The sequence below is a fragment of the Apus apus genome, chromosome 2 (assembly GCF_020740795.1).
Source record: "Apus apus isolate bApuApu2 chromosome 2, bApuApu2.pri.cur, whole genome shotgun sequence".
Lineage (NCBI taxonomy): Eukaryota > Metazoa > Chordata > Aves > Apodiformes > Apodidae > Apus > Apus apus.
In genome coordinates this window covers 55,780,207-55,852,295 of record NC_067283.1, presented here as the reverse complement: position 1 = coordinate 55,852,295, position 72,089 = coordinate 55,780,207, and positions in this window count along the sequence as shown.

Genomic DNA, 72,089 nt, shown 5'->3' with positions numbered 1-72,089 from the left:
CATTGGTCAGAAACTTTTCACTGTCCTGTACTATGTGCTTTGGAATTGTGACAGTCAGTCCTTCCCTTTCTAAGATTTTCCTTTACCACCTTCCCAAATAGGTACACAAATTAGAGAACAGAGAGGCTTTTATAGGGCAGTATGTTATACTTCCAGGAAGCCATTAGCCTTTGTGCTAGGAGACCTACCTGATAAAGCATGGGCAAATCCTCTTTTCCCCACAACTTCTGAAGATTTGCTTGAAATTTATGGATTTCCTAAACCTTATGAACAAACAGAGCAGGAAAGAGGGCTCAGACATTACTAGGTGACAACTCTGTACTTCTTTCATGAGGGAAGTTTGTATTTATGTTCTGAAAAATACAGATTTTTTTCTTTCCCTGAAAGGTTAGGTAATTATTAATGATCAGTTGTTTTGCCTTTTTTTTTTTTTTCCTTTGAAGTGCACTATTTTAGTCAAACACTATGTGCAAGCAATGAAAGATGGTTCATTAGAGAAAAGCTTGAACACACTATTTGGGATTGATACCTAATTTCTTACATGGTGATTAATTGGAATAATTTTTACATCAAATTTTTAATTTACACTTGTCTAAAGCTGTTGTTTAAAGGTGACTTTATCATTCCTCACTTAGCTATAGCTCTTTGCAAGTAGTTAATCTGTTTTCTATGACAGTAGAATAGGGTTTTTCTATGACCTACACAAAGACCATTACCAGTGGGATGTATCGCCAGCACTAACAGTAACCGTATTGTTTGTATGGTATTGTATACTTAAGTCTTGGGTTAAAGAACTAAGATTTTTAATTTAAGTGGATAATTTGCCAGATATTGCAAATTCAGTTCTTGCTTGTGCAAACCTGTAGAGAAAAATAAGATGTGCTATAAACTACTTCTGTGTGTATGTGTGAATTGATGACAGAACAATACTGTGATCAGTGTCATGGTGCATACCATGACTAAGAGGGAAATAAATTATTTGCCTCAGAAGCTAGAGACCAAAAGAAGAAGCTAAGTCTTATTTTACTCTGAATTAGAATGGCAGAACTATAAAACGTGATATAAAAGCACTAGGCTCATCTCACTGGTCTAGTGGAAGGTGTCTCTGTAGAGGGGTTGGAACTAGATGATCTTAAAGGCCCCTTCCAACCCAAATCATTCTATGATGCTATGATCTCAGATCTTAGCAGAGGTATAATGGTAGCCTACATATGACAGAAATACTGCTGAGTGTGGAAATACTTCTGTAATCTAAAGGCGTATGTAATTAATGGAATTCTGATGGTGGAGAAACAAATTGGCTGAAAAGTAAGACCCTGTAGATATGGCAAAACCAGTATTTTGTTTTGGTTTAAGTTAAATCCAGTCGGTAAGACTTCAAATGTATGGCATATGTTTTGAATAATAGCTACGAAAATAACTTAATTTGGCTTGAAAAAAATACTGTTTGCCCCATACAGACTTGAAAGAAGTAGAGTACAAGACTGTGAGAGATTTGAGGATTATGTGAGATTACACAGATGGAGATGATTTAGGCACGTGAGGATCATAATAAACATTTGATCTGACTCATGGTAAGGTGCATAAGATTGCAGTTGAGTACAGGCAATGTGTTTGGTGAATTTTCATTACAATCTATGTTTTGCATGTGTAATGAGAATCCTAAATCACTGTGGTTGACAAGAGCAATTACAGATAGTATTTTTAGAAGTTATGGCAATGCATAGGGATTACTAGAGGTAATGTATTGGCATAATAGAGCATAATCAAATATGTAATCTATACTTTACACTGAACTGCTTATTAACCTCAGCATTGTGGAACAATCAGACTCTAGGAAAACAGGATGCGATAATATAGATGGTAGCTATAGATTTATGCAAGACCTCTGAGATGCAAATGGCTGCCAGATCTCAGGAAAATAACATGATAAAGGGTACGAAAAATGTACCAGCTAAGACAACAGTAAGCCCAGATGTCATGGGAATGTGTTTTTGTGTAACGTCCTTAAAAAACTCCTCAAACTTTTTGCAAATTACAAGGATGGATGAAACTAATCCATTGGATAAGAAATTGGTGTTAACAGTTGTCCCAACTGTTTTATTAATAAAGATATTTTCTACAGTATTCAGTGAGAATGTCCCCTTAGTGTAAGCTAAGTAAACTAAAAGTTTAAAAATTGACATGTTATGCTTGTCCTTATAAAAGAAGATTATAAAGTTAGAAAATATATAAAATATGGGAAGAAAAAATACATGGAGGGTTTATTAAAATGAAAACATTTTGAAAGCCTTAGTCAAACAAATCTTGCTCTTCAGCAGGGGTTTTATTTAAATAGAAAGTGAGTTAAAAATAATCAGGGTTTCAAAATTGAAATTATTGTCACTATTAACCACAAAAATATAGATAGTGACTTCAGTTTATCCAACATTATGATTCTGCAAGTGCTAATAGAGTGACCCACTTTGAGGTGAGTAAAATCAGGATTTGCCATGTTGACAGAAAGGGAAGTGTTTGCTTTTACAGTGCTGCAAGTGATATGAATATCTAGACAAGCTTTCCTTGCCCTGAATGTTAGAATGTATATGTGCAATGCTACAAGACAAGAACATTTTGCTTCTAGAACAGGCCATTTTTTATACCTTCAAATGAGCTATTTACAGCAGAAAGCAGTATGTAAATCATCTTTACCTTGCTGTACAAACTTCTATTTATATTTTAAAGCAAAACATTCTTGTGAAACTGTTCTCAAAATGCAGAAAATAATATTGAATATGTTTCAGCTGCACTCTCAGGAGCATATTACTGAACACCATACTGTATGTTACAAAAAACTGATGAGGCAACAACATTAACTCACTGTCCAGAGATCAAAAGCAGGAAAACACATTTATTCAATCAAAGAGGAAGCTTACTTTCTCCCTAAATTTATTTTAGAAGTATTTAAATTGGAGTTAAGAATTACTAGCAGTATTTCAGCTGTTTCAAATGTTAGAATATTCTATATAGATAAGGTAGCTGAGCAAATTAAAACATAAAGGTTAAATTAATTCCAAATTCATCTAACAGTCCCAGAGTCACTGGAAGTGCTTTAGAATTAAATATAATGACTACAGATCAAATGGAAAATAATTTGTGCACCAGTTAATCAGAAGTGCATTTTAATGTTCTTCCACTGACCATCATGACTGACATCTCAGAGAGACAAAGTTCTGGATTTAGAAATAATGGTGTTGTCAACATTTCAACAGCTTAAAGATGTTTTCTCTCCCTCATCCCTTCCTGAACCTGCTAGTATAAGGTCTACTAAAGGCAAATATGTCTTCCCAAAAAAAGAATGTTTTCCTGCATAATTTAATGTAGAAATGCTCAAATGTATTTCAACAATGCTCCCTCTGCCCTAGGGAAAAAAAAAGTAGAAGCTGCTTGCCATCTGCTTGTAGCAACTTCCCCTGAATTTTAAAAGCTGAGGACAAGTACTTGTATTTCACCAATGATACTCAGTTATCACAGAGAAGTTTTGGAGGGGAAAGAGTATGAATGGGACAGAATACTTCCAAAATCTAAGCTATATGATGGTCCTTTTAGTTCCTGTGGGTCCCATTCAGCAAAATAGCAAGTATGTTCTCTTTAGGCAGGCACCAACAGAATGCAAAACCCGGGGTAGAATAGCCATGCAGGTATTTAGCCATTTTTTTTCAATGTTTTGCCATTTCTGCTAGCTATCAGTTTGCCAAAGCTGTATCATTACCCAGTTGCCAACCTATCTGGTTTGAAGCTGGTTTCTTTAAAGTAACCTGTTGTTACCCTTTTACATCTCTCAGGGATGTTTGGATGGGCTGTGCTGGCTGGAGGCTTATTTTTCCAGATATTTTATCCCAGCTTCATCTGCTTCTCTCCAAACTTTCACTAAAGGTACTTATGGTCCCTAAATAAGGGAAGGTTATGTGTGTCCCTAACTGTGAGCACATACATAACACAAAAATACTCTAGTATGTGTTGTAATGCCCACAGGCACCATGGATCAGGGAAATAAGCTTGCCCTTGCCTTGGTTCTCCTTTTGCAATACAAGTAATTAAGTTTCAGGGACCAAATCCAAATGCTGTTAAAGTCAGTGGAAAAATTCCTATTGTCTGCAATGGTCACAAAATCTATACTGAAGTGCTGTAATTCTTTAAGGGGTTTGTTCTAGTGGTGGTAATTAAACTTAATTTCCGCTTTTTCTCAATTTATCTTTATTTAAGTTTCTTTCCGCTATAAAAAGTGTCCAAACACGTAAAATGAAAGCAGCTGTGGTTTTATTAGAACTATAAAGTATGGTGTTAACCAATTACTAAGAGTGGAAAAACAGAGCAATATAATAAATCTTATTTTGGCAAAGGAAAAGGTTTTGTCAAGGTAGAAAAAAAATGGGAGAGTTGCAACTTGGATTGGAACTAGAAGTAGGAACAATTGCAGATACCACTTGGGGTCCCAAACTCCTTAGGTATATTACTATAAAATACAGAAAACTTCTGCTCTGCAGGCAAAAAGGGAGAAAGTTCTCAATACTTTTAATATGTTCAAACTGATGTATGTGTTTCATGCTGTTATAGGATAAGTAGGAAAGAAAAAGGTTGCCTTGATCATCTAAGATGAGCAGTATGAAACACTTGATGTTCACAATTAAGAGGTGAAAACATAAATAACTCTTGGGCTTAAAATACATAGAACCATATCCTCAGGTACAGTAAGTTAGTTTTGAAGTCAATGGAACTATGTCTGTGAAGACATAGCCAAGGAGTTAGTTTCTTTTCATGTTACTGCATTCAAAATGATGAGAAATTATTGAGAAAAATGATGTTGCAAAGGTAGAAAACTGGTGTAGAGAGACAATCAACTGTAGAGACCTTGCAGCACTCAAGTACTTGTAGTTTCAGTGCCTGCAATAGGATTACAAGTGAATCAAGCCAAGCATGAACAAAACTATTTTCAAGATCAGAACCTAAAAGCTAGAGTTTCCAAATGTTCTAAAGTATTTTTTAAAATTTATTGTGTTACAGATGAAGACCATACAAATAGCTGACAATAAGTCCTTATAGTAATGGCCATTATCATTAGTAGTGCAGTAGGGAATGGCTGGCAGCATAAGGAAGCAGGCAAAAATGATATATTAATATTCAGAGGAGAAATCCACTCATGTTTTTCTTCTCACAGTTGCAGAGATACCACTGCTATTTATGGAAATGTTTTCACTGTGGTAACAGTATTCTGTTGCTTATGTGCATTTATGGGTTATGTGGAATTAAATTGGCCAATACAATGGAATATTTTTAAAAATCACAGATGTCGAGGGATTGTTGTGTTAAATGAGAATCAGAGCCTTTGAGCTGGACTGATAGGTAGCCATATATTGCACAAGTGAAATAAGCATTCATTTGGATTTGTATTGCTATCAGAGAAAAAAGATTTGATACCAACTCTTATGCAGCCACTAGCAGTTTGAAGTCTGACTACCTGTATGATGCTTATATGCATTTGGAGATCAGGATGACTCCTACTGGAGGTAGCAGTTTTTAATCTGCAGTACTGTGCCTTGAGAATACACGACTTTTGCCAAAACCAGAATTCATGTTTTGAAAACACTTAATTTAGGAAATAAACTCTAACTAATTTTTTGTTAATGAAGTGCAGAATTTTTATGAGATCTTCAGGTTTGGTTTTTTTCCTTCTAGAATGTCTTTTCTCTAAGAGATTTCAGCTTTTCATTCTTATTCAAGACTACAAGCATCTGCCTTAATTAAACAAATTAAAAGTTGTAATTTGTTATGAGGCAAAGATTTTTAGATTTAGCAGGATTCTGGTCCATAATACATGTTGATGAAAGTGGAAAATGTTACTAGAATCCTTATATAAAAAAGATTGCAGTAATTTTATTAGTAACAGTAATATAAGGATGAGTATTTCAGAATAGAAGAAAGTAAAATCATCCATAAATAGCCACAAAGTACACTAGAACACGATCATTAAAAAAAAAACTCTGAAAAATGAGCACATTGTTGCGTTCAAATTTAAGCAGACCTACAAACACCAGCTGACTGCCAGTGTATGAAATGCAGCCTTCAAATCCAGATCCATTGCTACTATCAATAAACTCAACTCACTGAAGAACTATCTTAATCACAGTTTCTCCACATGCACACCCCACAATGCTACATTTTTTTGCATGATCCACAGGTTTTTTGTAGCTTGGGTGGATGAAACTAAAACAAAGGCCACAACATAATCATTTAGGGAACTGTGATAGGACTGGTTACTAGGAGACATGGTTTTCAGAGAAATCACCCTTCTGTAAATTGATAGTGCAGTCTCAAAGGAGACCTCCAAAAAAAAAAAACAAACCCTTGCAAAGCAAGTCTAAAATTTCAAATGTTTAGCTCATTTGGAAACTAAAACTCATGAACCTGGAAGGGGTGTGAGTTTTTTTGAACATCAGTGCTCCCAGCTACTGAAAAGAATGAGATATTCTGTTTCTATTTCAGGCCTGAAGAAGAGCTTGTATACTCAAAATCTTGTCTGTTTCATTGAAATAGGTAAATTCATATCACTAAGGCTACCACTGTTTCCTGGTAACCTGGATTTTCAGAAATAGTATAGGATACAATTGTAAGCATCATCTGGGATTTTTAATAAAAAGAATGTTTTCAGTTCAACAATAACTTAAAAATATTCCATTGAACACCATGATGTGGGAATTTTCTTACTAATGTGAGAACAATTCAGATTACAGCAGTCAGTAATTTCTTATGACTTCTTGATTTAGAAATTCCAAGTAATGAAAAAACTCAATTTCTGAGGAAAAAAAAAAAAATTCAACACTTCAGGTGTTTCATTCAAAAAATTCAAAAAATGAAGTAAGAATATTCTTCTCTGGTTTTTTTTTGTTGTTTTGTTTTTTTTTTTGAGGGGTAAAGGTCCTGATTTTAATTTTCAGATAATTTTAAAATCTAAACTTCTATATGGTAAAATGTTTTGTAATCAAAAGATCAAGTTTTTAGAAAAAAGTTTGGTTGTCCCAAAGTGAAGCCTATTTGTTTATGCATACTTTTATTTTCAAATGTTGGTGTTTTAAGAGCTATTGTTAGACATGGAAACTGTTCTCTTGCATTTCAGACAAAAAAAAATGGTACTTGCACTTATTCTTTGAAGTAAAGGAATTTATAATTTATACTGAATAGCTGAAAACCATTCAATTGTCTCTAAAGCTGTATTTGTTAATGTAAGCTAAGACTAATTCTGAAGTGGAATTTGGGGGAATACAGGGAAACATGAACATGCAATTCATATCTTAAATAAGCTAAATCAAACTCTGATGAAAGCTGTTTCTCTCAGCTAAATAAATAAGAAAACTATTCCTAACTTCAGATCTTTGGTCTGTCCCTGATGTAAAACCATGTGATATGTTTCCTGCTCACTTATATTTAGCCATCAGTTCTAGATTGTGCCTGCTATTTGTGCATAAGTGCAGGAATGTAATAATTCCACTATGGATGAAAGTTTTTTATTAATATCTAATCAAATCCCTCTCAAATGTGTTCTAGGTGCAGAATGAAATTTAAGCTTTACCTGGTGACTGTAGACATGAACAATCAGACTGATTGCCTTACCTTTGGGGAATCGTTTTTTTGCTGTTCAAGATCTAACACTGCTGCAAACAGACTAGTTAGATCAGCAGTAGAATGAACATGTTCAGAAAACATACTCTGATTACAAAAGGTACAAGTGTCTCTAACATGAGAATAATCAACTCAGCCAATCAACACTACACCCAAGTAATTCCACCAGTGTAGGCACATGCACACACATTCCATTGCTCCATAAGTTTATAGGTCTGATATGTAGGATGGCATACTCTGTTCTGGAAACTCGTGAGATTTGGGAATCACAGTAAATATGAATATAAAAAATATGTGGTTCATATATATATATATATATATGTATTGAATACAACAGTGTTGTGGAAGATGGAATATTTTTGTTTGTATGTTCAAGACGTATTGGATTTAGAAATGTGTATTATTCTTATATTTGATACTGAGAATGAAAGGACTGAAATCATGATCTGCCAAGAGCGTGTGTCAACTAAATATGTTCAATTTAATAGAGAAAATTAACGGATGTGACCATAAGCTTATTAGTTTTTTCCTGGGAACAAAAATGTGACGGCATTTAACCCTGCCAGAGAAAAGCTGTAAGTCCAAATGCTGAAAGGGAATCTAGACAAGTACCAATTAGAATCAAGGAACTTTTTTTTTTTTTTTTTAGATGAGGTAGTTAATTAGTGGAAAAACTCACTAACATTTTAATGGGTTGTCCATTCCTACACAAACCAGACTTCTTTTTTCCCCCTTTAAGATATATACTAGTTGCATTAAAAGATCAATGCAGAGATATTGTCCTGTACTGTACACAGCCAGCCTACCTCAATACAGGTCCTTTCTAGATTTAAAATCCATGAGTCTTTTGTATTCCCAAATGTCTGTGCAAGTTCTGTTCTATAAATAAATAACTTTTCATTTCTAAATTATGACCTTTGTGTGCCAACAAGAGTTTTTATAATTTATCATTTATCCTCTGTCATTTTATAGTCACTAACACAATTTTTAGAAATGTGTTTCCTCTAGTCAAGGAGCAAAACTAGCACAAACTTACTCAGGTGATTTTTCTAAGGGAAAAGTAAATATTAGGAATAAAATACATTTTCAGAAAAGACCATTCAGTAAGACTGAAGCAGCTGTAAATTTATCACCTGCTTAATTTGTAATGAATAATTTCACATCCTGGAATGTAAAGTGTTCATGATTTTATCATCTGTAATCTTTCTTTAGACCTTGAACTTGGTTTTAAGAGAAGGAAAGCAGCATCTAAGACTAAGCTTAATTTTCATTTTTTACAAGTTAAAAACATCAAGTATTGTTTTCTACCTACAAATCTCTTTGTTTAGCCATTAACTCCACAGCTTCTGTAATTTGTTTTCATAGTTTCTTCTTATGGCAAGATAGAGAATAACATTTCCTGAAGTTTACATGTTTTTTGATGAACAGTGAATTATGCTTCATTTTAGTAATGAACTAAACAGCTGTTGTATCTGACAGATAACAGTTTTATTCTTATTCCAAGTTGTAGTACCACTCATATTTAATGGTCTTAAGCTAGGTAGCAATTAATGAATGAATATAAGAACTGTGACTAATACCACAAGAATTGTCAGAAAAACTAAGGTGTTTTCAAGGAGAAGAAGCCTGTCTTACTGACTAACTTGTCAAACACTAAAATGACATACAAATTGTTTCTTCAAAGCTACTGTTGTGTTGTGTTGCATAGAGTGGAAGATATGTGTTATGCTAGGAACACTAAATAAAATAAATCTGCTTACACTGCTGCTGGTTTGTGGTTAAGATGTAGGTAAAAGCTCAACTTTTTGCATCAAAGAAGTAATCAGGATCAGTCAGATAGGAAAGCACATCTGAAATAAGGAAAGCGACCAGCATATGTTTCCTAAGTATGAAATTATCATTTGTTGAGCAATTCTATATACCTTTAAAAAAAACCCAAAAAAACTAAAAAAAATCAGAATTAAGAGGAAAAAGAACATTTGTTCTGTGCCTGAAATGAAAATGCATGAAGGGAAAAACTGTTTTGATTTTAAAGGAAGGACCTGAAAAGGAAACAATTATTCACAGAATCATAATATATTTGAGAAAGGTGTAAGGTTGCCTGTTAGACTGCAGATTTCTAATGGATTCAGTAAGAATTGAATCATTATGGTTTTACTATGAGTATTAGGTCTCAGGTTGTGTATTTCAAGTTATATGGTACAGATCTTCACTTTAAAATGTAATTGTAACCAAATAAAATTACTTTTACAGATTTCTGTGAAATTAATTTTAAAATTATGGTTAGTTTTTCATATAAATCCAAATAAAATACTCTATGCTATGGCTATTTTGCCACAACCAATAATCTTTTATATCTATTCTTAAATAGGAAAAAAAAATCTAATACCTGGAAGAGAGAAAGCAATATTGGATACACTTAGTAAGCTGTTTGCTAGAAAGCAGTAACTGTCCTGATACCACTGTGTTACACTTGAAGAAAATTTGGCCCCAAATGCTACATTTCCGCTTCTGTAGGTAGAGATGCCATTTTGTCCTTCTCCATATATTGTTTGATATAAATAAAAAAGATTTATAGGAGTATGCATTATTACCTCCACTACAAATCATATAAACACAAGGTGTTGGTCTATTGTCTAATCAGACTGCAAAGAATGTGCAGGCTTCTACTCAGAAATATGATCACTTTAACTGGATTTTCAGATATGTAAAAAATCTTCTTTAATTATTATTTCTATTAAAACACTTTTGTCTTAGAGAAGATATATATGTATTTATGCATATGTATATAGATTACTACATGCACAGATGCAACTAAGTATTTGCTTCTAGGGTGGAATTAGTTTTAATCAGAAGTGAAGTGGGATCAGAAATGGTGTACACTCTGTACTGTTCAAGAGAAAATGTGTTTGGTGGTGTTTGTCCAATAAAACTTTTTCTCCTGTATTCTGCTACAAGCATGATTAGTAATTTTCTTTTTCCCTGCAGAGAGTATTAAAAAACAAACTGTCTGACTTAAAATGGAGGCAATATAGACAGTAAAAAGTAAATGAATGTGAGAGTTGTTGTAAGTAATCACTAGCAAATTGTTTTGGTGACAACTAAACTGCTGGCTTCTGTGCTTTAAAAATTTAAATACTTGTTAGCCAGTTTATTTTATATCCTGGTCAAAGTAAAAGTTGTATTGCAAGAGGAATATTCCAGTAGCCTATGTCCCTCTAGATGGGCAGGAAATAAAAGAGACTGAAAATAATTTCTAGTCAGACTCTAACCATGTTTTGATCACATCCTGTCATTAAACAAGTGATACACACATGAGAGAGCTTTCCACTTTTGCTTGTGCTTTTAATTACCCTCTTACAAGTGAAGAAGTATAATCACTGTTAAACTTCCATTTTTTGGTATTATGTTAATGTTAAGGTTAATGTATTTTAATGACTTCATTGCTCTTAAGAGATTTTTCCATGCTCACATGGTCATATTCTGAAAAAGGATTGATTTGGGCATTTACCTTGGCCCATCCCTCAGTGACTCTGGAAAATCAGAAATGTGGTGTAGAAAAGGGAAGCACAAGAGGGACTTTATCTACTAACTAGATTTTAATTATTGAAAGTTTTATATTTATTTTTGTTTACAATTAATTTAAAGAACTTGAATAGACAGAATTTTCTCATTTCATCAGGATGTGATCAGATTTTGTTTTCATAAAACGTGTGATAGGCAATATAGTTCAGATAAAACAGTGGCACTTAGTCACAATAGATGAAAGCAGCATAATCTCTTAGAACAGGAAAAGGCAAGTTAGAACATGTTTTTAAATACTAACATAAGCATTATGTAGAAATTCTTACCAGTGAATAATCATATATACAGGTAATTTCACTTTGTGAAAATATAATTTGTGTTTTGCAGGAAATACTTACTAAATTAGGATCTTCTCAATAGAAGAAGAACACTTGTCAACCAGTGTTGACATATGAATTTCCTGTAAAAATATTAAGGTATATATTGTAAATTATTAATTATAATGGTTTTAATTTCAATTTTTTCTACAAAAAAATAATTATATCCAAAATAATGTTACATTAATTTCCGATAATCTTTATTGACAATTTTATTGTACAGTAATATATTTTTATCCAGGGTTTATAAAGTTGTTTGACTTAACATGTTATATAATATTTCAAAGATTCAAAGACAGCTAAGCTTTGACTTTAGTGCTTCATTACCTGAAGGCCAAAACAAACTTAGAAGGGTAGATAACATACATTATTTTTATTTTTTAAATGTTCATATTTATGCATCATGAGTTCCTATGTATATAAGATCACTTTTATATTACAGACATGTTTTATATTACAGACATGCAGCTACAATAAAAAATACGAGTTAGATAGCATTACATATTTTAAAAATGTCTATCGGTGCAAAAATGAAATCTGACTTTCAATGAGAAAAAACAGCACTCAGAGGTTGTACACACTCCCTAAGGTAGGCATAGGTTGAGATGTTGTTAAGCAAACAAATTTATGTTCTTACATCTTCAGGCTTTTCAGGGGTTCCCAGGCAAGAAACTTAAAATAGAGAATAACAAAGCTTTATATAGCGATAAGGAAATTACCCCTCATTGAAGTATAATGGTTTCCATCTAGTGCTCAGTAACTCAGACAATGCTGTTTCAGTGTATACAATATAAAGAAGTTTTTTAAAGTCACTTTATGTAAAGCAAAAACAGTAAGCTCCATCTTAAAGGTGGCACCCTGAGAGAACACTTCATTAGAATCATAGAATCCTAATGGTTCGGGTTGGAAGGGCGATTAAAGATCATCTAGTTCCAACCCCCTTCATGGGGGCTTGCAAATTAAAGGTAAATGAACTTGTATCTACACTGTAAGACTGAATCTATTACCTGATTGTCCTGGGACATCCTGTCACCTGACATATTAGATGAGCATGCTCCATCTGTGAGCCAAGACAGTGTCACCGTGGTGGCCTTGGAAAGTGGGTGCTTCCACAGTCCTTGGCTCCACATGACCACTGCAGTGCAGGGGAGGTACAGAACAAGAGAGAGTGTAACAGGAAAGCACACTGAGTGTGGTAAAGCTATCTTTATGTGCTTCTGGAGGAAAAGGAGGGAAATTTGCTTACAAAAATGGTGAGGGGGAGGAAATTGGAAAAAAAAAAAAATGAGTGCCTTGTTAGTATTACCCAACCTGTAGAGAGACTACTGCATTTAATGAGCAATCAGAATGTTCATTTAGTCTGGTGCCAGATCTTGTTTTCAAGGAGACATTCATGCGCTTAGATTTTTAATTAGCCACAGCATCCATAACTGTACCCTGCATGTAGGATAAGGGGAACAGAATAAATGAAGCACATCTAGAATTGTAAAATCCAAAATGAGACTTCAGGGGAGGGAAGGAACTTATGAAAAAAAAGGATTAGCATCCCTCTCTATATTTACATAAACTTTGGCAGAAAGAATCAACACAGATACCTGCCTTTACCAAAACTCAGTGTAAATGAAATATTCTTCTGTTGTTTCTTGGAATGAGATAATCAAACCACACCCCATTGATTTTTAAACATTTTTTAGGAGATGTTAATATCACACTTACTGTGTCAGAAAGGCAGGAAGGCTGGGAAGACCCACCAATCAGGACTGGATTTGATAGGAGCCGTGTATGCAAGGTTTGTCAGCATACAGTTATATTGTGAACTCCAGCAAGTAACAAACCATTAACATTTAAGCTGTAGGGCTTTAATTTGATGGCAGGAGACACAGAATGTAATAAAAGAGTGTACATGCTGAGCTATAGGTTCTATTTCTTTATATATAAGACTTTACACAATTTGAAGGAAGGTAAGTAAAGTTTCCATGCCTAAAGTTACACTTGCGGTATCCATTTATTTTGCACTGATCAAACAACAGTGTCTTAGATACCTCCTAGCTGACCTTTTACAGAGGAATTGAATAGTAAGTGACAGTTTTTCTCCTAAAGACATGCTTTGTACATTAAAAACATAATACTTTATAACAAAGAAGAAAATACAAAACATCTTTTTGTAAAGTGAATTGTCACAGCTCGTGGGTAATCAGTACAGAAGTATAATCACTGAGCAAGACACCCCTGCAAGTTGTCCAAACAACATAGTTAAGACTGCACGTTCATTCTTTCTCAGCTTCTTACCTGCAAGGATATTTATCTCATTCATGTTTCAGGAGTCTGCATGAAAGATGGCAGGAACTAAGCATGCATTTGTGTATTGTTTTTTGATAGTCGCTGTGATGAGGACAGGATGACAGGAAGTGTTCTCTTGGGTTATTCCAAATGGTCAACTATTACATCACATCTCGATTACATCACATCTCCATGACATCACATCTCCATGATAGCACATCTCCATGACATCACATCACTATAGGCCCTGATGGGATGCACCTGTGAATGCTGAGACAGCTGGCAGGTGTTATTTCTCTCTGTCATGGTCCACTCCTCAGTGGATGCGTGATGGTTCGTTTCAGCTGTGATCCCGAATGGCAACAAGCCCAGGGAGTTAAGTTACCAGCACACAATGACTTTATTGGTCTTGCCCATAAGGCAGCATGCAATAGAAATGAAGAAAAATAGGAAAGATGAAGTAAAAATGGGGGGAAAGAGGATAATAGCTACCACCACGGGTCCAAAGGTGTCCCTATGTTCCCGAATCCAGAAGGCGTTCCACTGCTTCTTCTTCGACTTTCGGGATCTCTCGGTGGGGAAGATCTTCTAAGTTTGGTTACTAAGGAACCGTCTTTTATCCTGGGTAGCACACCTCGCTCCTCCTTGGACCCACCCCCACTCCACCTCTGTCCCGTGGAAATGTGCCAATCTCCACCTGTCTGGAGTGAGGCTTCCACGCATGCCCAGAGAGGAGTGTCAGGTGTGGCCAGCTTTGGAGGGGGGTAGCTTCTTGCCAGGAGGTGTGTTTTTGTATTATAATAACATTATAATGAGGAAAGTTCAACTGAGGCTTCCTCGGTGTTGGCACAGCAAGCGCGATCCATCTTACTTGACAGGAGCTCTTTGCTTTGCTGCTCCAGTAGAATAGACCCGTACCAGGTACCGGTACTGTCCGTACCTCTGTCCATTCTCCGTGGTTTCTGCACCTGTAAGCCCCTGCAAACTCATGTCAAGATGTTAGTCCAGATTTTGGGGTCTAGTCACTGATGACAATGTTGAGACAATACTGATCTTCTGATCAACTCTTACACTGGGCCAGTCTCCATCATTTTTGAAAGGTCACAGAGAACAGGAGAGATGTCTGAGGACTGAAGGAAGGCTGGTATCACTCCAGTCTTCAAAAAGGGCAAGAAGGAGGACATAGGGAATTACAGGCTGGTTAGTCGCACCTCAGTCCCTGGGGAGGTTATGGAGCAACTTATGCTGAATGTCATCTCTAAACACATTGAAGAACAGGAAGTTATTAGGAGAGGTCAACATGGATTTCCTAAGGGTAAATCATGCTTAACCAACCTGCTAACCTTCTATGATGACATGACTGGTCGCCTGGATGAGGGGAGAGCAGCAGATGTCATCTACCTTGACTTCATCAAGGCTTTTGACGCTGTCTCCCATAACATCCTCCTTAGGAAACTGAGGGAGTGAGGGCTAGATGAGTGGACAGTGAGGTGGACTGAGAGCTGGCTGTGTGACAGAACTCAGAGGGTTGTGATTAACAACCCCCCCTAGGGCCAATACTTGGTCTGATCTCATTCAACATATTCATCAATGACCTGGACGAGGGGATAGAGTGTATCCTCAGCAAGTTCACTGGTGATACCAAACTGGGAAGGGTGGCTGACACTCCAGAGAACTGTGCTGCCATCCAGCGTGACCTGGACAGGCTGGAGAGCTGGGCAGAGAAGAGCCTAATGAGGTTCAACAAGGGCAAGTGTAGGGTCCTGCACCTGGGGAGGAAGAACCCCATGCACCAATGAAGGTTGGGAGTGGACCTGCTGGAAAGCAGTTCTGAGGAGAAGGATCTGAGAGTCCTGATAGATACTAAATTATCCATGAGCCAGCAATGTGCCCTTGCTGCCAGAAGGCCAATGGAATCCTGGGGTGCATAAGGAAGAGTGTGGCCAGTAGGCCAAGAGAGGTCATTCTCCCCCTCTACTCTGCCCTGGTGAGGCCACATCTGGAATACTGCATCCAGTTCTGGGCTCCCCAGTTCAGGAGAAATGGAGGACTACTAGAAAGAGCCCAGCAGAGGGCAACAAAGATGATTGTGGGATTGGAGCATCTCCCTTGTGAGGAAAGGCTGAGAGAGCTGGAGCTCTTTAGCCTGGAGAAGAGAAGGCTGAGGGAAGACCTTATTAAGGCCTATAAGTATCTACAGGATGGGTGCAAGGAAGATGGAGCCAGACTCTTTTCAGTAGTTCCCAGTGACAGGATGAGGGGCAATGGGCACAAGCTGGAATGCAGGAAGTTTCATTGAAATATGATGAAAAACTTATTCATGGTGAGAGTGACAGAGCACTGGAACAGGCTGCCCAGGGAGGTTGTGGCGTCCTCTTCTCTGGAGATATTCAAGACCCACCTGGATGCAGTCCTGAGTAATGTGCTCTGGCAATCCTACTTTAACAGGGGAATTGGACTGGATGATCTTTAGAGGTCCCTTCTGTTTTTCAGAACATATTTAAAAGTCTAAACTAAATTTTAAAGAGAAATAATGATGCAAGTAGAGCAAGAAAAGAGTTCTGAATGGGAGATACAGGAGGAGCCAAAAGAATGTAAGAATCTGTGTTACAAACCTAGTTGTCCTGTTCCGGTTACCTTCAGTGAATTGCTTTATTTTTGCTCCCAGCAGTTTTCTGTGCATATGCAGGTTTAATTCATCACTCTTGTAACAAATTTGGGTGCCTTGTCTGACGCCACTACAGTTTTGTATTACTCACTTAGAGCAACCTTGATTGCCTTCCTCTTCTCATTGTAATTCGTCAGATGTGGCATCATCTTAGAAGCAACTTACAGTGATACTTCCATCCAAACAGGTTTTCTTTTCATTATACTGGAACCAGCACTTTATGCATTTATTCTAGATGAGATTCTAACAAAACAAACAAAAAACCTCTGCAAAAGTTGAACTGAAATGGCAAAATAAATGCAAGAAAACTGAAAACTGGAAACTTGAATATTACTCCATAGACTAACTGTGGCACCGTTATCCTCTGAGTAATTTTTCTAATCAGTGAAAAGGAGAAATAAACACAATGAAAATGAGAAATGGGTGAGTGACTATTCTAACAGAATTTTCAGTTTTACCCAGTGTAACTGCCAGTTTTGGAAAAGGTTTTCAGATGTGGTCAGAAGGTAGGAATAAATATTTCCTGTAATGAAAGAAAAAATAGGAAAAAGAATAATGTTATTTTGTTTGAATGCACAATTGAGTCTCCATCAGAAAATTCATCTTCGAAAAAGTGTTAATGTGACACTTTAGGATAACAAAGATGAAAGTTCAGTGGAGCACAGATGAGGAAGTAAGGGCTAGTAAAGGGTTACCTTTAGGGTAATAATCTGGTGAGGAAACTGTAGCTGTAGAGGTGGCCACCCTCTAGTCTTTGGTGGCTGGGTAGTAGTGTCTAGCTAAAAGCTGAAAAAAAAAAAAAATGGAAATGGAAATGTCTGCCTTCCAATGGACTAAAGTTAGAAGGCACTTGTCATGATCATTTAAGGTCTTGTAAAAAGCATAGATAGAATAATGTAACTTTCCTACAACTCCTTAAGTCTTGTTTCCAGAAGTCTCCACCCTATATAACTTAGCTTGACGCAGAAAACCTAGAGTAGCTACCTTAGGTCTGGAAGCAATATAGCAATGCCACACCTGAGCTAATGTATCTTGACTTGCAGGATAGTATTATTACCACATAGACACATCAGTGGTGTGGCCAGCAGCAGTGTCTGCCCCTCAGAACATTGGATAATATAGGCTCTTTGGGGCCTAAAATTCCATGGAAGTTAATAGAACTTGTTTTTCTAAATCTATTTGATGCCCTTAAACTCTACCTCTGTTCAGTTTGAATATCTGAGAAAGCTGGGGCTTGTGATTATCTGTTCTATAAACCTGCAAAAAATATCTAGCCATTGATGGCCAGTGAATAGTCTTCAGCATTTCTCTGTCTTCCTTCTGCCGTTTTCTGGGATTATAAAAACTGCAGATTTTTTTAACTGGAAGGTGTCGTTAAAAAGAAAAAAAAAAATAACATGGCAAAAAATATGGATAGAATTACCAATGCAACAATTAAACACAATGTTACATTTTTAGTTATTACATACTTTCAGGATTTTTGAGAATCAGGAACTTTGAAAATCATAACTATCCACAGCTGAAATGTAATATTAGTGCCACTTTGACCTCGGTTTTGGGTGTCATGATATAAATTCATTGTGAGGTGCAACTGAAATGTAAGTTAGGTGATGTGTATTGCTTGTCAGACCTCCAGAGAGCATGAACATAATCTTGGACCTCACTTAGAAAGTGAATGGGGCTACCTTTGGCTGGTGACCAACCCTGTTCCTTGGCGTTCAATTCTAGGCCTTGTTCTGTTCAATATATTTATCAATTATCCAGATGCAGAAATCACCATTAGCCAGTTTGCTTATGGTACTAAACTGGAAGCTGCTGTTGACTTTTTCAAGGGACAAGAGGCTTTGCAGAGGGATCCAGATTGGAGCATTCAGCTATGATTAATGGGATGAAATTTAACAAGTTCAAATGCCAGATTCTGCACCTGGTAGGGAGTAATGCTGAACACAAGTCTAAATTGGGAGCAGTGTGCCGTGGCCATGAAGAGGGCAAACCGCATCCTGTACTGCATCTAACAGCATAACCAGCTGGTCCAAAGAGGTTATTATTCAGCTGTATTTAGTGCAGTTTTGGGCCCCACCATTTAAAAAGGATGTTAAGGTACTTCTGTACAACCTGAGAAAGGCAACAAAGCTGGCAAAGGGGCTGGAAGGCATGTCCTGTGAGGAGCAGCAGAGGACTCAGGGTTTGTCAGGTTCAGAGAGAAGGAGGCTGGGGGGTGACCTGATGGCTCTCTACAGCTTCCTGAGGAGGGGAAGTGGAGTGGGAGGTGCTGATCTCTTCTCCCAGGGACCTAGTGATAGACCGTGTGGGAATGGCTCAAAGCTGCATCCTTCAAGGAAGGTTCAGATGTAACATGAGGAAGCATTTTTTTACCGAGAGGGTGGAACAGGCTTCCTGGAGACCTGGTAGATGCCCCATGCCTCTCAGTGCTTAAGAGGCATTTGGACAATACACTTGATAACATGCTTTAACTTCTGGTCAGCCATAAAGTGGTCAGGCAATTGGGCTAGGTGTTTGTTTTAGGTTCTTTTCAAGTGAAATACTCTATTCTATGTCTAGGAGGGAGTGAAGGAGCTAGGAGACAAATCTGGAAGTGCTTTCTTCAATACATAGAAGCTACTAGGGACAGAGAAACACTTGAACTTACAGGTCTGAGAAAACTTCATGTGAGAAAAATAAGATCTTTTCATTTCTTGAGTTCAGTGACTCAGAACAGGCAGAAAGGAACTGATGGAGATAAGGCACTCTTTTACTAAAGGAAATATCGAAGTGTTTCTTCTCTGCCCAATTGAGAGTTCACTATCAAAAAATATTCATATATTTTCTGATATGAGAACTGTGTTAGGAAAAGGAAAAGATAAAGAGGAGGCAGTTTCACTCACACAAAAAAGAGTAAGTGTATAACCAAGAAAAACAAGGAAATCTTATTCACTCACAAGTCAAAAACTCCACAAAACCTTCTAAGCTACTTTTATTCGTGATAAACTATAAAAACTTACAGTGAAATGTGACAGGTTCCACAAATAAACTGAAACTTCCTAATTATAATAATGTTGTAAAACAGCAGGAAGGGAAAGATACTGCCACACAGATACAGGGCTGTTTCCTCCTTCCAATTCTCTTTAATCTGGAGGAAAACTTTATCACTTTGCCATCTTACATAACTATTTCCAGATCTGATCTTTCACTTCTTGTAATTGTCATTTCATTACATATGGTGAGCTTACTCTGCCCTTGATATCAGGGCCACTTAGAAGTAACTCCAGTCAATTCAATTACACTACTACAAACTTGAGATAAGAATCCATCCCTATTCATTACACAGATATTATAATACTTAATATATTAAGGAGATTATTAAAAGCAGAATCAGGAAAACAGAAACATACAAATGTTTCATACATTTGAAAAGATTCTCTTAATCCCATAATAATTTTCTGTTCTCCCATTAGAATTCATTTTCCAATATCAAATCTATTGTCCTGGTTTGAGCCAGAATGAAGCCAATATTTCTTTTACTGATTTTTTTTTTCCTTCAGTGAGCTGTCTTCCAACAAGCAGCAAGCTTTCCAGACAGTGGCCTGATAACACTGGAATGATTATGTTGCTGCTGAGACGCCAAGGTCGCTTCTGGCTCTGCCACCTCAGGGATGCTACAGCAGCAGAAGAATCATATCTGTAACCCCCGTGGGGAGGAGTGGACTAGACGGGCAGCAAAATTGACATAAATATTTCATTCCATATATCTACGTAAGGTTGGTGTAAGGTCAGAGATCACGGAAGACAACTTCCTTCCTGCTTCTTCTTCCCTTCTCTTCCACCCATGGCCATTGTCCAGGGAGGATTCCATCTATCCATCCCCGGTGATCCTCAGGCTCGTATATTCCTGACCCTCATCAGTCTCCCCTCAGCTCCTGTCTGCTCTGCCGCTCTCTCCAGCAGCTCTGGGACATTTCGGAACTGCTCACAGCTCAGGAGATGCCCTGGGAGTTGCTGGGGGTGCAGGGGTTCAATAGGGGTTTTGCACATTCCTGAGCATACTTGTATATAATTGTATATATTTTCTTTTGTCATTAGTGTTTAATTAAAGCTGTCTGGTTTCTTTTCAATCCAGAAAGTCACTCTCCTTCCCTACCCACGTGGGAGGGGGAGGGGATCGAGAGCGTTGTCGCTGGTTTGATTGTTGATCCTGAGTCAAACTGTGATGTCTATGCACCATAATGTGAGAATAGTTCTATCTCAATAGTTTTTGCTTTTAAGTAAGGCAATAAAAGTGGATAATTATTACATCTCCAACAAACCTAGAAAACTGGTGACTCAACTGTCATATGTTTGAGTTTGCTTTGCAAGGAACTGTGTGAATAAGGGTACAGGAAATTCTATCACTGACACCAATAACCCAACTGTGTCCTACTGTGAATTTATTTAGAGCTCTGGCAATTACTTGTTTAGTTTCTTTTTTTGTTTATATTAATGTATTGAGTTCAAAATGCCACTGCCTTTAATGTGAAGTAACATTTCTATCTTCCTAGTGGCATTTCTTACAAATGCAGAGATGGAAAAAAAGCTCAGTTGCCTCCTCTAGTTCCCCCTTTATGTTTGTTGGCTCTTGCTGTCCTGCAGACTTTTGTTTGCTTCAAAATACCAACCAAACTGAAGGTCAGAGGTACTGTATTTGCATAGATAGTGATCCTCAAACATCAGATGACCAGAACTGTTCAAAAGACAGAAAAGAAACTTAGCTATAAAAAACCCTGAATTAACCACTGCCTGAAACACCTTATCTCATTTCAGAAACCCATAGGCTCATAGGCACCAAAGCTACTTCCTATATGTTTTGTCTTTTCTCTGGCAGTAAAACTGCTAGACATACGGTGTTTCCGACTTGGAAAGAGACACACCTAACTGAAGCTGATGGATTTAAGTAGCACTCGAGTCTTTGATTCTCAGCCATAAAGTTCTTGTGTTTCTCCAGCAGCAGATTCTTAAACCCCTGTTTTTTTACATGCTCCCTCTTATAAGCACGTGCTTAGTTGAGACCTGTGGGGTAGCAATATCTATCTCTAGTCATCAGTGTTGAAATTACTTTGATGTGGCATGCTTCTACCTGGGATCTTGTCCATGAAAACAAACCAGGCTCTATTTTTAGTTTCTTAGCTTCTAAAAGGAAGGAAAAGAAGAAAAGTCACGTTACTTTGAGTCGATACTGTATTTATTTATTTGTACTGTTATAGTCTTAAGTCTTAAAAGTAGTATTATATTTTTGTATGTTTGCATCCATGATGGGAATAAAAGGGACTAACTAGCACCACGTAACTGTGCATCTGCTCTGCTTAGTGTTAATAGGATCTTTAGCCTTGAAGCAGGACCCATACTTTGCAATTTGACTCAATTGCTGTGGGACCTAGAGTCAGGAGACAATTTTCCGTATAATAGAGGTTGCACCACTAAAAAGTGGAAGAGAATTGCATCTATAAATATTTTTCTTTTTTAGTATGGAGTAAAAAGCATATAACTGTGCATGGCTATGATCTTACAGGTATCAGAGTCAGTTTATAGGCAAAAAAAACAAGGAATCCAAATTTAGTAGCATAAAGGGCAACTGGCATAAAGTAAACTACCAGAATTTCAGCAATAGCTCTGCAAATGGCTGTCAGAGTTCTAACTGCAGTTGCACAAGGTCATTAGAGGAGAGAAAGAATGCAGAAAAACAGATTAGAGACTGCATGGCAAGAACATGACATTGAAGAATTCTGCTTACAGTATAGCTTTCAGTGTATTCAAGAGAAATCAAAGCCATTCCCTCAGATATGGTGACTACCTCTGTACATGTCTGCAAAGCAGAAGGCTAGAAGAAAAGATCTACAAAACCAATGAAATAAGATTTAGTTACTGAAGGGACCATTTGTCTGCAGAAATTGCTGCTATATATGGTACTGGTGGAAAGAAGATATAAATAATTTCCCCCATTTGCATAATAATTGTTTTATTTTACTTATTGCTAGCACCAGAGAGAAAAGTTACTTCCTTTTAAAATACCTCTAACTTGACTGAACAGTGTAAAATAATATATCAAGATTTTCCGGTACTGTGGGGTCAATTTTGGGTGCATTTACATTTTGTTCCGCAAACAAAATGACAGTTCAAAAAAACTTCCATATGAAAAAACCTGCATGAAGTAGCAGACTAGTGAAAATGTATTTTTTCCTTTACTCCTCATCTGCAAGTATTGTCACTCTCTTTATAGTACTGCAGGACAAATAACAGAGTTTGAAAATCAGAGGTAAGTTGCCTGCAAACAGTGGACCATGACAATTTTTACCATTCTTAATTCATCAGCTGTTCTTTATTTATCATTCATTCTCATGGGTGAGAAAGGTGTTTTTTTTTTTTTCCTGAAAGCAAGGTATCTTTTTATTCTGTGTATGTTAATGACTCTATTTACTTTAAAAGTATAAGTATCTTTTAACTTTTACTGGGAAACAGCAACAGAGAGTGTTATCTTGGATGCTTAAAACTATAGCTGCATCTCTATAAAAAAGTGCACTGATGTTTAGAAATCTAGATCTGCTGTGAATTTCAGCCCAACCAACACATTTGGTTAGAGGGCAGCCATTAAAAAGTACACAGCATGGGCTAACCAATTGTCCTGTCACAGAGGAAAATACCTACCTGTCATGTGAGCAGAGAAGATTCCTCATGCACTTAGAAAAGAGCTGTGAGATCTGGGATCACTGTTAGCTGAATATGCTTGCTGCTTTTGCCCATCAATGACTAAATGTCTGCCTTTACATCCTGTTATTTGAACATCTATGGCAACATTATATGTGAAAGACAAAACATCTCTGTATAATAAACTTTCTTAGAGATTTGTAGGTGCTTTTAATAAATTCGATCCTTGTATGATACTCAAAGGAGAAGTCACAAGAGGTAGAAGATTGTCACAGTTCTTGGTTGTACCAAACAACAAAAAGGGAGAGAAAAATAAACTTTCCCATAATCTCATTAATTAATAATTTAACATGTCAGATTAAAACCTAGCCACATATGTGTCAAAAGAAGTGAACTTGTCAGGAAAAAAAAAAAAAGTATAATAGATTTTTATAGTAAGATGAAGTCTCCCTCACCTCCTGCTGTATGTTCTTATGCTTCCTAGTGATAATTGTACTTATTCAAGATGCAGCTCAAAATGTGTGCTGTACCACACTCAGCTGGGCTTCTGGGTTTACATTGTTCCTCTGAATTTTTTTTCTAAGTTCTTCATAACAAAATGTTCCCTTTCCAGATTGTGTCTGCATTTTTTTAAACAAACCCTCAGTCACTGTAGTTGACATGACAAGCTTTTTAAGGAGAAGCCATCATGTTTTCTATTCCAGAGAAAACAAAACAGCAAATGCCATCTTTTTCTATCAAAACTCTATTAGACTGACTGTTGCAATGAAGTAGCTTGTAATGTTTTTGTGGTTTTTTTGTTGGTTGGTTTTGTGGGGGTTTTTTGTTGTTTTTTTGTTGGTTTGGTTTGGTTTGGTTGGTTTGGTTTTGTGGGGGGGGGTTTTCCTACTGCATTAATACATTAATTCATCTGCAGGCTCCTTTGTGTAAGTTCAAGAGCACAGTTTGCTGGGCCACCTAAGCTACAGAGTTTGAAGATCACTTACGAAAACCAGACAGATCCCTCTATATCCTCCATACTTTGTGATCCTTTCACTTATCCAAATAAAACACTTTCTTTGAAAACATCAACCATAATTTGAAAATTTGAAAGTTTGTTGTCCTGATTCTTTCTTCTGTTCTCTTTCCAACTGAATTTCTATCTGAGCTGGCCAGTTCCAAAATGGGTGCTGTAGATGTGAAGATGAAGATCTATCTACAAAAATACAAGAGCGCTTCCTTTGTTTGTCTTGTAAGATGCTCTCTTTTCATCCTGCACTACCAGGAAGGTATCAAAGAGTCATCACATCACAACACGAAGCAGGAAGACAAGCCCAGGAATAGTTGGACAGAAAGTGAGGAGGTAAGGTAATTTCTGGAAAAAGGGAAAATTATAGACACATGACAGTGTGTCTTGGGAGGAATGAGATAACAGAAATATAATAGTTAAGATCTGGCATGGATATCCCTGAGGAGAAATGTACAGATCACATTTTTCAGACACTGAAGGAAGAGATAGTAATTCAGAACTTTCTTTCATGTTACACTTTAGAAAGCCAGTAAAGAAGAAAATTGTATTTATTAGTGATGACATTACCAGCACAGACTGCTTATTTATGCAATTCCATGGACATCATGGAAGACTTGAAGCTTTCAGGAGACTTTATGAATTTCACTTCACACTGAAGTTCAGAGCTGTCCCCCACTTGTATTTTTCCCAACTTCTCAGGATCATTGAATCACCACCAGAAAGATCAGACAAACCTTTTGAATGGTATTTTTCATCCTTAAAGGTTATTATTCCCATACTTAGTCTGTTGTCATTCTTTTTTTTTTTTACTCTGTCTTCAGCAGTGACTTTGACTGATCCCAGAAGCTCTGGACTTTTTTTCAGAATACACCTGGGAGAGTCTTATTCAAACCAGGGAAGATCATAAGTTGCTTTGAGAATAAAAGATGTGGAGCAGAAAACACTTCACGTGGTAGAAAGCTTAGCATGATATGTTTTCCAGATGTACAGAAATCTGGATGCTTAAGGAGCCGGGGGATATAATAGGAAAAGAAGAAGGAATTACCTGAATAATAAGCAAGTGAATATTTTTCTTAGTAGTCACTACTTTCTAATTGAAATTTCAGTGTGATTTCTGTCTGTACCTCCTACGGAGTTTGATGTTACAAGGTGGTGTACTCTGCCCTCTCTGGGTTTCACTTGAGAGCTCCTGGAGTCTGCAGCTTGCTTCTGATACACGAGCAAGTAGGAGGAGTCTTCAAAGCTCAGCAATACAAATATAATCCACTGATTCATCAGCATGCTATAGCAATTTGTCAGTCTGTTTACCATGGGACCTGCCAATCTCCTTCTCCCTTTTTGTTACTCTCTCTGTGTCTTATTCCTGGACATATTCAAAGATCTGGTAGAAATACTTTGAGATACTCAAACCTCCTCCTTCTTAAACCAAGTAGCATGTACATCCACTTATTCTATACTGGCTTTGAGTAGTAATATTTTGGTCTCAAATCCCACTCTGAATAATATTTTGAAGGCTATCAGTCCAGATGCTAGAGAAATTAAAAAAACTTCAGAGATCCTTACACCATCCAGCCAAACCTTGGCAAAGAAACAAGTGTTGTCAGAGCTCTGTGGAGTTTCCCTAAACTTACTGGTTTTTTCAGTCATAACACCTGCACTTGAATACAAAGTAACACAAATATAAACATCTGTTTACTCTCTACAAAGACTATAACCCACTTCCCAATCACTTCTTTGGAGATCTAACTTGTTTACTTCTTGTACTTTTATTTTCTTTCTTCTTTCTCTCTTTATTTTGCTTAAAGACATCTCTGTACATACAAAACAGTGCTTAGATTTTTTCTGCTTGCTACTGAGTCCATCTGGCATATCAGACCTAATTTCACTACTTCCCCAATGCTGTTCTGATCTCTCTTCTGGTTTCACAGTGCTGATCTTTGTGCTGACAAGTTGATGTCAAGACAAGCTACCTTCTCAACTGTTTCTTTCAGCTGTTTCTAAGCTCAATCTTACTTAACCCTCTCACTCTTAATAACTTGCTTTTTTCTAGATTCTCAGACAACTATTTGTCTCTTCAGGTCTCAGTTCCTTTATTAGGTCTCATTCTGATTTTGCAGTGATGCTTTTTTTTTCATGTAGAGGGACATAATAGCACAGAACAGAAATGCTTTAGTTGCTCTCCCTTTCCATTATGGCTGTAGCCAATATTTTGGTTAAGCTTTGAATATCCATAGGGAATTAGTCTTCCCTGACTCTTTCATTCTTACATAATTGAGGCATTTAGTGTCACCTGTTTGTGGAATGGCACTAGCTATACAGTTGACCAGTTAGAGACTGATATTTAGGCTCAGTAGTTAAGAAAAGCAGTTCATGTTTCTGGTTTCAGATACTGTTACTTAGGCCAATCTAGATGTATATCTTCCTTTCATTAAAATAAACTATATTATAAATTACTTCGTATAACTCTGTGAGAGTCCAATACTCTCACAATAATACATTTATAATGCATATAAATCCATTTAAATAATAACAAAATTCTGTATGGAAGTACTTTTTTCCTCTTCCATGCAGTGTGGCAAAACCAAAATCTCTCCCACAGATGCTAATTGGATGAATCACAGAATTGCAAACCCCAGTTCTTTAGCAGTTGTGAGTGAAATCTCATATTTTAAGTATGGGAATATATTGCTGACTTTCTTAATAATTAAGGTGCCAAAATTTTTCAGCATCTGTAGCAATGCAGAGTGTAACTATAAAGTGATAAAACAATGTAACCTGGACTTTTCAAAGATGGCATTAGCACATGCCTTCCCAATGGACACTGCTCACTACTGCTAGTCTGCTAGCTAGTTTATATGTATTACTTGATGGTCCTTGGAAGGAATGCAAATGAGCCTCATTAACTCCAGGAGACTGATGCTCTGGGCTGGGTATTTTAAGTGTCACAGAAACATTAATAGCAAGGTTGTTTATTGTTGCTAATTAGGTGAGGGGTTGCAGCAAATCAGTGTTGATGGAGTTATCTCTAAACAGGATTGAAATGAACCTTATTCTATACCCTCTGCTTTGTATTCATGGTGAGACAGTCTTCCAGAGTTACTACTTCCTGCTTTACTACAAGAACTACTGCAGATGTTCTAAAATTAGATTCAAGCATTTGCAGTCTTACATTTTTCCAAACACTACTTTGAGCTGCAAATTTCTTAGTGAGACTTAGGGAAGGATAGATGGTGTATAAGCACAGGATGGTTAGAATATCACTGAAGAGCAATGCTGTCTTCACTTTGCATACTATTTCTGTATAAATCATTTGAAACACACCCTCCTTCACCCTTCACTCATATGACAGAATTCTGGCAATGTTTTATTTGTTAAGTTCTAGTTTTTCCACATTTTGGAGAAGGGAAATGAAGGCTGATAGGTCAGTACTGATTCAAGGATATAAGCTTTCAAAAAATAGCTTGCACTTCCCACAGGAAGTAGAAAACAGCTGTGTCTATAGCTATATTCTTCAAGATTCTGTCAACTGGACATGCCCTAGGCTGGAATAGAAAGAATTTTCTCTGCAGTTTCAAGAATTGTTGTCTGTGCCCTGTAAGGATCTTCATGCAGGCATAACAACTGGGAGTAGCAAATTCATCTTTTCTAGCTCTCACTGCAACCATTGCAGAAGCTTTTATCAAATTAAAAGAGGAACCCCCTAGAATGAATACAGATGATGGGAGTAAGAAGAATGGTGCAAAACAAGTAATTGAGAAGAGGTGCCAGATGTTGGGAACCAGAGAGTACAGCTACCTGGACTGGGAAAACGACGGAAAAGAGCAAATAGCTGAGTGCAGTAGAGAAGTTTATAACCAGACAAGAAGATGAAGGAAAGGCTAGGAAAGAAGAATGAGACTCAGACATGATGGAGAAATAATGCCAAAAATAGAAAAAGTGAGAGTTGTTGAGTAAAGAGAGTAGAACAGTTTGATCAGTACTGATGACTTGGAAATTATATGACGCTGATCAGATTTTACCTTAAGGCAGGGCTTCAAATCATAATTTAGGCCACAGAGGACCTAGCTTGAAGTCCTGAGCTTCTTAATAGACTTTCAAGTTCTGTTCCAAAGCAAGTTAGGAAGCCCAGACTTGCTTTACACTCAAACTGTTTGGATGTTCAGAAACACCTGAGCAGCAAGTTAGACCAGGGATGTCAGGTAGAAGACATCTCCATTTGGAAATGATGTTTTAGGGATCATGGAGTCCAGCTCCCTGCTTACTGCAGGAATATCTAAAATGAAAACATATGACTAAGAGGATTGTCCAGATGCTCCTTGAAGTCTGAAAGGCTTGGTGCTCTGATCATTTTCCTGCGGACCCTGTTCCACTGACCAACCACCCTCTCTGTGAAGAACCTTTTCCTAATGTCACATCTGAACTTGCCCTGAAACAGTGTCCTGCCAATGATCACCAGATAGAGGAGATCAGAACCTCCCCTTCCACTGCTCCCCTTGAAGTCATTGTAATCTGTCAACTCCAACCTTAATTCATGGCCTACAAGGTACACGTTATGCTGCATTCTACAAGTATGCCACCAGGTGTTATTTTTACCACAGAACAGTGGCTATATTCATTGAATATTAATTGATCAGAGCTGGGTAAAAAAAAATAACAACAAATAAGTGAATTATGCTCATTTGTTGTAGAACTAGGAATGTTTAGGGTGAAAGGAGCATAATTAAGAGGACATAATATCTTTAAATCAATACCTTCTTAAAGAAAAGGGATCCTATCCCTTCATCTAGCAGAGAAATTAATTTTTATTAGTAGCTAGTAGCTTTTCTCAGGTAGTCACTAAGCGTATGTTCCCTGTTTTCTGGGAATTTGGCTTGAAATTCCTGCATCTGATTTGCAGGAAGACTGAGCATTCACAGTATCAAGTAGAATTAAAAATACAATGTAATGCTAGTCAGTTTAAAAAAAGAAAAAGGGACTTAGTTGTTCTAAATTGCTTTGCAATTAAAACAGATAATAGTGATTACTAATAGATAAGAGTGATAACACATAAAATATTTTTAATAATATTTTAATATGTTTAACCTCAGTTTCTACATGCCTCCATTTCTCACTTTATCAAAAAGGGAGTTGTACAAATAGGTTGATGAGAGTTCATGAAGCATTCACACACTATAGTGATGATCACTACAGAAAAGTCTAGGAAGAAATTAAGTATTCTGTCTTCTGAGCCCAGTTTGAATAGTATACAGTGAATAAGATATGAGACCATGCACAGAGCAAACGGAATAAGGAAAAATACTGAATATCTGCTGACTGCATAAGTGGCTTACATTCTTTACCTAAAATGAAGAAGAGGTCTTGGGGAAAAACAGAATGGAATCATATAATTAAATGCTGTACCATAATGGATCGTCACTAGCATGTGAATTACATTTCACTGGCAACATCAAATCTAGCATTTGAAAACATTAGAGTGCTTGACTCTGCAATTTAGTACTACTATTTTTATGTGAGAGTCTTGATACATAATTAGTATATAAAATATGTTTACTGTCAGTGACCAGCAGTTATGCAGAAGTACCCATTTTAAGAAGTATGGCAACTCAAGTTCTAGAAAACTGTGTATATTCATATACAGAGGTGCCATATTGTCAACAAAATGCCAGTGGAGTGATGATAAATGTACAATTATGCATAAATAGAAATTGAAAGTAAACTTTCACTAAATAAAAACCCCTGCTCCTAGTGATTTTTGGACTTAAGTTTTGCAGTGGCAAAACTTTCTCAAACATTACCCATAGACTCTGAGTACCTGGTGAATATAGGAAGACAGGAGTTTAAAGCATCTTTGAAAATGAAATACAGTCTTGTAAGTCTCTTCAGTATTTTCAATATCTCCACAATCTCATTGGCCAGATTATGTAATACTGCTGGTATTAGTTTTACGGAAGAACAGGGGAAAACATGTGGTAAAGTTTCACTATTAGAGCTGGAAGTGCCAATAGGGGATTACTGCTAAATTTGTCCTGCAATTACTATTTTTCTTCTCAGAACTGACTTATGCAAGGCATAAATTAGATCTATTGCTCTTGAAATCCAAGAGTAGAAGTATTCCAGTGAAATACTTTAGCCTCAGGTATACAGTTCTTAACATTTTGTTTTTCTGTTTCAAAAGTAAGAGATCAGTTCCAGTGGTTTAATTTCAATATGGGAGTAATTCTTACAGATCAGCAATTGCAATCTACAAAAAGTAAGCAAGAAAAATGGAGCTGCAACTTCAAGGGCTGCAGTATGTGATTAGCAGACAAATTCAGTTCTGTGTAAAAAGCAGCACACATGGGTACTAGCCGTGAGGGACCATTAGATGAAAGATGTGACTCAGGTCACAGAATCATTTATGCATACATAGATATGCTCTGTAGAAAGAAGTATTTATTTATTCGCCAAAGACTGGAATGGTGCAGGCATCCTCTCCAGTGCACTGGGATGGCCCCTGAGGCAGGAAATAGGCCACACTCACACTTTATTTTCAAAGCTCTTCAGCATGACTTGCTCAGATACTTTTTCGTAGAACTGAGCAAATGAAGAAGAGAACTATATTCATTTAACCTTCCCTTACATTTCCAGAAAATGAACATGGTCTGGCTCATAATTATTTATAGCATGCTAACATCCAGTTGTACTTGGAGAGGTGTGTAACTGTACTCTTACAGATTTTCTTCTCCTTTGTGCATTTATTTTTTTCTTTCATCACAGCCAGTTTTCCTTTCACTTAATATAATACCATTTTCAAGCTTTCTGTCCTCTGATGCTTGTCGCTGGTTGCCCCGCATCTGCTTCCTGCTGTTGAATTGCTGCTCCCAAGGGCAGAACTGCCACAAAAAAATGTCAAGGGACAAAGGGACAGTGACTTAGAGCTATAAGTACAGTGTCTGTATTGAAATTAAATACCAAGAGCTCAATCCTGTTTCTCTTGCAGTCGGTGGCAAAATCCCCAGTATCTTAATTTTAAGTAGATCAAACTTCAACTACGGTACCTCAATATATGGGATTCTAAATTAAGGTTAGGAGTTGCATGGTGTCTCCTGACATGTTGCATTTTTCTTCACAAAATCTGGGACCCTGATTGAAAGAGGAAAACCAAAAGTAATTTCATTCAGAATTTTAAATCTAAAAATAAATGTTACAGGGACATTCCTAATCACTGAGACAGAAAACAGAACCTCTTATGAAAAAGGATCTGCCCATAGAGGAAGAGAAAAGTAATTTTACCAACCCAGAAGGCAGACCAAAGAGGTTGGCATCACATTTACGATATAGAGCAGAGTCTTTTTACCATGACATTTCTCCCTTTGCAAAAGAACTCCTCCTTGTTTTTATAGTACTCTTTGGGGAGAAGGACAGGTTTCTTTCATAGATAATTAGATAGGCTGTTGGGTTCTGTTAAGTATAAGGTTCTATTCCATTTGGCCATATTTAGAGTATCCAATTTACTTTAGCGTGTTTGGTAAAATGACCTTAAAATGTGTATATTTCAAAACCTCTTGCTTAGTAAAACTGAAATTCAGACAAAGACAGCAAAGGACAGCAAAGTGACCAAAAAAGAAGACGCAGGTCATTTGAAAAATGATCTCTTCAAAATTGTTTTTTACAAGCAGTACTTGGTCCTTACACAACATGAAAATAAACCTGAAAAAAAGAGTAGTTAATATGGCCAAATGAGTACCTAAATGCAGTTAAATTATAATCAATGAATCATACAAAATAATTTATTCCAATAATAGTACATTTGAAGACTGGTGACACCTGATGGACAAGGAATAACACTGAAAAAATCAGTCGTCTTGGAAATTAATTATTCATTTTCTGTCAATCAGAATGAAAGTTGTGTTGCTTGAAAAGCTTTAATATAAAGGATATGTTCACAGGTTTAGTCTGTGTTAAAATGTCAGTTACCATCTATCATTCTAATAAAATATAGATTAAAAAACTAGTAATTTTTCTCAAAAATGTTGACAGGCAAAGACAGAGTAGTTTGACATTTAACCCCTGAACTTCTGTATATCTTTAGATTATGAATGCTACTTAGCTTTTCCTGAATCAAAGCACTCTATGAAGCTGATAATGGTGGCAAAATTGAATGACTGAAACATCTGCAACTGCAGAGCAATAAATTGCATCTCCCAAAGCCTGTAGCTGTAAGATCAAACGGAATCAGAGGAGTAGCAACCAATGTTCCGGAAGCAGTAGGACCAAATGTGATGGGAAGGCACCAAGCATGAATCCGGCACCAGAAAAAGAGAAGGGCTGATAATTTGTGATTTTGAATCAGCATCTTTTCTTTGTAACTGGAGAATAAGAAGACCTTTACTCTTTTGTTTTAAAGGTGAAATTTCACTGAGCAGGGGAACAGTAGAATGCTTTAGCGGTTCTCTTCAGTTTGTTCCATTGCCCCTTAAGCAAACTCATTTTATTATTGTTGTAGACTCCAGGCTTGTTTGATCATTATGTAGCTCTTTTATCATACCCAGAGGAATAAATTTCTGACAAGATACAGGAAAGTCATGTCTTCCTGTTGGCAGTTGACAAATATGGATAGGCTTGTAAAATGAACCTTTTGCCAACCAACCATCTGAGTTATCCTCCAAAGTTGCAGTTAAGTGCTTCTGATAATAATAAATAATAAAGATCTGTAAAGTTTCATTTAAAATTTAATACAGCATTACAAAAAACACATAAGAACCAAAAAGCACAAAAGAACCATTCAGTATTCCTGTCCTTAAAGACTGATAGCTGTACTTATGCAGACTACCACATACATATGGCTTTCTGCAGAGGTCTCAGCTCTGACCATGCAAACATTGTCAGCTTTGTACAAGGTCGTTTTGATTCACAAGTATTTTCACTGTTAGGCATTTTAGTGGTTAATTGTTCAGGAGATGTACAATGTCGTTCAGCAGAGGGAACACAGCATACTTCTGGACATAGCAAAAACAAAACCAGTGGATAATATCAGATGAATGTTGAAAGAACTGGAGCTAGTTTTAGACTTGAAGGCTAAATTCTGTTCTGTTTCTGCCTTCTGCTTTCAGAAAATAACGGAGCTGTTGAGGTTGTATTACTACTGCCATGGCTATTCATGTGATCAAATATTTACCAGCAGGATAATAATTGGGTATTTAATATAAATAAAAGATTCTAACATTCAGTGGTTGATCTGGCTCAGAAAGCACCTTTATCTCATGCTGCTCTGCAGATGTATGCTCCATTAATATATCCCAGGTGGCTTCTTAAAATGAAATGGGGAGGAAAACAAACTGAAATCCTGATGGTATAAAATGAGAATAAATGGTAGCGTCAAGTCCCATGACCTTTCTGATGGTGTTGGATGATAGTTATCATCACATTCAGTTAGTTATAGTTCTTATTTAAACAAAGCCATTAGCGAGTAAGAAACAGAATTACAGGATTGCTACAACAGCATATGAAAATGGAAGATGTCATTTGTCTGCTTTGATTAGAACAATTTACTCTTTTCTCAGAAACTTTATGTACTATTTACTAAGGTTTCAATTTAATATACACCTGTCAAGCAGTTACACATAACACAAAAACCACAATATGAAAGGCTGCACATTACAAATGTTATCAAAAAATTGTTTAGTGCGTCCCAGGGAAGTTCACCTGACCTAGCCTTTTAGTTACTTCACTCAGGAAGTAGCCTAAGAAAACAGATGGGCTTCAGATTAATTCTTAACAGCCAACAGTCACAGGTTCAGTCAATCCAAAGGGGGAAGTGAATTACATTGTACTGTGCTTTCCATCAACGATACTCAGTTTTAAGACATACATATTAAGGAACTGTACTTAAAAGTGCTGTATTTAGTCACAGACATTACAATGGCTGCTTAGGAAGGAAAAAGTACCTTAAGAACCCACCTTCCAAGTTAAAGGATAGATTATAAATCCAAAATAATATATTGATCACAGGGTGGACAGAAATTGTGGTTGGTAAATAAAGTTAGTTAAACAGAAATTACAGAAAAGGAACAGTTATGCAAACATCTGTAAATCTCTGAGCTTCTTCATAGCTCATGTATCAAAATAAATAAATTTCATCACTTTTTTTGTCTATTATTCTAGACAAATCCAGAGGTTCCATGAATTGAATTGTCACTTCTTATTTTCATCACTTACCATGTCTTAAGTGTAAATTATTCTCTTAATTTCTGAAACCTCCACCACAGGAGGAATTTCTTTTGATCATCTTCCTGTTCTGCTGCAAATTTTGAAGGCTTCTATTAGATCATGTCAAAGTTGCTTTATTTCCGAGGTGAATTTATGTAACAGGGAGAAATCGATATGAATTCCAATATAAGATGAAGATTCTAAACTAATCCTTTAGGATTCCTCAAGCAAAACAAAAAAGTGGCAAGTGTCACACTTCTGTCTGATCACCTTTCTTGGATACAATCTTCTGAACTGTTACCCCTTATGTTAATAATGTACCTTCCCACTGTGATTAATTGTTTAATTTTGATGAAGGCAGGATGATGTTGATAATCACGAGAAAGCCTGGAATTCTGTCTTTAGAGATCTCTTAATTGTGACAAATTTTTTCAAGGTGTAGAATAAACGGACATGGTAAATCCTTACACTTTTTTTCTTGCTGAGCACAATGTTCTACTGCTTGCTGAAACTTTTACATAGTCGAATATGAGAAAGTATGAACAAAACATTTCCTTTTCAATTGAGATATTATTCCCTTTCCCCAGAAACAGGAATTTGACATTCAGGCATTTAGACCTTAGAACAATACCTACAAAGGCTCTATTAACCTGAAATAGGTGTTATCCACAACGTTGGAAACACATTGTCTGAGAGAATATCTCTGTGTAATCTGCATAGCACAGAGTCTTCCCTACAGAACTGTCTCAGCTAATAGTTTGTTTTGTGGTTGAGACTTGAAAATGTATGGATTAGCTAATTCAATTGCTAGCTCATCAGATGGCTCACCATAAGCTACTAATAATGCTCTTGCATTATTTTTAAGTCTCGTAGGTCTAGTCAGTCATATTAATAATGGATATTTCTTCTGTTTCTCTTAGCAGGTATACTGTCTGAATAATTTTCTGTTTTACAGGTTTAATACTTTCCTTCTTTTCTTTTTCTTCCTGAATTAGTCCTAAATCTGAGTTGCTGGGATATTTCATGGACTGTGAGTTTCAAGATTGATGGTGGAACCCACTTTAATTTTATATCTCCTAGGAAGCTGTCTCTGTACGCAAATACTACTTTTTATTCTATTTATTAGATTGTATATCTTAGGATATTCAGCAGGAAGCAGAATAAGGATGATTACAAATTACTTTGCAACCTAGTTACTAAGCAAAACCAAGACAAAGCACTTGTATTTTTTTGTTCACATCAAACTCTTAAACTTTTTTGCTTTGCAGCTGAATATATATAGATACAGTCTAAATAGGAAATAAGTAACTTTCTATTCCAAGAGAAACATTCGTGGTCAGTTTAAATTCCTACATACATTGTTTTATAAACCAGTGTGACATTTAGGCTTGACCTGGTGACATTTCTCCTCCCTGTTTCTTTCTGTGACACCTATTGCTGATCTTGCTTTTACGTGGGAGACTGCTTCCATGGAAACACCCCTCTGTACTGTGTGGTGGCTGCTTTTGTTTTAATGCATTTTTCATAACACCATTTTTTTTCTTCATTTTTATGATGAATCTGTCATGTTTTTAGATATTTCCCTAGTTTGTCTGTTCTCACACCCTCTTTCCCTAATGTGGGGTTTGTTATGTATTTGCATGCCAATTTGTGCCATTCCCTCAGGGTTGTTGATATGAATTGGTTATCAGTTGAGGTCACAGATCTTAAGTCTCCACTTGACCTTATGCAGTACACACTGCAGCTCATCCGAGACTGCTTATAAGTATCTACAGGTTCACCATTGTGTGAATTTGCACCTCACTCAAGTGCAGCATTTGAAAGATGGGGAAAGGAAACTTTAGAACTTGAAGTGGGACAAAAAACCTTTAAAAACTAGCTTTTAATAAAGCAAACCAGTGGTTTTATAGGGGACTCAGTGACTCACTGCAGGCTCTGATTTTGTTTACCTCTGGAGGAAAATAAATATAGGTCACGTAAGGAGAGCACCCGTGCTCAAGGTGATGTGAAGGTGATTTTTGTTTCTTGGTCCATCTGTTTCTCCATGAAGTCAAATAGATAAGGTAGGTGAAGATCCAAGCAGTCTATATGTATGCTGGTTACGTCAGTGTACCTTCTTTTTACAACCAAGTATAAGAACCTAGAAATAAAATTAAAATAAAGATACTATTTTTCTGCTAACATCTCATATTTATTGTGTTTAATACAACACAAATAGACCCCTCATTTCTAGAAAGAAAATGCTTCCAAACAGCAGAAGAGATCTTCCACACCATGTGCCCATGAATATGATATATTGGGGCCTAGAAACTAATGAAGTTGTTGTCCTTCCTTTTGCATGGTACCATAAATCATGGAAATCTGGGGATAGTATTTGTCAGTATGATTTTTGTATACCACTTTTAACAGCACATAGGGATAGCAAACCAGACTTTGGTGTCAACAAAGTTTTGTGAAGCAATTAGCTTTTTTAAGACAGCACCAGATTAAAAAACAAAAGAACAAACTACAAATTAAAACCCACAACATTTGAAAAAAAACAATAATGGTATTCACAAACAAAATAAATAGTAATACCAATATTGAGGTCTCTTAATTTTTCTGCAAGTATACTCTATAGACATTTTATACACATAGAAAACCAGCAGAAATATCATAGAATTATGGAACAGTTTGGGTTGAAAGGGACCTTTAAAGATCATCTAGTCAAACCCTGCTGCTACTTATCAAAATAGTAATTTGAATTGTGAAGTAAAAGAGTCTGAATTTGGAAGGTTCCAGAATGAAGTTTGCTCAAGCAGCCAGCTTTACCTGATTGTGAAAAAGTTACTAGTTAACATTCAGTAGAAGCTGGACATTCCTATTTACCTAATTTAACAAATCTAAAGATGTAATTATTTTTTTCAAAACATCTGCTTAGCACTAGTAGAGTTCCCTCAAATGCAGATAAATCATGAGAAAATACTTTCCTAGACATAGCAGCACTTTAAGACATGGATTCATGACTTGTTTAGTCTTAGACTTTTGCTGTTCGCAGCATGGACTTTGTAGAGATTTATCATGCAGACATTAAACACATGAACAATCTTTGCCCTTGTAACCAGCACCTCTTGTTCTCACGCTGTTCCTATCTGAGATTTCATATAAAGTGCAGTAGCTTACCCTCTCGTGTTCTCTCTCCTTGTTTGGTATTTAGGTAATACCATCTTTCCCACTTGACCCTTTTGGTTTCTGGATTTCTTGTTAACTGCCTGTATGTAAGTGAAGGCAACCTATTAAGAATGTTAAGGGAAATACTAGTTTTGGCCACTGAAAATGGAACAGGAATATAAGAACATAGGATTGTAAGGGAGAACCTACTAAACACAGCCTATTTCTTTTGGTAGAGCGTTGCTGGACTTCTATGGCTACATGCTTTGTGGTGGTCAGACTGCACTTATCCACAGCAATTTGTCCAAATTATGCTCCTGCTCTTTACTGGCTTTTCTGGATGGACGCACAATGGAAATGGGATCATTTGCATCACATCCAGCTGTTCTAGCCTTATGATGCTTATGAAGGGAGAACTTCTAACAGTGAAAAAATGGTTTACCATTTATTAAGGATGTGTACAAGGGAGATCCAAGCACCCGGAAACATGAAGGTCACACATACCCAGACACAGTCATTGTTTGTTGTCTCTAAAATGAACTAAAGGTAAATCTAAAGATACCAACATTTCTGATCTAGAAGGGTCTTTCTTTGGGGCAGAACTGAGGTATAGATTGCTGGAAAATCTTAATATTCTTTGTCTACCTAATGATGCCAAAAATATAATTAATGGTGCATATAGTAACAGGAGACATCTGACCTTGAACAGCTCACCAGTCTTAAGTAACAAAACAAGAAGATGGAGCTAAAGTCTCTGACCTGACAGGAATTGTTGCAGCAGCACGAGGGTGGCAAGTAGTGGAGCAGCGAAGCCCTGAGCTTGCAGAAGCCAGCAGGAGAGGCTCTGGCACTACTGGCAATGGAGCATTCTGCATAAGTCTCTGAGGTGTGTGAGCCCTGCTGTGTCTGCCTACAGACATCAAATAGTGCCTTTGGAACTGTTACTAGTCAAGCCCTGGCCAAGTCCAAACAAGCTCTAATCTAGTTTGGGCTTGGGGCACAAATGGATCTGGTCTCAGAAGGCAGAAAGTCATTAACAGTCCTTGACAGCTCCTTGCTTTGTGCTTTGGTACAAACACTCTTGTCTCTTGACTTTAAAATAAACTGACAAGAGGTGATCTGCTTGAAGTGTCACACATTTCTGTCAGCAGTGGTGGTGTGCGACTAGTCAGGTGCTTTTCTTCTGGCTATTTCTCATTGCTGAAAATCTGCAGGGGAAGTAATTAGAAAAAAAATTGTCAACAGAAATGATGTTAAAGGCCCATGCTAATAGCTCATCCGTCCCATCTGCTTAAGAAAATAATCTCACCAGTAAGTGCGTTTTAAATTCGAAGAGGTTCCCTAGTTCAGTCATACCACAGTCATTTTTAATTATGTTACTGAGACTGCATTGGGTTTTTCTTGCCCTTCTGGGCTGGTGCTCCATTTCCTCACCAGTGCTGACTCTTTTAGGCTCTTCATTAGGAAGACAGGGCCTCAAAACACAATACACAAAGCAGACCCACTACCTTTTTTTATGAAGGGTTATTTTGATTCTAAAAATAAACTCATCCACTTCCCTCATTCCGCAACTGTTTCACACAGAGACACTTCTAGCATCTGTTGGTATTAGGAAGCTATAAATAGGGATATCTGGGGAACAAAAAAGGGGAAGAGTATTTTCCCCTCTGCCTTTGAAATAGTTGGGAGTAAAAAGCATATTTAAAGGGAGCGAGTAAAGGAAGGAATGGAGAATATGCATGTATATATTTTCTTCTAAATAAAGATAGCAAGTAAGCAGCTAGAGATACATTGCTATCATACTTAAAAAAAAAATAATAAAAGTGATTCCTATCAAACTCCGGAAGTCTCAACAGATATTCTGATCCCACCAGGAATTTTTGCATGGGTATTTATTGGCAAAAACCATCCACAAATCAAGTAATGTTAGGTCGTCTCATGTCTGCCTTCAGTTTCAAAGTTTTGTGTGGATTACACACTTCTATATGGACAGCATATTTACACTGGACTTTTGCTGATTAGGGGCTCAACAGTAGCATGCACACAGCTAGCTTTTTCTCCTAATGTCAGTCCAAACATTATCCTCTACCACAATGACAACCTGCTCTGCAATCAATTCTGCTTTGTGGGAAGGTATGTCACCAGTGTGACTGACGATCACTACGTATAATAGAGTATTTCCATTGCAGTGCTATGGGAAATGCAATAGAAAGCCATCAAAAGCATGTGGATTTAAGGGATTAGCAGGGACAAGGAGAGAACTGAGATCTCAGATCCAGTGATCCTGAGATTCCTTTCAACTTATACCATCAGCTGTTTCTTGCTGGCTATTGTTGTTTCCTAGGTATTATCTTGTGCTGCTGTGCCCATGTCTGCAAAAATGCTGAGATTTGTAGAGTGGTAGTTAACATATTTACAAAAGAAAGGACACTAGCTTTGGTTATCAACCACTGCATAAATAAGAATATTCTTAGTGCCATGCATCAGTGAAAGGAGGAGGATGGCTGAGTAGCCATTTGCTATTGACTTCTTTTCCTTGGTGCAGTACTTTTTCCAACTTTAGCAGGGAGAGTTACAGGCTGGGAGTGTCACATAGCCTTGTAAACTGTGAGCTACTTTCCACCCCTTCATTATCACCGTTTCCACTGGTTTAATTAAACAAAAATGGTCACCTTGCCTAGTTTTCTAAAAGTTTCCTTAGTTTAAAGAAAGGCTCTTTATTTGACCTTGGTTTGAATCCTGGAAAATAATTTAATTTCAAGAATTTTAATACTGAGACAAAATGCTAAAGAAAGGTGCAATTGAATGACTGAAAAGTATCATAGTTCTAGGGCAAGAGTCCAGACTGTTGAACAGTCCTTTGCACAGTGAACAATCTTATCCAGGAGAAAAAGGGAGAGAATCTCAACAAGGATTTTCCAGCAGTACACAGATTTTCAAAAGAAGAGTCATAGGCAACACATGGTCACAGTAGCCTTAAGCTACTTTTTGTAAGAGAATAATTTATTTTATTATCTTAAGCCTCTATCTTATTAAAACTTGGTTGTAATATTTTCTTTATATTTTGTGTTGTGTTTCTGGAAGTATCTTGTGACTATGGTTATGAATATAAAATTAATATTTCATGATATATTGTAGGGTATTATGATTTTTAATAAAACGTGAAGCTTATTTATGCGGGGGAAGTACGCTTTCATATTTTGGGATATGTGTTCCACTGGAAGTTTTTAATTAAATATCACTAAAAACATACAGATCACATTTCAACAAAACTAGTGCTTTATATAAAAGTGCAAATGAGATCTCCTCACTGTATATTGTTTTGCAGAAGGGCAGGCAGGTGAAAGAACTAGATGAGAAGAGCACACTAGCCAAGATTTTAAAAATATATTATCTGGAAGCATAAATGCTCACACCTTTGCCATTGTAGTTTAAAGTCATATACAAATGTGCACTTACTGTCTATCTGCTTTTCTGGCATTTTCTGGGTTGGACCCCAGATTTGGTAGGGGGATTCAGAGATTCTGTTCTCTTTACCTTACACTGTGGTCTGTGGAGGAAGGGAATTACGAGCCACTGGGACCAATAAGCAGATTTATGAGACTTTGGTGCAGAAAATAACCTCCAGATTGTGCCAAGATTCTGCCTCATCAGCTCCTGCTTCAAGACAAGGCCCTACTTATTCTGGTGAGAATTTCTCCAAACAAGTCCTCCTTTCCTGTCTGATCCCTCAACAAGGTTGATGCAGACTCTCTTCTCACAGGCCATACTTGGTTCATAGCCTATGGGACAACAGAAGAGCAGCAACTATTTTATTTTATTTATTTTATTTTATTTTATTTTATTTTATTTTATTTTATTTTATTTTATTTTATTTTATTTTATTTTATTTTATTTTATTTTATTTTATTTTATTTTATATTATTTTGTTTTATTTTATATTGTTTTGTTTTGTTTTGTTTTGTTTTGTTTTGTTTTGTTTTGTTTTATTTTTTCTGACTTCCTATGATAAAAAACCACCGAATACTTCCCTTCTAGTTTGGAGATGCTGGTGGCCATAGACTTCCCAGTATTAGAAGATCATGGAGGACTTCTATAATGAGTAGCCTGATTTTTTCTTTGATTGTTGTTTAAGAGAGCCCAACAGTTTGAAAGTTGTTGTGCTAGACCATGACTAGATTTTCTCGATAAAAACTGAGCAACAAAAAAGAAGAGCATGAACTGCCAGAGCAGAATATGACCTAGGGCATTTAAAGATTATTAGAACATGGCAGGAACGTGCAGGCTGGGGGGAGAAGGGATAGAGAGCATCCCTGAAGAGAAGGACCTGTGGGTGGTAGTAGATGAGAAGCTCAACAAGAGCTGCCAGTGTGCTCAGAGCCCAGAGAGCCAATTGCATCCTGGGCTGCAACAGAAGAGGCACAACCAGCAGGGCCAGGGAGGTGATTCTGCCCCTCTGCTCTGCTCTGGTGAGACCCCACCTGGAATACTGTGTACAGCTCTGGTGCCCTCAGCACAGGAAAGACATGGAGCTATTGGAAAGGGTCTCCAGAGAAGGGCCACAGAGATGATCAAAGGCCTGGAGCACCTCTGCTGTGAAGACAGGCTGAGGGAGCTGGGGCTGTTCAGCCAAGAGAGGAGAAGGCTCCAGGGAGACCTTATAGCAGCCTGCCAGTACCTGAAGGGGCTACAGGAAAGCTAGGGAAGGGCTTTTCACCAGCGAGGGCAGTGACAGGACAAGGGGTAATGGTTTTAAACTGAAAAAAGGGATATTTAAGTTAGACATTTGGAAGAAATTATTCAGCATAAGGGTAGTAAGGCACTGGAATAGGTTGCCCAGGGAGGCTGTGGAAACCTGGAGGTGTTCAAGACCAGGTCGGATGAGGCTTTTTGCAGCCTGGGCTAGTGTGAAGTGTCCCTGCTCATAACAGGGAGGTTGGAACTAAATGATCTTTAAGGCCCATTCCAAACTTAACCATTCTAGGATTCTAGGATTCTATGACAGACAAGCAATTGTAATGATATGTGTTGAAGAGGATGTGCTGCTTTGGAAACAGAGAGACAGAAGTTAAAGCAGTAGGTTAACACATATTTATAGAGGGGCTATTGAGAGTTAGGAAGGAAAGCACACTAAAACTGAGCTAGCTAAAATAAGAAGCATCAAATTATTTAATGGGGAAGCCTAGTAGAAACATTTCTACTCGAGTAATACAGGGAGTCTGCTACAAATTTCTGTGCCAAATTTGGAAATTAATAGAGATTCATCTAAAGCTGTAGAGAAATAAATATCAACATGAGCTAATTTTTGAGAAGCAGATTGGAGAATAAATTCTGCAGACAATGATGGAGCCTAGATATTCCTCAGTGTTAAAGGTAATAGCATTTTGGATTGAACTGAAACATTTGACACTGTCTCCCACAGCATCCTTGTAGGTAAGCTGATCAAGTATGGGTTTGATGATCAGGCAGTGAGGTGGATCAAGAACTGATTGAAAGGAAGAAATCAGAGAGTAGTAGTCAATGAGGCAGAATCTAGTTGGAAGCCTGTGACTAGTGAAGTCCCTTAGGGGTTGGTACTGGGACCGGTGTTGTCCAATATCTTCATCAACGACCTGGATGAGGGTACAGAATGTACCCTCAGCAAGTTTGCTGATGACACCAAGCTGGGAGGAGGGGCTGACACACCAGAAGGCTGTGCTGCCATTCAGAGAGACTTAGACAGGCTGGAGAGTTGGGCAGGGAGAAACCTGATGAAGCTCAACAAGGACAAGTGTAGAGTTTTGCATTTGGGGAAGAACAAGCCCATGTACCAGTACAGGCTGGGGGCTGACCTGCTGGAGAGCAGTGTAGGTGAAAGGGACCTGGGTGTCCTGGTGGACAGGAGGATGACCATGAGCCAGCAAAGTGCCCTTGTGGCTAAGAAGGCCAATGGCATCCAGGGGTGCATTAGAAAGCGTGTGGTTAGTAGGTCAAAAGAGGTTCTCCTCCCCCTCTATTCTGCATTGGTGAGGCTGCATCTGGAGTATTGTGTCCAGTTCTGGGCTCCTCAGTTCAAGAAGGACAGGGAACTGCTGGAAAGAGTCCAGCGCAGAGCCACAAAGATGATTAAGGGAGTGGAACATCTCCCTTATGAGGAAAGGCTGAGGGAGCTGGGTCTCTTTAGCTTGGAGGAGACTGAGGGGTGACCTCATGAATGTTTACAAATATGTTAACGGGGAGTGTCAGGAAGATGGAGTTCAGCTTTTTTCAGTGATGTCTAGTGATAGGGCAAGGGGTAATGGATGCAAACTGGAGCATAGGAGGTTCAATGTGAATATCAGGAAAAAGTTTTTTACTGTGAGAGTGACAGAGCACTGGAACACGTTGCCCAGAGAGGTTGTGGAGTCTCCTTCGCTGGAGACATTCAAGACCCACCTGGACACATTCCTGTGTGATGTGCTCTAGGTGACCCTGCTCTGGCAGGGGGGTTGGACTAGATGATCTTTCGAGGTCCCTTCCAACGCCTAGGATTCTGTGATTCTGTGTGAACTGACCTGAAAAAATTTGATGTTGTTTCAGACAGGCTGGTATAAGAGACAAGGAGGTGGGAGAAGACTAGGTCACATCAAACAGTTACAGTTTGATTCAGTTTAAACTGAAGTTAATTGTTGTGAGTCATTTCAAACTACTGGTAAGGACAAATGAGTAAAACTGTGAGTCAAGTTCCGTATTTCAAAAGAGTGAACTCAGAAATACTTAAGGAAATAGCTAGTAATGTCAGCTGGGGAGACAGATATGGAAAGGTTTGGATTTCTTTAAACCAGAAATGCTAAAAATTTCAGTAAACTGTGTGCAACCAGTATGAAAGAGCTCTAGACTAGGTATATGAATAACCTTAAAATCATGTTAGCAGCTAGCTCAGACTGGACTAAAGAACATATTAGCCCTGTTTCACACAATTTGCCTGAGCTACAACCTGAACACAAACAAAAAAATCCTTCTCAAAATGGAATTACCTACAACACATAATACAAGTATGTCTGCTGTCATTTCTAGAGGGGCTGGACAACTCTTGCAGACATCAAATGCAACACAAACAGAAGGTTTCAGTGGTAATAATCTAATGCTAACCACCTTCTTAAAATTTCAAGCCTAACGGCTAGAGAGCAGTTTAGATGTTTAGCATCCATGTGAGTAACTAGCTTTCAATCCATTTAAATGCTGAGACAAAAATTGAGAGTCAGGAAAAAAATTAGGAAGAATGCAGAGTCAATACAATTTTACAATAAAATATAATTCTGACCAGTATAATTTACTGGGTCATAATTCATGCAAGTTATCGTTATACGGCATTGTGAGCAAGCATTATAATAATATACATCTGATTTCTGTTTTATATATTTTTATGGACCTATTCTCTGGCTTCTGGCATAATTTATCCCTTTGTTGCACCTTATTTTCCCTTTCTGGGTGACAGATGTGATCCTGTGTTTCTGCACATACTTTAAATGAGGGATCTTTGTAACTTAAGAAAACACAGAGTTTCCCATTGGGTAACCTCAGAGTATGTTAAAAATTACACATGAAAATGTCCATGCCCTGTAAAAATTATGTGGAGGTTTTTGGATTTTTTAAGAGGATAAAGTGTTCAGAGTTTGACAAGTAGAATGAAATGATGAAACTTTTAGCATTATGGCTTCAGCTTTTCCTCCATTAGCAACACTAGAACCAAAGCTCTGCAACAAATTCTAGTATCCATACTCAGAAAATATAGATAAAGCAAAGAGAGAAAATAGACAAAGAATGTCAAAGAATTTATAAAGAAGGCCTAAGGGCTGTTTTCCCTAATGAGAAAATGAATTGAGATGTAACTTTCTAGTCTATACATGTTTCTCTGGGTTTTATCATTTAATGATTTAAAAAAATATTTAATGTAGCAGGCTGAGTTTGATCTTCACTTACTCAGACAGCCCATTACACAGCCAGTGCAAGCCAGTTATTACCTGAGATACTGTTTTAAACTTTCTTCCTATAGTAGAAAAAACAAATAATATGCACTAACCAAAAGTGGAAATTAATCTTACAATTATTAGAAATGTAGAGCAATTTTGTTTTCATTTTTTCCATAATGAGGGTAACTACCTATCAAAAATCTTAACTCAGGATATGAGGAACATTGAATTTTTATTGAATTATTATTGAGTAACTCTGTAGCATATATTCTATACCACAACCAGAAATCTGAGGGCCTGCAGTAGGAGCCTCTGTGGTGATTGTGATGCAGGAATTTATGTGAAATTACTGCAACAGTCCTCCGTGTCTGTGCTATCATGTACATGGGCCATGACAACAAGCACAACAGAGCCCCTTGGCCCCCTCAGAGAAGAAGAGGCATTTTGCAACACTGTTTTTTGGGATCTTTCACACCGGAAAAGCTGAGCTATAGATGAGTAACTCTGTCTATTCTTTCCTGCAAGGGTCTGCAGATATGTTGCCAGTAGCTGCTGCTTTTCCCAATATTCTGGAGCAAAATACCTTCCCTTTTTTATATGAGAGTGATGATTTCCTCTATGAAAAAATGCCTTTTAAACACTTAAAATAGAACCACAAGGACCCACTGGTGTGCAGATGGGGAGGAAATAAATAATATAAGAAAGACAATGCTATAAAGAAAGGGTAGAGGTAAGAACTCCAGGTTTAGGTAAGGACTTCAAAGACAGAGCGTGGGGGAAAAAAAGACTGTGACAAATGATGGTAGAAGTCCTGAAAGTTGCTATGACACAAGGAGCAATTGTCAGATAATTAGCTCAAGACAGCTTTTTTATAGAATCTGAAAATTGCCAATGATTGAAATCAGTAGTGTTCTAATTGCCCATTAAAAATTATATCAGTGCAGTAAATGAACTCCTAAATGCCTGAAGATGCCTTTTTTATTTTTCTCTCCTTTTTCAGGGTTATAAAAATAGCTGCTCAAAAATAGCATTGACAGATCTGGCTCATAGATACATTCTTTGCTGTTATAACTATAACCAGCCGCTTGACTAAAATTGACACTGATTTATTAATTTACCGTATCAGTGAAAGGTCAGTAATAACTTGTCCTCTTCCTCCTTAGTATTATCTTCAGGTTTAAAGCCAGATCTGACTACATTAACTGTACATTATGGTCTTGGTAAGAAATCTGCTTGAGTCTACCAGAAGTTTTTTACTGATTTCTGTTGGATCAGACTGAGCTGGACTTTGCAGAAATGTAATCTGGCATTTTTCCATACCACAAGCCATATTGTTCTGTATTCTTTGAAAGTATTCCAAATCTTTCTTTAACACAGGAATGTTTAAATCCACAGAATTTGTTCGAGAAAGTGCATTCTCAGAAATGTTTTGTGGACAGAAACACTAGAGACATTTTCTAAATAAAATATTCTGTATCTGCAGATTCCAAAAAAAAAGAATCATGAAGCCCTTCTTGCATTCAAATATGAGTATTTCCCCAGAATTTAAACTTAGCCATGAAGTTGGCTAACTGCAACTAAACACATTTTTATCATGTGTTGAACATGAGAATTCCAAAAAGAAAGGATATGGTAGATCACTCAGACGCTAAAAGGTGTAGATATTTCCTATAAGGTGTTGACATTACATGCGAGGATGTGCAAGAAATGTTGTCATGCAATGCAGGGGTGTATTTCTGTAACGTGACCAGACATACATGTGCTACCTGATGACAGAAACATGCATTTTGGCCACACTATGAATGTGTCATTCCCAAACAAGTAATGGGGAAAGGGTGGTAGAACTTTTGGGAAAGAAAAAAAAAAAGTGGCAAGTATCTTGGCTCCTAGAATAATTAATTCGCTCCATTATTTCTTCTTGAATGGTAGAAGATGGTCTCAGGAAAAAAGTAACTTGTTGGCTGAGACAGAGGGAATTGTTGCAAAATAGATTTGTTCCAGAAACACCAGGTTTGGGCAGTCCTCTACTTAGAGGGATCCAGGAGCTTCCATACTATACTGAACAATTTTAGATGTAATAATTGCTATAGTTGTGAAGCTGAATATATGCAACTGAAGCAACTTGAGGCAGGTGTGTAGTGAACATAACTTCTCAGAAACTAACAGCAACAATACTGACACACAGTTGAGTCCTAGGCTGAGAGAAAAAAGAGAGAGAAGACAAATGTGACATACATTTTTCCTACAGTATCTTGCAGCAACAGCAACAGCATCTTGGGTGGATACCACACAAAACAGTAGTAATCCCTCTGTATGTCTTCTGAATTAATATTCACTTCTCAAATCAGTTTGAAACTTTTGGACTTATCCTCAAATATAACCAAAATCAGGACCCTAACACACATTGTTTCCACAGCTATAACTCTTTAATAGGTGAGGATCCCTTGTCTTGGAATTTTTTGTCTATGTGTGACTCTCATCTGTACACCTGTAGCATCTTTACTGACAATTTGCTGATACTTTGAGAGGACAGGTTTCAAGAATACTTCCTGCAAAAGCAGCAGACAATTTATTAAAAACAATCACTGGATGTGCACCACTAGTATGCTATATTAGCATGCCATGGTCTTGACAGATTTTCACTATTTCTCTTGGTTTCTGCTGTTGCAGCCAGAACTGATAATTCTATAGATGTGACTAATCAAGAATTCATTATTGTATGCACAAGATCAGTATAGTTCTCTGTTGGTATGCTACACTGGAGATACAGTTCTGTCTTTTGTGAGAACTGGTTCAGCTGTTGGATCCAGATGATAAAACACTCATCAGTATTTATAAGATCCCAGTTTTTCAGGAAACACTTTGAAAGAACTCACTGACACTCTTTCTTAATTACTTTTCACTGGTGACAGATGCCAAGAAAACTGATTCCCAGCAGCATAAATGAGTTAATAGAATAATTTAGACTAGGAAGCTAGAGGTCATCTAGTCCAGCCTCCACTCAAAGCAGAGTGATCTCCAAGGTTTATATCATACTCCCCAGGATCTTGTGTAATCCAGTTTTTATTATCTTCAGAAATGGAGATTGATACTTTAACGGCCTCTTTTAATATCTCCTTCTGATACAAAAAAAAGAATCGGTCTTTCTAAGAATCATAGAATGCCAGGTTGGAAGGGACATCAAGGATCATCTGATCCAACCCTTCTAGTTAATAATACAGTTTAAATGAGATAGTCCACCACCCTGTCAAGAAGAATCCACACAGAATATTTACCTTACATTTATGCCAATGTTCATGTCCATACTACTATCATCAAAATGAAAATGAGGCACTGGAATATTGTGTCTCTTCAGAGGTGATCTCAGTTAACTTCCAATTCATTCTCATGCACACTTATTACCATTATAATGAGCATATCAGAGATCCTCAAGACTCCTTGGATGCAATAACACTTCTTTACTCATTGTCAAATGAATCACTGATGCCCACAAATGAGAATCTTTCACATAATATGCTTCATACTGACAAACTTTGATGACCAAACTGAGGCATTCCAGTCTGTCTTTCTTTGAGCAGCAATAACTTTTAGCATCTTTGAATGGATCGCTATATGATCTGACTAGAAATCTAGACAACTGATCTTGTCTGTTAATGTAATGTTGCTTGAGTTCCTGATTGTATTGACAACAATCATCTTTCTAATAATGAAAGCCAGCATTTAGATTAATTGCTGTAATAAGACATTTCTTAGTGTGCAGTGATTCTGATTCAGTGGCTGAGGCCTTTTACAGAACAATTACAAATGATAAATTTGGCTCAAGAAAAAGATGGTGCTGAACTCCAAAGACAAGACAATTATGTAACTTGTCATTGAGAAAATCACCAGTAACAATGCTCAATGATGCAGAGCAACTGAGTAATATAAGCAGTGATGTCCTTACCAGATTGCAAGTTTCACCTGTGAAATTGAAATCCCTAGACAGTGATGGATAGGGCAAACATGAAATGCATCTTTGGCAAGGCTATGACTTCATTGTATGGCCTTTACTTATAGTACCTGATTTGCCTATCATATCAGCAATTATCTTGCTCACAGAGTAAGCAGAGAACAGCCTGTTCAGGAGTTCTTCTCCTGTTTGCTTTAAGATAATGTGATAGTCTTTCTGAATAAGAATTGCTAATGCAGGTTGACTAACATCGCACGACTTCTATCTTAGATACCAAGCAGGCAGGCACATTAATTTAGATTCTGCAGTGGCAATTGTTTTATCTCAAGTAGATAAAGTCACACTCAAGATGATTCTCTGCTGCTCCTAGAAATGGCTCCAGAAGTTCTACTGCTGCTGGTCATCAGAAGCATGTGAACCTTGTCATCAGAAATTTGAGATCATATTTATAAAGCATAATTGCTGGAGTCTTGAGTACACTAATAGGCCTTAATGGTCCTTTACCAGCCTCATTTGGGGTTTTCACCCCTACCTGCCACCAGTGAGCCCAGAAGCTCCATTTCAACTCAACTCTGGGCCTTCAGTACCAATGTAATCTATGTCACAAGAGTTCCTGTCCTCTACTTAGCCACAGTCATGTTTCTGCCTGGACACAGACCAGGCACATATATCTGGACACTGTTCTGCAGGCTGACTTCCAGGTTGGACGTTGGATCTGCCTGACTGCCATCTCTGGGAATGCCTTTATTGCCATGGCACTGGTTCCTTCCAGTGAGGTCATTGTGCCCAGCCTGCATTGTGGCCACCCTCAACTCCCAGCTCACCATCTGTTAGGAAGAAACCCTGCTCTCACTGTTCCCTGACACAGCAAAAGCAGGCTGCTTCACAAAGAAAAGTGAGTCAAGAGAAGTATCTTCACTAACAAGGGTCATAGTCCCATGATATCAAAACAAGAAAGCAGAAGAGGCCCAGCAAAAGCAACCTGAGTTGGCCAACAGTAACAAGGATCAGCGAAAAGGCCAGTGATGGTCAGACAATACAGTAGTAACAAGCAGTTCCTAGCTCAAGTCAGAACATCAAGTCAACAGGACAGTATCTGGCCCAATTAGATACTTGGTCAGGTTCAGACTTACCTATCATGGTATGACAGTGACTGGGGAAAGGACCTGGGCTTAAATGCAGCTTCCAAGTTAAGGGAGAAGGCTCCAGATGAGGCTTCTCCCCTCTCTTCCTTTCACTGCTCTTTTCACACAAGTCTGATCCAAGCTGATGGTGTTGCACAGAGCTGTGCTTGAACACAGATAGCCAAACCCAGGATGTGAGGTTGCAGAGGCAGTAAGTACACCTGACCCCTGACAACAACCCACACAACTGAAGCAACTGGGAATTTGTTGAGCATTAACAACCAAAGCATCTGGAAGGAAACACCACCCAAAAAACACTATCGACCAATTTCTGCATCAGGCCCATCACTCTGTATGAGTTATGTCAGACATTTTGAATGCATGCCAGTGACCAGTTGCGATTTAAAACCTTCAAGAGAATCCACCACTTTCCTAGGTACAATATTTCTGGGGTTTACTAATCTTACAAAACAAATCAGGCTTATTTAGTGTTTCGGTATAAAATCAACAATGCTGCTGCTGGTGGTGGAAATCTATTTTTCTTGCTCTGACGAATTTATAATATAAAATAGATGCATAATAATCAAAATATAATGAACAGCTGGTCAGAGGGTCAGAGGAAAGGGATGGAAAGCTATTGGCAGAAAGGAAGAAATGCCTAGGGAAAGCATTATTTTCAAACAATTTAGTTCTGAGCCTCTGATTTAATTTCACAATTTTCTAAGGGTATTTTCATGCTATGATAAAGTTATGTGTCTTATCTCCCATTTTATTTTACTATTAGTCACGTTTGGGTAAAGGAAGAAAACTGACATAAAAAAGGAAAAGGAAGTTAATTCAGTGGAAGGATTTGAAGGATGCCTATTTCTTTTTCTTCGCATATCTTTTATACCTTTCACAGCCATTCTTGAGATTGCGTATAATTTAGCATACCATTTTCTATAGGAAATTTTCTATAGGTTATTCCAGACCATATTATATTATCTAATATATCTAATGCCAGAAAGCACCCATGAGCAGTGAGCAGTTCTAAATAATTTAAAAGAAAATGCAAAAAAATCCCAGCTGGAGTGATGGCTATGGCATAAAAAAGCCTCAAGGGAAGAGATACAGCTGTATGCCAAATCAAGGCCTCGTAAATGTTTCTCAGGAACAGCTGAATTTTGAATATGCAATCTGAAGTATCTTGAAAGGAACATATTTTAGGACAGTTGCTGAAAACTGTCCCCACTTTGAGCAATTAAGATAAAACAACCAAAATAACTAATCAATCCTGAATGACTTGACCTGCACTTTGTATCTGTAATTGTCTGAATATTTGAAACGTGGACATGCTTCTTAGATACTCATCCTGCTCATGCTTCTTAAACCACATTTATAAAAGGAAATGTGGTAGAGTTGGCCTTCTAAGATCACAGACAACCATTAAGTGTGATTAAATAAAGGATACCATGAATGACTTCACAGTTTTGTCACCAAGGCAGTTTTCAGGACAGGATATGGTGATAAATAACTGTTTCAACTTGTGATTCTGCAAAAATTAGTCTTTGCAGGAAAACTAACTCAGAAATACAAACACTGGAGGACTGATTAAGTGCCTTAATTTACTAGTTGTTTCCTTCAGCAGGATGAAGACAGTATGTTCTCTTACATGGTTTTTGCAAAAAAATGAAAGGCACTATGACATGGGACAGAGGAGGAACCTCTGCATAAATGGCATCTGTGTAGTGCACAGTACAAAACACCATCTGGGGACTTTCCAGTGCTCCATGAGAAAGCAGGGTTCCCAGCATCTGAAGGGATATAAGATTTACTTGCTATTTATATTCTTATTTTTATTTCATTTTAATAAACCAGGCATTTTATTACAGCATTTGTTTTGGGGCTTTAATTACTGAGATCTGGAGAGAATGCTGCACTATCTCTCTCTCTTACCACCTTTGTCTCCCCAGTGCAGAAAACACTGAAGTTGATAGGATCCTGTGCCTTGACTATCATAGACTCTGGGAAGGTTTGTCAGGTGGTAACCAGTCAGTGAGAAAAAACTGATAAGAGATCTTGAGCCAGCCTGGGGCCTAGGCTGAAGGGAATTATACCACACATGATTTTTTTTAAGGAAATGTGATGAAGACAGGAATCTGTTAAGTGCCTGTATAGGGAAGGTAAGAAAGAAGTGAGAGAGAGCAGAGGCAGCAGAGATTGCCGTTGGGCAAGGTATCAGGTAGGATGAGCAGAGGTGCTTGACAGAAAGAAGCTGTGACCTGGGGGAGGAAGCTACTGCTGAGTTTAGGGAAAGGCACGCTAAGGGGGCTGCTCAGGTGAGAATAAGTTCTAAGATTTGGCATGCATGGAGTATTAAAACTAATGCTTTCTCTATGGATTAGTGTTATTTGCAGCCTGCTAAATACTATTTTTGTCATTTCTAGCAACAGACTGGCTGACAGTGTAGGGTTCAGGATTTCTCAGGCCTTGCCTTTGCCTGAGCTGATAATACATTTGTTCAGCAATTACCCATGGCTGTGACTTGAGCCCAGCTAGTTGTGTGCTTCATTTCTGAGAGTCCTCTAAGTGTTAAAAGTCTGACAAACACATTTAGTCACTATGCAGCAAATACAGCCTGTATGTTAACTGTGGCTGCTGGAAGGCCACTGTGTGACTTTCTAACTTTAGTTGAGAATAGAAAAGAAAGAGTGCAAAAACAGACTGCATTAAGAAAATGTATAAAACCAGGTCCATATTTCAAAGAGCTACTCCTTCTAAAGGTACACAAAAATTAATACAGTGCTTTGGGTGGTCACTGGATTAATCAAAGTCCTCTTTATCCAGGCTGAAATTTGCAGCTCTATACCTCTTGTGTCCTACTTAAGGCTCTTAGGGGCATATAAGGAAGAAGTGCCATAGAAGCCTTGTACTGGCTTTATGCAGAAGGATAATTTTAATAATAACATTGAAATACATCCTTCCTGAGCTTAGATCATCCTGCTTGCATCCCTTCTTGACACTGTATCCTTCAACCTCCTTCATGAAAGTGTAACATGTCTCTAGCTCGCATTTATGTTATTTGCTTCAATGACCTTACTTGACAACTTACTGCAAGTGTTTACTACTCTCTGAACAAAGTAGTTCTGCCTGAATTCAGGTGCAGTTATGCGATAATAGTATTGCTGCTCTGTTTTATGAGGCAATAAGCTGGTTCAGCGGAGTAGTTTATCCCAACAAGGGAAGGAGAATATTACAAAGTAAAACACTTACATAGCTCTTTGGCTGCAAAATATGTTTGAACCAAACACTTCAAACAAGAAGCATCTTATTCAAGGCTACATCACGATTTACAAGTACTTCCCTGCTGTCCTTTTTTGTCAGCCAGTCACCTTACATGTAGTATGTGTCACTGAGCTTTTTGGTTCAGCAGAACTACTCAGTCTGCAGCATTGATTGGACCAGTGTACCTGGATCCCCTTGATGTACTATACTAGGTCAAAACCTCACTAAAGAGCTGGGAATATTGGTCTTACTGTCTTATTGCTCTGAAGGAGAGTAGAAGCATCTCTGATAATTCACAAGTGAGGGATCCACATATTGAGACTCCAGTTGTGAAAAGGGGGAGAGGAAGTTCCTTGCATGCCTCTTCATACCTATGTAAAAACCTACAAGTAGCACAGAATTACGGTGGAAACAAATAGGAACTATGTCATTAGACCTTTTTAACTGGTATCCTATACTGATATTCCATTCATTACCTATAAGGCATCAAAACCTGCCTGATTAATTGTGGGAATACCACATTGCTGAATCGTAAGTGAAAGCCTATCATCTTAACATGTCAGCAGGAGGCAAAGGTTTTTTTTAGCTTTTGTTTCAGAAGACAAGTACCTTGCATATTTTTTCAATCCCAAACCATGGTAGGTAAGGATGTCTTCACTGTATTTGAAAATAAGGATCAAGATGCTTCCAGTTTCAACATATAAAGTAACTTTGCTGAATCTAACTAAGCAACTTTTATTAAAACATACAGATGAAGTTTTTTAGCTCACTATGCCAGAGACTCTAACATGACTATTTCAAATTAAATTAGCAGTCTAATTGCATGAGGACATTTACAAACATAAAATAGAAATAATAAAATACTTAATAAAATCTGAATTAATACAGTTTTTAACTTCATTTGTTAACCTAAGAAGAAACTTCAACCACACCTTTGTGCTACTAGAACCAACAAAGGTTTCATCCCACATTCCTAGAAACCAATAACTATAATGATAATTTTTGTTTGGTTTTGCTCAGAGGGCAATTCTGACAAATCTAGTCAACACCAGTGAGTTTCTTATTAAAGTAACAGGAAATAAAAATCAATGAAGGAGATAACTCTGCTTACATGTCCTCTTTCTGTCATTTTAATTTAAAAACCCAATTAATTTAATGATTGTAATATTGATTTCTAACTTTTGAAATGTCATATTAGCCATTTCAGTTCATACAGTATATTTAATCAGAAAAAAACTTCAACAGTTGTGAAAAGCAACAGAGAATAAATTAGAAGATGAATCATCAGCTGCAGATTTTTGTGGCATTTCATTATAAAATCCATGCTTTGACTCAACTAAGCTGGTAGCAAGGTTTAATATAAATTCACAATCTAACCTAGAATTTTTTACTGACCCTGGGATAACAAGCCATGTAGAACACTGGCTTTTAGAAGACCTGCAGAGTTTATTCATTTCAGCAACATGCTGTTCAGCTGTTCGCTGAGGTTCACCTCCTAAGTTGCTGTGAGAATGGATGATGTAGATGGAATTATTTCAATTAAAAATTAGATTAAGAGCAGTAGTCACTGCACATTTGTTTCTGTTGGAGACAACAGACACAGCAAAAGCTAAAGAATGAAATGGAATTAGAATTTTTTAAAATGCAATTGCCCATGTTGACTCTATGCGCTTTACTTACAGGAGGCAAGGTTTGATTTTGTGCAGATTGAGGATCCTGTAGGGTCTCTATAGTTATCTGAAAGCTGAGCAAACTCAGAAGGAAAGGTGGCAAGCAAGATTCATCGTATCCCAAATCACATGTGAGAGAAAGGGGCACCACCTTTTTATATCCTAAAGCTAGACACCTTTTTTTTAAATATTATTTTTGCCATGATAGCATCCTGTCAGAAAGCCCTGATGAATCTTGTTTATTGCATCATAATAATAAACTATATTGAAGTCCAAAGGAATGCTGTACTCAGTTCAGATTTGCATCAGTGGTAAACTGTTCAGAACATTTCCTCTGATAACTCCAACCAGCACCTTTGTTTATCCAGGTCCCAAAGCTTGTTTGCTGAAGACCTAATATTTGCAACATATTAGCCTCTTTGTCAAAGTATGCAAGGAGGTGAGTGATCAGGGCTATTAAAATGAACTACGTCTCTTCACAGACTGGACTTAATACTGAAGTGTCTAGAATAATTATACAGATAAATTTCCTAGTGCTATTTGAAATTTATATTACCTTTTTTAAAGACAAACAGGACAGGCTTATGGTTTTCAAGACAAACCTGATCAAATTTAAATGTTATTACTATTACTTTTAGTAGTAATGCAAACTACATCCAGTCTGTTAAGCGTTGTTCTAATCCGGTGAGAAAAAAAAAATAGAATCCTTAAGTCTCCCCAAGGCCAACAGTAGCTGGACATGTTTGACTTTTCAATCATTATGTGAAATTTCTAGTTAGGGTCTTGTATTTTGGCAGTTCTTCCCTTCTTAAGCATCTGCTTAGAAGAAGCCCATGAGATACAGCCCTGGAGTGCAGAGGGGACCAGCAGAGCTGGCTTTTTTTGAAGGATTCCACCATCCAAGCTTAACGATGGTCCATGCTAGGAACAGGTAACACTCACAGGAAGGTCTTTAAGCTAGACTTAAAGTGGAGGCGGAGGTAAAACTGGCCTTACTAGAGAGGAGCCTGGGAGAAGCATGCCAGTTCCGGAGGGAGGGATCCAAAATAGCAGTGATCACACCACCATTATCACTGCAGCTAATTGGGCAAACGAGAGTAATGTGAAATGTGCCTCAGCTGTGTCCTTAAATGAGAACTAAAAGATCAGCCACCTGAAGTGTAGATCTACAAACGCACACAGCCTGGGAAATAAACAGGAGGAACTGGAGCTCCATGCTCAGTCAGATACTTATGATATCACAGGAATAACTGAAACATGGTGGGATGATTCACACAACTGGAGGACAGTGATAGGTGGCTATAGGCTGTTTTGTAAAGACAGGTAGAGGAGAAGAGGTGACGCGACCACTGGCACAACATGACCAATGAAGCATTACTAAGGTAACTCAGGCAAGCTTCAGGTCAACAAAACCTTGTCCTTACAGGAGACTTTAACTACCTAGACTTTTGCTGGAAGAACAACATTGCAGCTCACCTGACATCCATCAAGTTCCTGTGATGTGTAGAAGACTGCTTCCTCACACAAATGTTGGATGTGTCAACCAGGGATGGGGCGCAACTGGACTTGCTACTCACTAACCAAGAAAACCTGCATGGTGACAAAGAACATGGAAAAATTTGAAGTACTCAATCCGTTTTTCACTTCAGTATTTACAGAGAAGGCTGCTCTCCAGGAATCCCCAGTCCCTGTGACATGTGGGAAAGTCTAGAGCAAGGGAGACTTAGCTTAGATGGACGAGGATCAGGTGAGGGAATACTGAAACTGCAAATAATCAGGTCTATGGGGCACTATTGGATATACCCATGCGTGCTGAGGGAGCTGATTAACATTATTGAAGGCCACACTGTTTTATCTTTAAAAGACCATGGCAGTGTGGAGGGCGGTTCCTGATGACTGAAGGAAAGAAAATCTTACTCCTATCTTCCAGAAAAAAATCTGGGCAACTACTAGCTGGTCAGCCTCATTTTGAAGAACAGGAAGTTATTGGTAGAGGTCAACATGGATTTCCTAAGGGTAAATCATGCTTGACCAACCTGCTAGCCTTCTATGATGACATGACTGGTTGGCTGGATGAGGGGAGAGCAGCAGATGTCACAAACCTTGACTTCATCAAGGCTTTTGATGCTGTCTCCCATAACATCCTCCTTAGGAAACTGAGGGAGTTAGGGCTAGATGAGTGGACAGTGAGGTGGACTGAGAGGTGGCTGTGTGACAGAACTCAGAGGGTTGTGATTAACAGAGCAGGATTGAGTTGGAGGCCTGCAGCCAGCAATGTCGCCCCTAGCGGCCAATACTTGGTCCGGTCTTGTTTGACATACTCATTAATGACCTGGACAAGAGGACAGAGCATATGCTCAGCAAGTTTGCTGATTATACCAAACTGGGAGGGGTGGCTGACACTCCAGAGAACTGTGCTGCCATCCAGCATGACCTGGACAGGCTGGACAGCTGGACAGAGAAAAACCTAATGAGGTTCAACAAAGGCAAGTGTAGGGTCCTGCACCTGGGGAGGAAGAACCCCATGCACCAATGAAGGTTAGGAGTGGACCTGCTGGAAAGCAGTTCTGAGGAGAAGGATCTGAGAGTCCTGATAGATACTAAATTATCCATGAGCCAGCATGGCCAAGAAGGCCAATGGAATCCTGGGGTGCATAAGGAAGAGTGTGGCTAGTAGGTCGAGAGAGGTCATTCTCCCCCTCTACTCTGCCCTGGTGAGGCCACATCTGGAATACTGCATCCAGTTCTGGGCTCCCCAGTTCAAGAGGGACAGGGAACTACTAGAGAGAGTCCAGCAGAGGGCAACAAAGATAACTGAGGGATTGCAGTATTTCCCTTATGAGGAAAGGCTGAGAGAGCTGAGCCTCTTTAGCCCGGAGAAGAGAAGGCTGAGGGGAGACCTTATTAAGGCCTGTAAGTATCTACAAGGATGGGTGCAAGGAGGATGGAACCAGACTCTTTTTCAGTAGCTCCCAGTGATGGGACGAGGGGCAATGGGCACAAGCTGGAACATAGAAAGTTCCATTGAAATATGAGGGAACACTTCTTTACGGTGAGGGTGACAGAGCACTGGAACAGGCTGCCCAGGGAGGTTGTGGAGTCTCCTTCTCTGGAGATACTCAAGACCCCCTTGGATGCAGTCCTGAGTAATGTGGTCTAGGCAATCCTGCTTTAGCAGGGAGGTTGGATTGGATGATCTCTAGAGGTCCCTTCCAACTCTGATGATTCTGTGATTGCAGGGAAGCTGATGGACTAAATCCAGCTGTAACCTTTTTCCAACCACATGAAGGCTGAAAAAGAAAATGAGTGGGAGTAGTGTGACAGCCTTCTACAATGAGCTGACTGGCTTGATGGATGAGGGGACAAAGTGCGCACCCAGCAAGTTTGCTGATGATACAAAATTGGGAGGAGTGGCTGACATGCCACGGTGTTGGGCTGCCATTTAGAAACACCTGTACAGGCTGGAGAACTGGGCTGATGGGAATCTCCTTAACAGAGAAATGCAGAGTCCTGCATCTGGGGAAGAAGAATAACAACACACCAGTACACACACGGGTTCTGACTGGCTGGAAAGCATGGCAGAGATGGTTCTTCAGGTTCTGATGTACAGCAAATTGAACATGAGCCAGCAGTGCATCCTTAAGGTGAAGAAGACCAACTGCACCCTGAGCTGTATCAGGAAGAGAAATGCCAGAAGGGCGTGGGAGATGATCCCTTTCTTCTGCTCAGCACTGGAGATGCCACATCTGGAGTGCTGCATGCAGTTCTGGATGTCTGTAATGAGCTTGACTGCATGACCATTGTATATCAAGGAGTTAGTGAACCATATCACCTGAGAACCTGAGAATGCTGGGGCCTGTCCTGTGTTGCACTGATCTACATGTCCAGTGTGGCCTTCAGACCTGTGTTGTGTTGCACAAAACCTGTGGCTGCAGAAGAAACACAGCCAACTCATTGTAATAGATGATCTTGCATAGAGCTCCTGCCTGGTACCAGCAATTATGCCACCTGTGTGTATTTGCCTTTTTATAGGAGAGCAGCAAGAAGTTGTCCTATGAGAACTTTGTTTGACACTCGAAATCATAAAGTTGTTTTCTTGTAAGAAAAGAAATCTGTAATAGCTCAAATCACTGAGAGAGGAAACCTCTTCTATGGGTTGGGGTCCGCACAGCATGCTGTGCATGGATGAGAGACCTATTTGATGCTAATCACTTGGGGTTCCAGAATCTGGAGTGAGATAGGATTATCTGTGCTATTCTTTCCTTATAGTGTTAGCTCTATATAAACAGCATTTTAAAGTATGACTTAAAGAGTGTCAGTGCCTTTCTTAATGGGTTCATAAGCAGCCAGCACCTACAGATGCAAAACAACTCCCCAGTGTGTGAGAGATATGGGTGTACTGGAATGAGCTTAGTGAAGGACCACAAAGGTGGTTAAGGGCTTGGGGTATCTGTCCTGCAAGGAGAGACTGAGACAGCTGGGACTGTTTAGCCTTAAAGGTCTTATTAATGTGTATTAATACCCTGTGGGAAGGAGTAAAGAGGGAACCAATACCTTCTCAGTTTTGGCCAGTCACAGGACCAGAGGCAATGAACACAAATTAAAATACAGGAATTTCCATTTAAGAGTAAGGAAAATCTTAGTTTAAGGGTGATTGAGCACTGGAACAAGTAGCCCAGAGGTGGTGGAGTCTCTGTCCTTGAAGGCAGTCAAAAACCTCATTGAATGCAATCCTGGGCAATCTGCTGTAACTGACCCTGTTTTGAGCAAGGAGGTGGAGTACACTATCTCCGTATGTCCTTTCCAACCTCAGATTCTGAAAAGCAAAGATTTTGAGGTCATGTTCATTTTTCAAGTGTCTCTAACACATGCAGCTCATCTGTATCTGTCTATCTAATGGTAAATAACAGTTTTATATATTGATACAGGCTCCTCCTTTTTATTTATAAGTCAACTATATTGATGCTTTCTGCTTTCCACATTTTAATTTCACTACCGATATTTAGCTATATGTCAACAAGTAAGAAATAACATTTAGCACTTGATCTGTACCTCTATTAATATCAGGTTTATTTACTTACCACTTGAAACATGATAAATATTCAGTTAAGGTACACGCAGTGTTACTAAGTGATAAGAAATTTCCAGTATTTACTTTTGTGTAATGATAGTGTCTTTTATTAAGTGCTTACTGAAGCATTCATAACTTCTTTCCAGTTATTGTTCTTTTTTTCTGAGAAGAAAGATTTTTATCTAACATATTAAAATTTTGGGGAACTCTGTGTACTCAAAGCATTAAAACAAGAACTTAAAAAAATTAATGAGGGATGTTAAAACTGTTTTTCAAACACAATAATATAGAAGTTACTTGATTATACACAGTTCTAGAAAGGAATATATACAACAAAGTAACGGGTAAACTTTCTCATTAGTTACCACTTAACTGCATTTCAGTCTTCAGAAAAGTTTCATAAGGTGAAACAGATGATAAATTAAGAACTACTAGCAGTTCACTTACAGGATAATATAATACTACTTTCTCTCTGATTTATTTCCAGCATCACTGATTAGTGTGTGTACATGCTTTTATGTTGGAATACTTCATTATCTACTGTTAATGCAAGATCAGTTAATCGTACCTGTAAGCAATTTCATTACTATTTTAATCCTAATACAAAACTTTGCAAGCTCAGAAATAACTATAAGTATTGTGCTTAATATACTGCATTTCCTTCCATTTCTTCACTTCTGTGGTTTCTTGGAGCATTTCCACTGTCTCTCCTATAGCCATGGGTCTTCCTGGTAGACCATTATTTGCATCTATAGGGACAGTGTTAAAGCTACCCATCATTTCCTTGCTTGAATTGTTTCATCACTATCATTTTAATGAATACAAGGAACTGCTGGGAAGGTAGTCCCTGGGGAAAAGGACCTTAGAAGAACCTCACATAACAAATTTTTCCCTCAATTAGGTAGCCATCACAGACTTTCTAGAGGCACTGCACTTGTATGCAGAAGCTGGAAAGAAGATGCTTTCTGTTGAAATTAACCTGGGTGGTGTGGTGTGTGGCTGTGTGTCTAATAGTACTCCAGGTAGTTGACAACTGGAATTCTTTGACTTCTCTGAAGGCAGAAAATGAAGTGTTTGGAACAGTCCAGAACTCTAAGACTGTCCCAATTTATCAAAATTGCTGATTCATGTATTTTAAAGTTAGATAAGCAAATCTGTGTTACAACACAGGATGAAATTTAAGTCTACCTCTGTTCCTGGGAAGGTGTTAGAAAAAATCATTCTGGACATCATCACAAAACGTGAAAGCAAAGAATGTCTCTGGGAGAAGTCAGCAGGGATTCACCCAAGGGAAGTCATGCTTGACCAGCCAGGTTGCCTTCTGTGATGTCATTACTGGCTGGCTAGGTGAAGGTAGAGCAGTGGATGTCATCTACCTTGACTTCAGCAAGGCTTTTGGTACTGTCTCCCATAACATCCTAGTTAGGAAACCCAGGAAGAGTGGGCTTGATGAGTGGACAGTGAGGTGGATTGAGACCTGGCTGTGTGACAGATCTCAGAGGATGGTGCTCAACGGATCAGGGTCAGTGAAGACTTTCTCTTGTAATATGACAACAAGTCTAACTCTGCCTCAGTGTAAATGCAGAGAAAGCACATGGCTTGCTGAGTTCTCAGGAGACCCTGGAAAGGTAAGTCTGTCTCCGGGCTGCATGGGCAAACAGCTGACAAACTATCTGGTGGCAAAATATTTTCTATTGTGAACATCCTTAAGTATCTGGGTTATTAACAGGTTGTTTGCGTTCTTGATTAGTGTAGGTTTTTGTTACACAAACCGCAGGTTTATGACAGCACTAAACTTTCTATTATGGATCACGAATATTCCTTTTTTCACATCTCAGTTAAAAGCCCCTATCAGTAGACAACTGATGCTCGAAAGCCTGGTGACTTGTAGAAAGGTCACATAATCATCTGCAGCTGCTCCATGACTGTTCCTGTGTTTGCTAGTAAGTAAGTAGGGGATTTAGTGGTTGTGGAGGTTTTGAGCTGATCTGGTGAGTTGCGTTAAGGATGTAATAAGTTATGTGGAAATTATCTATCTCTTGGATAGTTTAAAGTAAAATGCTCCCAATAATTAGGCAAAAATAATTGTTGTTCTCATTCTCATTTTTAAAGCACAGTTATTGACAAGTGTTTGTTTAGTTCCCCTGTTTCCATTCCAACTATACAAAAAGCAAAGCAGAAATCTCTACTTTTCTGCTTTGACATTTTCAAAATGAAAATCCTAGTATTTCTTCCTCAGCAGCATTTGGTGTATTAACAAAACATAAATTAAAGGTTTTAAACCAGAAGGCTAAGGAAAGAAACAGAAAACACTCTATGAAGCATCTGAGTTCCTTAATTTGCTGAAAATTATCAGAAATTCTTTTGCACAGAATTGGGGAGGGGTGTTGTTTTTCTTTTTTTATTTAGGCCTGGATATATATAAAAAAATAAATAAATACATAGATAAATCTTTGCCTTATTGTATTCAAGGTGATAGTGTTAATTTCAGTACATTTTTGTGCTTGAGTATTGAATGCATGTGCATAAATGCTATGATACTGATTTTGAATGTTGTGCTTAATAAAAGCTGGTGTAAGCGTGTGTATTATAGTTATCATTACCTTTCTTTCTTCAGGACACTAAAATAATCAGGCATTCTTATTTGCCTTAGACTTCAAAATAGCATTGACTATTGCCCACTTATTAATTTCACAATATATGTTTATTTTTTATTGTTTTTGTATTGTATGCCATATGCTTGTGATTCTTTCTGAAGCATCATTATTGGCAGCCTGACTTCTCTGCATGAGAGCTGATAGCGAATATTAGAAGAATAATTAACTAGTATCTCATTTCTGGATTTTTTCAACTAGTAATCTCAATTTGCCAAAATTGCTAAATGTTACAGTCCAGTTACTCAGGATGAAGCGCCAAAGGATTATATGACATGATCTTGCCACATGACTGGGTTCAAAATAGATGGCAGAACTTTGGACCCTCTGCCTTGTAGTTGTGATTCCTACAGAATTTGTAGTACTTTCTGCCATTAATGAGTTTGCTTTATATTTGCAAAGTGCGCTATCTGTATATGGATTACTTTTTCCTCAGCTGATTTGTCCTCTTATTTTGATTCCTTTACTGCTCTGACAGGTCTGTTTCTTTGGGCCTCGTTAAAGTATGTGTTCGTTTAAATTATGTTGGCTGCCTGAACCCCCTGCGCTAGAGTAATCAGGTGCAGGTTACTATGTTAGGCTGCAAAATGGATTCGTGTTTCTGCTGAGGAGCACGAAAACTTCTTCCTGATTTTTTTTTTTTTTTTCACACATTTTTGTGTGTGTGTAGGTTTGTGTCTATAGCAGTATATGCCAATTTCCCTTTCACATGTTTGTAAGTTACTGCCACTGAATTAATAGTCCATTGCCTGCTTATGTACATTTCATTGAGTAGAGAAGGAGCCACATTCCCAAGTGGTGTAAACTGGTGCAGCTTGAAGTCCATGAGCCCTGGCTCAGTTGACAGCAGTTTCAGACCTAAGTGCCTGCTTGCAGCATTTCTCAGGGGCCTTCTCTTTTTCCTTGGAGAATCTACACAGAAGGAAGTGGAAACAGGTCAATTGAGTTAGCTACACTCGCTGGCAACATGGTAACAGATGTGACACTCAAGTGCTGGCCATCAGGTGCAAAAAGGTAGCTTATTGAATACCTTCTGATGCAGTGAAGAGTAGAATAGTAAGCGAATGTGTTTTGACAGACTAACACATGGTGGTTGAAACAGCCAGCCAGAAAAAAAGCCCCCCAGGATCAAGTATCATGTCTTTCAGAAAAGAGAATAGTCAACCTATTTCTTAAATAAATGAACCCTTTGATATCTCCATTTTTAAATATGAAGAAGAGGATTCATGTCAGTAAGTCAGATTTAATTGGACTAAAATTCTTATTTTTATTTGGATACATCATTTTATAACATTATTAAGTAAGTGGGAGACCTCATTAAGCCTACAGAAACAGAGAAAGTGAGTAGATGGTACTTTTTTTAAATTGGAATCCTTATAGACATTCAGACATGTCACAGACATTCAAATATGTCACAAATTTCAGACATGTAGAAGTCAAACTTAGTAATTTACACCTGAATTGTAATTCTAAGCTAAACGTAGTACCTGAGCAAATTTTAGCATTCCCAGTAGTTAGTTTGGGCCTTGTAGGTGAAAGAAAGATGAGATTCTTTCCCTCTATAATCCCCATTGTGAATGCTACCAGAGTTATTTCTTCAAGCAGACACAGGCATGTGAACTTCAGAGGGTCAGGATTACAAGCAGGAATCAGAAAAAAAAAAACCCTACTTTTGGTCACTGTTTCTGTGTACACTGAAGTTCTGGCTCTTTTCTGTTTATTTCATAGCTACAATGGCAATAACAATAGAAATTACATTTCTTAAAGTGCATTGAGGTCCAAAAGGTAAAAGTCTAAAAAAGTAAGGCCATTGTATGAATTTTGCGCTGGTGAAATAACAGTTTAACATAATCAGATTTGTAGTAATAAGTAAAAGTAATCCTGTTTATGGTTATATCAAATTTAAAGAAAAAAGAAGGATTAAAAAAAAAAATAAAATACTTTTAATAAATTTGAAGGTCACATATGCCTTAATTTAAAAATAATTTCCAAATGTTTTAAAATAAAATAGGTATCAGACTTTGGTCAGTTTCCTAAAAATAATGCTGCCTTTCAAAGCATAAAAATATATTGAAAACTTTACATGTCTTTGAGCTGCAGCCACAGCAGTCTTCGTCAACTTTACTGTCAGCAGTTTTGAAATTCCTGTCTGTTTGTGGCATTTTTTTCATTCTGAAAATTGCCAGACTCCAATGAAAATAGGCACCACATGCACTCACATCATGGCTGCAAAATTCCCCATTGCAGAGAGGATCACATTAAACAACTGGAGAACAACCTTTTAACTTTGATTTTAAAAAGCATTTCATTTTATTTTTCTTTTCTCTTCTTGCAGTCAACAGAAGATTTACTATTTATGTCTAGGAAAAGAACACAGGAATTTTTTTTAAGGGAAAAAAAATCCTAACTACAAGCTCTAGACTGAGTCACTACATTGTGTTAGGCAGAGTATATCATCTTTCGATGCTCCTACAAGTCATTTTATTGTTGGATATAGGGTCGAGACAGGTCATTCCCAATGACTTAAGAAGTGCCTGTATATGAACATACACCTGAAGTAATCTATTAGGAATGAAGAAAAATGTGAATATCTGTAACTATATAGGATGCAAGAAGGAAGAGGGCAGAAATTCTGAGCTCAGTTACATTAATAATAGCAGGCGAGGACCCAAGATACTATTTCTGATTTCTGATCCCTCAGCCTTTTGCAGCATTTGGATTTGGACTTAGTTTTTAACTTCAGATTATGTCTGGTACAGACCTGACATTTTGAAGCTTTCAACTTCTGTATGTTTTCTATCTCAAGATATTCAGAAAAGCTAGATTTACCTGTATCTTGCTTCAAGCAGTCTTGCTAGAAAGCCAGAAAATTATTTTAGCCAAAACGTGTCTCAGGTGCCCCTTTAAGATGCATCTTGATGCTAACAGTATGTGTTTTTTTCCTTAACTGCCTTTTTTCCCTCTCAGGCTTTCAGTCATAGAGCATGTATCTCTGAAGTCCATTCACATGCAACTCAGACTAAGTCTCCCACTGACATTTCAGCAAGACAGCTGAATCAGGGCTAATGTACAACTCCCAATTCAACATTTATCTAAAATTAAATGAACGAAGAAGAAAATCCTCTTATTGCTGAGCCTAGGAGAGGTAGGACTAAGCCTGCTGAGAAGAGGGGGAAAGAAGATAAGGAAGGTAAGGAGAGACTGGCAAGAAAACATACAGAAGGCCTGGAGAAGAATGATAAAGGGAATTTTGCCAAGCACGGTGATTATTTTTTATGTTTAAAATCCTACAGTGTGATTGATCACTAGTTGCTGTATAGAAAGCATTCATTGATATATTGGTGATGTGGGTCAGCCAACCCAAAGGAGCCTGACACAGGAGGCTATGCTGGGTTAGTGCTTAGTAATGAAAACTAATCAGTTGAAATAAATGATTTCCCACCTCAGTTTTATCCTACAGTGCCTTTATTGTTTATGCATCTGTTAATGCAAGAGTGATTGTGTTATCAACTGCAGGAGTTGTCTTGTCTGCAATGCTCAAATCTCTAATAATATATTTTTACTGTTTTTTAACAACCAGGCAGAATGGTAAAAATTCTAAACTTCCCAGCTGAAATTGGTCAACACTTTTACTTCACTGCACTTCATTGTATCTCTGTTTCATTATCCATGCAAGAGAGAGACTGTCCTTACAGGAACAACATAGTCCTTACTGGAACATAGCAAAGTTACATGACTTAATGTCTATTGAACATTGTGTACCCTAAGATGAATGTTTTTTTATTGTGGCCAACCCTGTGAGGAGATATTGAGGATAATCACATTGTCATGGAGTAGCAATATGTTGACAGGGACTTCGGGAGGTTGAAACCCTGTAGTCCAAGCAAGTCCAGCTTAAGTGAGGTAGCTCAGGGCCATACCTAATCGAGTTTCTGAGGATGGAGGTTCCACAACCTCTCCAGGCGAATTGCTCCTGTATTTCACCACTCTTACAGAGGAAACATTTTCTTTAATCTGACCATTTCTTTTAGTGTGGAAGAGTACTAGCTAACTGTTAGTTTTGAGACATCTGTTTTTGGGGAAGTCACTGCAAGTTACCAGAAAGTCTGTTCTTTACTAGGTTTTCTCTAGCTTTATCCAGTATTTAGATTCACTCAGAATTGTCTGCTGAGAGCTAGGAAACAGCTCCAGGCTGATATTCTTGGAGAAGGAAGGAGTTGCCTGTACTGACTGTGTAACCTTTGTTCTCAAAGCAGCATGCACTTTATCATAAAACAAACTCTACTGCGACAAACACATTACCTTTACTTTTTCCTTTGATTCTGATTTCTTCTGTGGCAAGAAATTTGCTGTAACTTGGATTTCTGTTCATAAGCAGCACCTCTAAGGGGCCCCTACTTTCAATCTGAGCTAATCAAGGTGCTTTCATTCTTTCCTGCCAAAGTTATGTACTAGGCAAGTTGAAAATGATGAAAGATGCAAAATTATGTTTTCTCTCCCTAGGGTGGTTTAGTGCTTCCATCTCTCAGCTTATGAGAATAACACTTCTGCATAGATTTGCATTTTAGGAGTCCTGAGCAAGAAAGTAACTGAGAAAGGGCTGTCTTGCCCTTCTGCGGCCTACTTTGCCTTATTTGTGGCTCTGATCACATAGGAACATTTGGAGCCAAACAATAAAACACATATGGGAATATGGAAATATTATTAATAATTTTTTTTTTCTGTAATTTGACTGTTAAAACTAGGCTGAATTTTTCACTATTAAAATAAGCTTTGTATTTCCTTTTTTTTCTAATAAGGTCCAAAAGTCTCATTATAATGTTGCATTGGGATATGAGCTTCTGTAGAGAGTGACAGATTACGTGGGTACTGCTTCCTGAATGTCCCTGCAGGGCAGCAATTTCAGGGTATTTGCAAAATAGTATAGAAATTCAGTTCAAAAGTCTCTGATTTTGATAATGAACTCCATAATATATATGGTTTCTAGCTCTGGAAGTAAACATAGACTTATCTACTGGTATCTAGGGACTCGGTCTTGCAACTGCAGCTTGCTTAATCAATGCTAAAAATGTACATGTTAAATTAGCAGTCAATAAGTTTATCTAAGAAACTGGATAATTAGCCTGAAAGAGATATGTACAGTGTACAAATATAAAAAAGAGAGAAGCCAAGGCAGTGCATGATTTAAATTTTATTTTAACCTTACTCTGGGCTCTTTGTTCATACTTCTTCCTCTTCGGTATCAAGACGTGTATATGGCTTGCCAACAACTGGAGTCTGGCTAACGTTTGATTCTTTAAGCTGTACAATGTTTTGAGGGTCTGTCTTGATAGCTACCAGTCATGCACCATTCTATGAGTTTTTTTCTATGGCTTGTTAATCAGGTGTCAGAAAAGAGAGTATTTCAATGTCCTCCACATCCTCTTTATTTTGTTTGTAGATTAGGCTATTTGAAATCTATGCTCATCATTTACTATTGTATGAATGAGGATTTAGTTGTTTAGCACATTTAGCATCTTTAGAACTGCACAATTTATCCTGAAAAACCTTTTTTCTTGGAAATGCTTCCTGGGGTAATTTGGGAAACTCTCTAGCTTGTCAGTGATGGAAAGTTTTGGCCTTTGGGTATCTCTCCCACTTTTTGTCTGTTAGTCTTTCTACCCATCTCAACAGTAGTAATGCTGTAGCTGTTCACACAAAGTTGTGTTTGAGTTTTGACATCCAGTATGGAAAAAATAATAACGCTGTTTATGGAAAAGTTGCTTCATGCAGGAATGTTTGCCATGTGTCTTTCTTTTTCAGCATTTAGTAAAGACTTCTAGCTATTTTAACTAGACTGTTATTCAACCTGTATGGTACAGCAGTGCAGTATTCCAACTGATTTCATAGTGTCCTGTGAATTATGTGAGAGATCCTTGAGTTTGCTTGAAACTACTGATGAAGTAGTATGACTGATAAAATGCTTCATCTGTGATAGTCTTTACGGTAGTGTCTCATAGTTTGTTTCCTTTCCAGAAGCCTACAGAGTATGAGACTGATTTTGTTGTTCATAGCAAAATGGCCCACTTGTCCCCACGCTTCTGGAGAAAGCGCTGGATTTCATTATCTCACTTTGTCAGCTGGCTTGAATTTTCCTGCTTGTATCATAATTATTTACTAGTTTGAAATCAACCTTGATCACAATGTTTAATATAAGGTGTGTTTATTGCCTAGAAGTTTCCAGAGACTTCAGTCCAAAAATAGCTCAAGACAGCCTTGGCAGAACTCCCTGTTTCCTGTAAGACTTTATTCTTGTTGACCGCTCTTATGTATTAAACCTGTTGGATGCTTACCTCTTTCCAACCTGCTGGGAAACAGCTGGGTGGTTTTCATTCTGAAATGGTCTTTCTGACCATCCCAACAATATAAAGGCCAGGAGGAACCCTTACTGGTTTTTGTCCTTTCAGTTTCTCTCTTGGAGTCTTTCTATCACTTTCCAGAAACCAGCACATAATGGGCTTAGTTTAAGTTTTCATTGTATTTCAGTCAAACATAATTCTTCATATACTTGTTCAGTTGCTGTATTTTAAGACTGCAAGGTGACTTTGGAGAAGAAGTCAGCATGTGGGTGCTAATGCTTTTTATATATATTTAAAGCAGTCACTTTATACTCAGTCCATGAACACATTCATCATATTTTCTACATGGAGCAACTGTGAGAAGTTGATCTTCTGCAATATTTGTGCATCTGTTTCACTGCCCACGATGTCTGTGATGCAAGAGTGTTGGTATGATGCTTGGGTGTTAGGTGAAACAGTTAATCACTGAGTGAATATGTCAAGTATACAATTTTTTATTGTACTTCTGCTAGGCTTACATTTCATTTTACGTATTTGTCTCTTGTTTACAGAAAAATTGTACCAGAGCTTCTACCATCCCATGTCAAGATTTGTGTATTGGAAGTTTTCATGTGGAACAAGTCCGTTTTGGGCCACTGAATCTAATTGCATTGTTTCTGCTTTAGTCAAGTCAGAAAATACTTTTTCCATTGCAGGAATTTGGCAGTGAGCGGTGTTTAAACTGTTTGAGTTTATGCAAATAAGCTGTTACAAGGGCTATTGTGCAGCCTTTGCAACTCATGATCTCTGTAGCTTTTGCAGTGATGGGAAGTTTGTCTTGGTTTTGTTTTCTTCAGTGTATGTTATTGCTGCCTTTTTTTCCTTTTTTTAATGGTTGGATTATTTTATACATTTCCAGGTGTCATATGTCTGAAATTCATCATGGTCTCAACAAAACATTTTGGTAGTCTTCTACTACCATTGCTTTGGAGAGGTCATCGTGGAATCCTTGCTCTGAAGAAGTTAGCTTACTTTTGGTTTTTTGTTACATAAATAATTTATTCATTTTGAGTGCCACTGGGATTCCACAAGGATCTCTTCCTACTGTAGGCATAACCTTTACAAACCAAAATTTCTGACTTTACAGCTGTCTTTGAATCTCTGCTGTTCTAACTGCTATTTATTTTGGTCCTGTTCATACCATGGTCATAGCACTAGGAAATGGCAGTTTGGCTTTGTGAGATTACAATCCTACTTCCCTCTCTTGTACAATCTGAAGAAGTCTTTAACCTTGTCTACGCTAGAGAGGTTCTGCTGCGCTGTCAGCAAACCCCCTTAGTGTAGACACAGATCTTGCTGACACAAGCTCTTTGGTTTGCTTAATAACACCAGGTCCCTGAATAACAGCAAAAAACATCTTCTGTTAGCGCTACTACCTCCACACAAGATCCTGCTGGCACAATAAAATCAGCTAAGGGAGATGGATTTTTCAGACCATGGCCCAACATTGACAGGCCCAACTCTATATTGGAGACATGGTCTTTATTTTTGTCCAACTGTCTATTTGTGTTTTGCTTTTTTGTGATTGCATTTGGTAACAGACTGAGTTTTAGTTGCCTGTTTTATACAGTTAAAAGTTGCCACTTTTATACATAGTCTCAGCATTTTACTGCTTTCTTACCTCCAAAAATTTTCAAAATGCTGAGAAATCTTTTTGAATGGAGTAAGGATGAGAGCTGTCATTTTCAGTTTTCACAAACCTATTTTCTATGATACAGTGGGGATTTTTTTTGGTAATTCTGAAATATCTGGTTGTCAAATTCATTCATATATTCGAAACAATACAAAACCTTAGAAAAATGCTTCCAATTATGTAACATTATCCTTAAAAGTATTGTAGAAATACATTTTGACAGCTTCTTAGATTTTTTTCCAGTGTGAGAGATGGAAAAACTGATACCTTTCTTTAAAAGGCATTTTTGACCAAAAATAGTTCTGCAATTCCTCTCTAACTCCCCTCTAGTTATACATGTATAAAATCTCACTTGTCCAGAATTCTTTTAATAGGGTATGTGTTTGTTTCTATTGGAGTTCACACAAGGTCTTTGCTCAGAACACCACGTTTTTTTCCATGCAGATGCTCTTTGTCACTTCAGCCATGGCTTTTCTTTATCTTTTTGCATTTAATTTTGTATGCATTTTGATGAAATTTTCCCTTTTTCCCCCACATTTGCATTAGCAAATTATCTGAGCTGTGCACTTGCTCTAAAGGTGAGCATATTCAGCAAGTTTGCCCAAAGAGCTACTGTGGATTGTCTAAGCATCCTCCTTTGACCTTCCTTTCCCCTAATTCATAAAATGGCTTTATTAGAAAGGATTTAAACTTACTCGGGTTTGGCAATTACAGGAATTGAACAGCTTTCTGAATTTAGCAGGTCACTATTCTATTGTTTCTTCAAATTCTGTTATTGTTGTGAAGACACACCATTCATAAATGGCACTTTCTGTGAGCACTCAATATACTGCTTATATATTCAGATGTCATTTAAGTGTGGCTGTGTCAGCATCAGCCTCTGTGTCA